This window comes from Pezoporus occidentalis, unplaced genomic scaffold (assembly GCF_034315485.1).
Source record: "Pezoporus occidentalis ecotype Australia unplaced genomic scaffold, CSIRO_AGI_Poc_V1 ctg2, whole genome shotgun sequence".
NCBI classification, from domain to species: domain Eukaryota; kingdom Metazoa; phylum Chordata; class Aves; order Psittaciformes; family Psittacidae; genus Pezoporus; species Pezoporus occidentalis.
The window spans coordinates 16,055,647-16,116,594 of NW_026913855.1; the positions used below are offsets into that span (position 1 = coordinate 16,055,647).

General features: G+C 41.3%; 1 protein-coding gene across 1 annotated transcript; it reads right to left on the bottom strand.

Moving 5' to 3' along the window:
• Nucleotides 1-46,885: 46,885 nt before the first annotated feature.
• On the bottom strand, nucleotides 46,886-60,076 carry CD83 (CD83 molecule). Its single transcript, XM_062617978.1, has 5 exons — nucleotides 59,639-60,076; nucleotides 59,380-59,510; nucleotides 50,549-50,762; nucleotides 50,333-50,436; nucleotides 46,886-48,659 (listed from the first exon to the last, which is right to left on the bottom strand). The coding sequence occupies exons 1-5, from the start codon at nucleotides 59,679-59,681 to the stop codon at nucleotides 48,501-48,503; spliced, it is 651 nt and encodes a 216-aa protein (XP_062473962.1). The 5' UTR covers nucleotides 59,682-60,076; the 3' UTR covers nucleotides 46,886-48,500.
• Nucleotides 60,077-60,948: the final 872 nt, after the last annotated feature.

Below are 60,948 nucleotides of genomic sequence, written 5' to 3' on the forward strand. Positions count from 1 at the left end.
TCAGTTCTGTGCTGGTATTTACTGTCAAGTGGCCTACTTCAGATTTTAATGATCTCTTGAGACCCTGGCCTGACCCAAAATGTTGTTACAACTTAGCCCACCTCAGTATAATGAACTATAAACCTGTCACGTGGTGCCCCTCGTTCAGTAATTAGAAACGTCCTAAGACCAGTGCTAAGTACTGTGCCTAAAACCAGGCTGAGCAAATGCCAATTTACAAGGGATTCATGGTCAAGGTGCTGAGTGAATTGATGGCTGAAGAGGCAGGCCACAAAAAAAAAGAAATGAAAAGAAACCTTGCTAAGCTCCGTTTGGGAAAGTTGCAGCAGCCTTCATTCTGCATAATCAACAGCTGCAGGAGCAAAAGCATTGCTCATCTGATTTCTACCAAGTGGAAAATATATACTCTATGCATCATGGAAATGGAGAAGATATATAGGGGTATAACAGTGCTATAGATAGAAAACATTTATAAATGGCTAGTTGGATGTTACTTTTCAGGCAAAGAACCGGGGAAATAGGAGATTGTTGCAGAAAAGTGTCAAAATATGTTTAAAACTCTGAGGAGTAATGAATATACACTCTTGTGACTATACATTTATGAATGTACAATTAATTTAGATTGCATTTCAGCAATGTTATCCCCTACTCCACACTTAATTATGCTAGATAAATACCTGGAGTGAGGAATGCATTGCTGACAGTTGCAGCTGGGGAAGTCTGTTGTCGTAAAAATAAGGGCTAAATTTTTGCAAGGTGGAGACAGCTTTAAGTATTTACATAGTTAACTCAATCTCTACTGCAATTTCTAAGTAGACTGTTAACACCCTACAGTTCCAGAGGCTTTTCTTCTTGAAGAGCTTGACACTTACAGCCTACACATCAGTGAAATGCCAGTTAGTGACTCTGCACCTTTTATACCCTGGGCAGCAAAGCTAGGTCCATATGTTTTTATCAGACTAGGTGAAGTGATTTGTTTCCTTTCTGTTCCTTTTTAATACACCTTAAGCCATGGACACATCCCTCCATGCTGGAGTGGCAGCACATGCTGCAGGGTGGCCAAGCAGGGGAAGCTGACCCTCCTGCCCGCTGCTGTCGTGCATGCTTCTACCGGGTGCTTTAGCATAATAGTAGACCCCGAAACTTGTAACAGTTTGAGTAGAATTGCTTTCCCATTTTATATCTTCATTTCAGGAGGCTCCCTGGTCCTCCAGGAAATAACCCAGGTAATGGAAAACCTCTGATAATATCAACAGTACAGCTCTTACCCAGAAAATCACGCATATATGTTCACAGGGTCCCTTGCAAGCTGTCATGTCCTCTGACAGTAGAGAGTTAACTGCATTTGTGGTATCATTAACCCCACTAATCCTCTAACAAAAAAAACTAACACACCCTGTCAGATAGCAGGAGACTGATTCAAAATATATTTAAGTCCTCACAATCTAACAGATCAGGAACACATCCTTTTGTGTATCTTTATACCTTATAAAGATGCATAAGGATCTCACACATGCAATTTTTTATTATTCCTTTTAGGTCTCCTCTGGGAGCAAGGGAGGCAGGCAGAGGCACAGCACTCCTCTGCATTTGGTGGTGAAGGCCTCCAAGAGGGCTTGGGGCAGGCTCTAAAGCAGAGAAAGGAAGAAATTGGAGGGGAAAAGGCAGTTTTTAAAGCCTTTGCCATTGGCTGTCCCCCAGCTCAGTGAGTGATGTGTGATGCAGAGCAGGTTCGTCATGCCTTTCCATCATTCTGCCGCTCAACTTCAGGAAAGGGTTAAAAAAAAAGCCTCTGCAAGCCTTCATCCATGAGACCTGGTTTGTGCATTGTTTGTCAAGCCGCGTTGTACACCATTGCTTTGAAACCCTGCTGGCAGGCCTGGCAATGCCAGTGTTGTGGAAAACTTGGAAACAGCTGCAGAGGGACTGTTCTCATTGCCCTGGGAAGTGGAGCCCATAGGAAGAAGCTGCTGTTTTCCAGAGTAACCCTGTTAGGAGCAGCTACCAAAAATGGAATATAAAAAAAGCATGTGAATGTAAATTTACATTCATGTAAATCTCTGGTGACTATTTGGGGATGCAGCAAAGAGCTGACTTAATGCATTAAAACATTTTTTTCTCTTAGTAGCAGATAATGACTTCAGTAAAAAAATAAAATTACCACGTGCAAACTATAAGCGTGCAGCGAATAGAAACCAGCTCTCAAAACTGGCATGTAAATCATTTTGTTGTGTTCTCAGGCTTGTTGCACATCTCTGTCACTCTGGTATTGGTGGGATGGGTTTGGTCCCATAGGCATAGGACGAGAAACCTTTTCTGAGCTTCCAGCTTTTTTTCTGGGGTCTCTTGGTGACAATTTTCTGTGAAGAATCTTTCACAAAACAGCTCATAAACTGGTACAAAGGTGAGCTGGTTTTTCATAACAGGATTCCCAGCTGTAAAAATGTTTAGAGCTAGGTTTTGAGCTGATTTAATTTGAACATGCCACTTGATTTGGAACCGATATCTTTTATGTGATCTAATTGCATTTATTTTGTGATAATTCTACTAATAATGTTGGAATGAATATCCATCAGATTAGTAACTGCCCAGGATAGTACGTAATCCATTTTTAATTTGGATGAGGGGATTTAAAAATCTCTAAGTACATTTTACACTATTGCCCTCTGGGTTTGGTCCATTTCCCAAGGACATCATTCAGAGTAGTATCAGAGGCCAGGTCACTGGTAGGACAGCTCTTGTCTATTGGATGAACTGATCTGGCACACAGAGATGCCAAACTTTAGATGGCTGAAAAGAGGGGAGACACAGTGATTGAAAATAAATGAATGCATTGAAAGAACCTAAATTCAATCTGCAGTCGGCATTTCTCTGAAGCAGCCAGCCTCAGGAGTTTGCTTGCAGCTCTCTTCAGATAACCTACTAAGAAGTCTACAAACTCAGTAGTTTCTTCATGGGGAAACAATGTCTGGTATTTTATTTTGGGATCATCAGAAATCCAGCATGGCCAGAAAATAGTCATAAAAGGGGGGCTCGTGTTTCCTATCCTTCCCCATATTTCCTCTTTCACCATTAGCTACTTGAAAACATCAACCTGTGTCTCCAAGTCTAACCATGTGCCATCTTTCTCTGGTTGAAATAGTTTGCAGAAAATATATGTAAGAGAAGTACTGTGTTATTCCTTTGGTTTGAATGATCCAGAGTGGGATTAGGTGCTTCACCATCAAGTAGGTCAGATGTCTCCCCAGCTCATGCATCTAACCGATAAAGTGGATAGTAAAAGGAAGCAGGGGGTTGCATGATATGTGGATTTGATGGATGTTTAGATTGGTTGTAAATGTGCAAGCATGTATTTGTTTAGAGTTACCAGGATATGAATCAAAGAAATAGAAACAGCAATGCATTAAGGCTTAGAGAACCTCTTGGGAAGAAGCAAATTAATATTTTTAAATGTAAATATTTTGATCTAACCTATTAGTCATGTTCTTGTGCTACAGTGTGAGGGATCTGATTTTGATGTGGTAACACATCTCCTGTTTTCTGCAGGAAGAGCACATTGTGCTTCATCCACCAGCACCTTGTCTGGCTGATTAAGTAGTGCTGTTTTCCAGGCAACAAATATCTGTCAAAAACTTTTGCTCTTCAGAAAACAAACAGATCTTCAAACTTTCTAGTATTAAGCAGCACACAGTCTCTGCCATGTTACCCTGTTTAAACAGTCAGCCAGCAAATGCTAGTCTTAGTTCTTTTTTTAATACTTTTATTATTGTGAGAAATTGCTGGAAACATTAAGAATACTTTTTCATGAGATCAGTGGATTTCCTCTTCCCTGTCTCTCTACTCTTTATGATTCCCATGGATTTATTTAACTCAGATTTTTAAACAAGTTGATGCTTAAAAAGTTTAATGGATGATTAACAAATGTCAGGACATTACAGGCATAAGAAGCATGTTGCAGATTGTTAAAAAAACATTGTCATTCAAATATGTTAACATCTGTGCCAATAACTGTCAATTTTTGGTATACTGTACTATTTTCTAACAATGGATTTTTTATTCCAACATCTTCCTAAGATTTTTACAAATATAAATATGACCTATACTTGCAATGTTTTATCACACTGTTAGAACTGATAATAATTGGAACAAGTAGCTGTGCTAACAGATGCATGTCAAAAGAGATGATTGCAACAACTTTGCTTGTTTGGTTCTGTCCAGCTTTTCTTTAGAGTGCTGCTGAGCCAGAGGAATCATCAAGAATTTGTGCAGGGATAGACCCTACTCATGGAATTAAAACATTAAAGCTGCAGGAAGAGTGAGTTTACTGGTTTCATGCCTGCTCCTGGTCCCTCAGGTAGAATTGATGTCCAGTATGAGTGTTGTTTCTTCTTGCTTTGTCCTTCCTTTGCTACTTACTACTTGTGATGCCTGCAATTCACTGGGGCAGCACAAGCCTTGAAGCACACTCTTCTGCTTAGCACTGTTAACTGCTAAAGATCTTCTAAATGAGAACACCAGTGTCTGCACTGGGCTCCTTATCTTTATGGGAGCAGTTCAGTCTGTGGACGATGTCTTTCTGTGAGCCATGCTGCTTTGGCAGTGCATGATGGCAAGACGTGGAAGTGCCTAGAACAATTATTATAACCGTGAGTACTACAGATTACGCTTAAAATCTGTGTCTATAAAAGAGACATTGCTAGGGTGTGTTGGCCCCAATTGTTAGAATTTCCTTTTTCCATTGGTCTAAAAACAGTGTGAGCCCATGATACAAAGCCTGTCTGCTTCCTCCATTTCTGCCTTACAGAACAGCCATTGTGAGGAATGTAAAGAGTTTTCTTCCAAGGAAGTAGTCTAAAGACTACTTGTAGATTTACATTTTTTTATATGTCCCCAGATACGCTGTAAAGAATACATTTTATAAATGCTAGAATAAATAGCGGACTTGCAAACAAAAAAAGCATTGCGTGTCACAGCTGCGTGGTTTGCCAACCTTTGTCTTGAGTGACCCATTCAAGGAGAAATGAAGCAAAGGCTCCTTTGCTTCGGTTCACTTCTAGTCATTCAGCAATTTAACTCTATTTAGGCCAAGCCTCTTTCCCGTAGTTTTACTTGTTACAGAATTTCTAGACAGAGCAACAGCAGTAAGAGGGAGAATAATACAGTAGCTATATTGGGCAATACAGTGCTACCAAAATTTTTGCCTATTTGATATCTTTAAGCTCCCTCTAATTTATACTTTTTCTTTTCCTTAGGTATTACGTGGATACCTACCAATGTATGGGGGTAAAAGACAAATTTCTGTACTTATTGAAAATCTTGCTGTATAGTATAAAAGATACCTAATTTCACTGTCTACTTCTGAGTGGCTGTTAGTTGACTGAGTAAAAGTAGGCTCACTCTGCCTCTTTCTGCCCCTTTTTTACTCTTTCTCAGTGATAGATACAGTAAAATATTTAACTTACTTTGTGCAAGCCCAGTTTTTCAGGTAAGAGATTAGTGAACTGTACAATAAAAGTACTAGTTATTGAAAATTATATTGGGGATTCCCTTGGGATAAAGAATGAGGCAGTTGGAGGTCAAGCCACATCATATGAGAAGACAAGAAAAAAAAAAAAAAAGGTTTGAACTGGGCTACTATAGATCATTATTGACCATTGCAGGAAGTCAAATGTGTCACTACGCTCCAGCCACTATACCAAATCACATGAATCTTCCCACAGCTGTGAAATGTTCTTCCCAAATTGTTTCCCTTTCTAATACTGTCCCCTGAAGACTTCGCCTGTCTTTGAGGTGACATGCCAATTTCCCATTGGAGTTGTAATTCAAATGAAATCACATCACAATGACACTAACACGATTAAATCATAAAGGCCATGATGTGTATTTCTAAAATCTATTATGAGATATATATAGACATATAATGCACATTAGACTGTTATTTAAAAGTTTTCTTTTAAAAGCTAGATTTAAGTCAAAGTAGATTGCCCATATTTACTACCATTCCTTTCTAATCTCAGGGTTTAGCAAACATGAGACTGCGTTACTCTATTATATAAATAGGAAGGCCGAGATACTAAATGTGACTTTTTCCAGGTCAGAGAGCAGGGGGCATGAGAATTTTTCAGATCTCAAGCTTCTCAACTCCTCTACCCCATCTGTTGCATTGACATGTCTCTGTAATTTCTTATTTAGCTATAGGCTATAACTGATCAGGGCAATCCTTTACTAAATCTAGAATCCTACCAGTTATATTCCCCCTAAGGCTGGTCTTCAGCTCTTACAAGCATCCTTCCTATCCATTACCTTCCCTAAAGTACCTGGGCTAATTTGAGATTTTACTGTATCAGAAGCAGATTCTATTAAATAAGACATGAAATAAAGTTTGTAGGAACTCAGTTACAGGCATTAATAGGCGTGAATTTGGTGGGGCTTATGGCAGGTAAACCACATACTGTGCCAAGTGCAGTAAAGAGCAGAATGTGACAGAAAAGGGAGGGGAAAAAGCACTCACACAGCTCTTCTCCTGGGTAATCAAGAGTCTGCATGGGACATCAGCTGGTCCCAGGTCTTCAGGAAATACCTTGAACTTTATGCATCACCACATAGTTAGTGTAGAATAATCCTATGCTAGATACCATCTTTTCCTACCACATCTTGAATAGGAGCTGGGCTGTGTTACTGCCATTTGAGAAGGGTGCCTCCAAGGGAAATGATGGCATTTGCACCGTAGTGCAGGCTCAAGGCACACTGCAAGTGCTGTGGCTTGCAATGATGCATGTGACAACGACATTGTGAGAGGGGAGAGTTAAATGACATAGACATACGAAAGTTTGGGATCTAGACTTACTGGTTTAAAACTTATCTTTTTTTCCTAATCCACCTGGTTATCTTTTCAAAAGTATTTCATTTACTAGGCAAAATTTATTACATTTTGTCTCTGTCTCTGGGTAAGAAATCAACCAGATTAAAATTATCACACAAATAAGGAAAAAAATTACCCCTCTGGTGATGACCTGGAGATACAATTCCTGGGCAATGGCCCAGAGGAATTGAGACTCTGAGTCCATGGAGTCCTAGCAGCAGGGCAAGTGGGGACATGGAGAACAGCAGCTGAGACTCCATGGGCCTGCAGCATGTTGTGTGTCAGTAACATTGACAGGTGGCACAGGAATTCAGTGCATTTTGGCTCCAGTCCTGCAAGGGTTTAAGCCTCCACTTAAGATGCATGGAGGAAGGGTAATAAAGCTTACAGTATGCAAAAGACTTTATGCAAGATAAGCATTTTTTTCACCCAGAAACAGGCTTTGCTGCACAAATTTTTGTGCCTCAGAGTATCAAGCAGTGGCAGAGTTAAATGAAATCATATTAATAAGCACGGATAATCCCATCATCTGGAGCTGGGCTGATGGAAAAGGCAGCTCCAAACACACACAGCTGAGTGAAATTTTCCTGCAATTAATTGGATTTGATTAAATTTCTCATTTGGTGGCTGGAGGAAAAGAAACCAGCCAAAGACAGTGAGTAACTTTCTTGCTAACCTGGAGCTGTGGATGTTGCAAACCAGGTTCCCCACTGCATTAGATGGGAAATTTGTTGCTCTGAACACAGAAGCTCAAGTGCAAGAACCCAGTTTCTCATGACCTTTCTCTTTGTCCTGACCTCCTCCTTTTCTGAAAGAGAAGACAAAAATTTTGACCCCCAAATGGCTGCTCTGGTGCTGTTAGATTTCCATAAAAGAAGTTTAAACCTTTTAAATTTTGTTCCCAGGAAGGGTGAAAAGCAATTTCAAGGCCTTGAAAGCTACTAGGTAATGGAGCTGTCAATCTCCAACCAGCTTTAGATCATGATCTGTGAACTGAGATGGGGGCACACAGCCACAGATACTGTCCTTGTCCCTCCTTATGTGGGGCTCTGCTCTACTCAGAAACACTGACTCTTGATTAAAATCAATTACAGCCGGGTCCTGAAAAATACTTTAAGTGAAGCAAGCAGTTGCTTTTACCATCTTGCTAAAATTGTATGTGACACAGGAAGGCTTATGTGGATACTAAACATGTCATAGATTTGCCATTTGATAAATTCTGAACTGGTTTTATACTAAGTGTCTTGTCTTAAATTATACAAATCGGGACTGGTTTCAGCTTCATTTCTCATCTGTATCATCAAACTGTATTATCTGTTGAAAACTTGATTTGTTTTATACCAATGACTTGAGTCCTTTTTAGTGACATTTTGGATAAAAATCCTGAAAACAGCAAAAGAATTTTCTATTAAAAACCCACAACATTTTGCAAACATTCCAGATGCAAAATACAGGTTTTTCAAACCCCACTGAAAGTCTCTGAGAGCTCTGCCTTCCATAGTTTTCCATCGTGGATAACATCAGTGATGTAACAAGTGATGCTTTTTGTTATGGGGCTCCTGCTGTCTTTCCAACAAGTAGCAGTTTCCTCTACGTGATTCCCATGCACAGCTCCCGGTAGTTCAGGCATCATGATCTCAGCTCCAGTACATTTACTTCCTAAAATACTGGAAAATTCCAGCACACCAAGTTAGTTTATGTTGAACTGATTTACAGTATCTCAACAAATGAGGATGAAGAGAAGCAGTATCACAGCTCAGTCTCGCATGCACATATAAATGCATAAAGTCAAGTATATACATACATGCATGAGCACACCCAGCCACATTTTATTAACGTCACCACAGTTTCTTAACATTAATATGACTTTTTCTCTGATTTATATCATGTATATAGAGATCACTTTGAAAACCATTCCAGGATAACGTAGCTTGCAGATTACAAGAAAAAAAAGTTGCATTTTGACCTTCTGGTTTCTTACCTGCCTCAGTAAACCAAAACCCAAACCACATACAAAACCAGCCATGCTGTAATTTACAGTGGTGGCTGTTAAAATGTCAGTCTAAGCCATCCCTCCATAGCATATATGAGTAAAATTTGGAGAGGAGAGTGCTACCTGCTTTTTTTCTCTGCTGCAATAACTAGTACTCCACTTTTGGAGGTTCCCCATAGCAAGGGGAGGTTTGCTTCTGTGTTAGATTAGCTGGGCACTGATAAGTGCTCCAGGGGTACCCTGGTTACTTCAGCTTCAATGCCCACAGTTAGAGCAAGCAGCCCACAGCCGAGCTGTCCTGAAGGACAGCAGTTCACTCACTGTTCCCAGTACTCATTGACAGTACTTCAAGGCAAAGTGCCTGCAGCCACCACCATGCATTTCAGGTCTCTGCTTTGTAACCTGTCTTTCAGGTCTGGCTGCTTTAACTTGTCATTTAGTAACTCAGGGTTCACCATGTTATAACTGACCAGGCAGCTAGGCAGCATGCAGCAACACCTGACTGCTTCTAGACCAAAATCTGGCAACATCTGCTGCCTGCCAGCTGCTGGCATGCCAGTGGGACTGCTCCTACTTGCTGTCTGACACCTAAATCTGCACTGAATGAAATGCCTTCTGTCCCTCTTGTCAGTAGATGGGAGCACCTCAGCAGAATGGAGTTACTCTACAACCGAAACTTACCTAGACTGGAAAGATGTATGTTGGCAAGGATGTGCCTTTTTTTCCCTATAACATTATGGGCAATACCAGCCCATACAGGCCACATAAGTTAAAAGCATAGTTTCTCATTTGTTTGTTGTTTTCCTTTGTTGTTTTCCTTAATTGCTGTACAGCAGCTTCCTCTCCATTGGAAAAGGTACCATTATCCTTTCTTCGCAGTCAGGGATTTACACTGCACTGATTTAGAGGGGAATCCAGGCTACACTGAAAACCACAGATGAGCTCCCAGGCCTGACCTTGGCAGGGCTGGGATTTCACCTGAAATGACTTGTGTAACGTATCACGCAGACAGGATGTGGCGTATTATGGGATTAAACACTGGTTTGGGGAAAAGAGCCTGTTTAAAACATTTGTCTTTTTTGAAAAAATGCACATTTTGTAGAAATAAAAAGGTTTTTGGTCTCATCCTAATTTTGGTGGTACTTTGCCAACATATTTCTTCTAGAACAACTCAGACTGAAGTGGACAATTTGTTAAATTTTGCCATGAGATTGTTGGGTTTTTGTGTTTCTTTTTTCTTCTTTTTTTTTCTGTAATCTCTTTAAATCCGTTCTACGTTGTTATTGTGAGAAACACCTGAACTTTCTCTTGCTTTCCTGTGTAAATGTGAGGACAATTGAGTTGAAAACGTCAAAACAAAAATATGTCACCTCAGCTTTTCAACATGAAATACACGACTTCACTACATCCAAAATTGCATCATTCAGACCTCCTGCACTGCAAGAAATTCTCATCATTTCTGTGTTCCCAGTTGGAGACAACCATATTCCAAATCATACATTTTTCTCTTTCTTCCCCTAAGAATCAAAATTTATGGTTTTTAGCCATCTCTTCCTTGTGTCTGCAAAGCATCGTCCTCATATTGCCAAATGAAGGATCCACTGTCCATTCTGCCTGGTTACTGGCTGGCTCTGCGCTCACCTCTCCTAAACTGCCTGGGTGGTGCTTATCCTTTGTGATGATACACAAATCAAATGCAGTGACAGCGACATGGGCTAGACCAGTCTGGGCAGCTGGCACAGCCAGGCTGTTCTCGCTCCTGGAAGACAAAGAAAGAGGCACTTGAGGCTGTGTTTCTGGATAAAGAGGTCTGACCATTATTCCTTGAGGGATAAACCCAGGCTAACAACTTACTTCGTATCAGTTAGTGCCAATCATTTGCAGTGTCTGAGAAGCTGTGAGAGCTTTGCTGCTGCTAGCCTGCGTAGGATTCAGGCGGTTAACCTCAAGGTGAAATTCTCTCTATCCCATAATATACCCCTTGAGACACCCAGGCCCCCTCTACTTTGTTTTCCCTGCTCCCTGTCATTTATTTTCATCTCTCATTTTAATCTTCTTAGCACATCGTGTGTGCCTGTCAAAAAGATGTTTTCTACACTGTCTAGCAAGTACATTAATATGGTTTGTTTGTCTCCACGTTTGGGTATCAGTGGTGTTATTTTGCTATTTGTCAAGTGTTTCTGTTTCAGTAAGTTTATCTTTCAGGGTTTCGTACAACCACATTAGCTGGGCAGACATTAAATAAAAGTGGGGAAAAGGTGCTGGGTGTGGCTAGAGGAAGAGAGAGCAGCTCTATAGAAATGACTCAGCTCTGGTTTTGTGAGGAAAAGGTGACTAGGGATAGAAGATGGTCACTGCATGTTTTTCCACACCAAGGCTGAGAAATTTAGCCCTGCTAAATTTTGAATACAAATATTCCACAGAAAGGGACCAGAAATTGTACTTTGCAGGTAAATGGGGAAAAAACTCAACCCTCAGGGCTCCATTAAAAGGATGCAGAGCAGCTGCAATGAATGAACCTTGTCAGTGTAAAAGACCTTACTCATTAGAAAAGAATGAGTTTCATTTTTGTGAGGATAATTTGTGTTAGGGCTCTCTGGAACACTGATGTTGCTAAGTGAGGCTTCTCTCTGCAGCTGGCTTTGCACAGAGTGGTCCAGCAGAAAGCAAGGTGCTCCTGAGGATGGTTGCAGTAAGGCTGAGACTCTTCTACCACCTTGTATGTTCAACTAAAAGACCCTTTTGTTCTGTTTTTTGTGCCTGAAGGGATCAGCTTTATGTAAGGTGAGGAATGTCAGCTCTGGTTCTTCTTTTATCAACCTGTTTACATCACACTAAGTTTATATGTAAACTTTGGGTTTTACAAAAGTAGCAGTGAATCATGATTTCACATCAATTTATGTATCTGAATATGTATGTATATGAGTTCATGTTTTTGTTCTAAACTGGGACTCATGACATATTAAGGGCATTCCTATTTTTTTACATTTATAAAGCTTTCTTTCTTTTGTAAGGCTCTAGGTATTTTCTTCTCAAGCATTAAGACTTGCAGCTGGAACCACTTTTTCTCCAGTTGCCTACTTACTTACATTCCTTATACTAGGGATTAGCTCTGCAAAATCTTGCAGTTGCCTCTTGACGCTCTGAGAGGCAGTTCTATACTTTGGTACTTTATTCCAACTATTTTGTCAAGGTAGATGATACTGGTAGATACCTTACTGCTGGTTTACTTGCTTAGTTGAGGACAGCTGAAAAAAGTGGGTGTTTTCGTGTGATTATTTGCTTGTACTGTGTAATTATTGTTCTGGAAGTGGCTGATGGTGGTACAAAAAATTTTCATTGAACATTAATATGAGGGAGTCTATAATTTCTATGCAATACTTGATACAGTTCCTAAGTATTGTCTAAGGTCTTTTTGGCAACTTTTCTGCTCCACCAAATCTTGCATAAACTAGCTGGAGAATTTACATGTAACATATTTTATATGAGTGGAAAATAAGCCACCACTTATACTCTGCCAATTCTGTACAACCAGCAGTATGAAGGGCTGTATCTTTTGGCCTGGCTCAGCCACATGGTGGTTCTGAATGCCAACCCTTAGCCATTCCTGCTAAGTTTGACATAGTGCATATTACACTCTAGCAACCTGCTACTTGCAAGTTGTAGCTAATGATGCCATTTTAAGGCAACTTGTAGATTGCTCTTCTGCCATCTCTCCCTTATTTACAGTAGTTTCTGATCTGGGAGGAGTTCCAATTAAGAAGGAGTTTTGGTGGGATTAGTTAGGGGATGAGTTGGAGAGGGGTGGGCAGACAACCAAGACTGGGGAGGCTGCTGTTAGCAGGGGTCTGGTAGGAGCATCAACTTTGTGCCCTGGAGCACCAGAAATGGGAAGGCAGACAAAACCTCCTGGAAAGACAGGAAAAATACAAAATTGGGACTGAAAAGGAGGGGAAGGGCTGCAGTTGGGAGTCCTGCCAAATTGCTGCAGTGCAAGTTGCGTGGCTGGAGGTTCTGTGAGGTCAGCAAGGATCTTGGCCCAGAAACGTGATGGTCTCCACCTCATGAAGCCTGAAGCTGGTAATCGCACATGAAAACTGTGATATAGCTGCCAGAAATCAAATATATATGTGGTGTTTGGTATTACTTTTTTATTGTAGATAGATTATTCTGCCTAGAAAATGTTTTTCATAACTAAGCAATGATTTTTGTTCTGTTTCAGTTTTTTGGTTTTGGGGTTTTCTTTTTTTTGGGGGGGGGAGTTGATTGGTTTTTTGTGTGTGTGTGTGTGTGTGTAGTGAATAATGTCTTGTCCTGGCTCTGCATGCCAAAGAAACCAAAGGACGAATGCACCTTCAGGTGTAGCAAGAATCAGGTTAGTAAAAAAGGCAAGGAAATGTTGAGCAGTCCTGACTCCTGGCTAACTCTTTCTGTATCCTTTGTAAGTGGGAGAGGCAGATGTGCCCCTGGCCTCAGCCTATGAAGTCAAGATGAAAAATTTTACGATATGAATCTGAAAAATCTTTTCAGACTTTCTTACTAATGTGGTAAGCTCTTGTTTGCTTGTTTGGTTGGTTTGGGCTTGTTTAGTGTCAAAAGCAGGATAACAAAAGCCACAGTCTCACAAAGCTGATGAGATAGTAAGGAGGAACATGTTAATACAGTCACAGAAGTTTTGACTTGGATACCTCCTCAATCATCTGCATATAGCAGTCTGAGCTTCATCTCTGGGTGTGAAGAGTAAGTATCAAATGTGAACAATCACAGAAGCTTTTTAAACATAAGTTTAGCTACAAACCCTAGAAAGATGTTTTGGCTCTGAAAAGAAGCTGATAACCAGCACTTCAGTTGAAATAGATTGTTCCATAGCTGTGAAGTTTGCACAAAAACTTTTTTTATGAAGTTAGGAAGAACATTAGCAGGATGGACGTTTTTATTTTTGTATTGTACATTTAAATTAGTACTGCACAAAGTACTTAAATAACTTTAGGTCATTTGCAATAAGGAAAGCACTTATGCACATTATATAACTTTATGCAGCTATTAAAAACATCTTGGGTCTCTAGAGCATTTACTGAATCAAACTCAATATTTATTAGTAAATGTTATGAAAAGCCTCTTTCCTATCCACACAGCTTGATTTCTCTAAAACTAAATGTGAACTAGAGATATTTCCATGACTCTTGTATTTAATTGCATGATAGAGAAAGAAAGCACAGTTGGAAAGAGAATCAAACAGTCCCCTGTAGCATATTATTAGCTTTTGAGCCCAGAAAAGGAGATTATGGGCAATAAATAGAACAGGACATTCTGATGAACTTATTACATCAACAAATGGAAAACCAATATGAAAGAGAAAAATGTGGGGGATTTTAAACCTTTTTCATGCAAAGATTGAGTGGGTTATCCAGTTAGATATCTGAAAAAAATGTCTTAAATCAGGCTTACATCCCATCTTCAATGCATGTTTGTGCAGCTTGAAGGAATATGTGGAGTGTAGCAGTATCCTTTAGAATATAAAGGATCACTAAGCCTGGCACTCATATCCCTTCCCCCTTGAGCAGTTCTCCATCTTGAGTAACAACCTAATGGGTGTTATTTGTAATGTGAGCCAAGGCATTTCCACATACTCCTTTATTTTGATCTTTGTGGCTTCCACTCCAGTTTTCAAGGGAAAACATTCATGTAAAATGATGCACTTTGATCGGTGCATGACAAGATTCTCCTACATCCTTTGAATCTGGCAGAATAATACTTGTTATGGTGTTATTCTGAAGAATATGAACTTCAACATCAGCAACAACCAGCTTGCAGGAAAGAAGAGACCTGAGAGCATAGGGAGCTGTCTAAGAAAAAACAAGTGTATGGATTTGATCTTATTTACAAGGCAGTGAGCTCAGACTGCCCTTACTATAAAACCATCATCTGGGGCAATTGGCCCAAGCTTTCTTAGCTGCCCCTAAATAATTTTCTAACTTTGGAAATATGTGTGCATACATGTATCATAGAATCATAGAATAGTTGGGGTTGAAAAGAACAAAAGGACCTCAAGATCATTAAGCTCCAGCCCCCTGCCACAGGCAGGGACACCTCACACTAAACCATGTCACCCAAGGCTCTGTCCAACCCAGCCTTGAACACCACCAGGGATGGAGCATTCACAACCTCCCTGGGCAACCCATTCCAGTGCCTCACCACCCTAACAGGAAAGAATTTCTTCCTTATATCAAACCTAAACTTCCCCTGTTTAAGTTTTAACCCGTTACCCCTTGTCCTGTCACTACAGTCCCTAATGAAGAGTCCCTCCCCAGCATCCCTATAGCCCCCTTCAGATACTGGAAGGCTGCTATGAGGTCTCCACGCAGCCTTCTCTTCTCCAGGATGAACAGCCCCAACTTTCTCAGCCTGTCTTCATATCTTTTGAGTCTCCTTGAAAGGGAAATTTTTGGGTATACTACAGACTCATTCTGTGCCTTTTTGGTAAAAAAACACCAAACAACAAACTTTTAAATTAAATAAAGAAGTGGGTCGTCCCATGTGTTTATGCAGCACTGAGCATGGTGGAGTCATGATTCAGAATGAGGTTAGACCAACACAGACTACAGCCAGAAAAGAGTTGATGAGCAAAGTTACCTCTACTTTACCTGTATGTTCATGTGTTTGTCACAAAGCACATGGCCTGATTCTGACATAAGGTTATAAAAAGTCTCCATAGTAAACAGAACAATACCAGAGGAAGTGAGGAAACAAACTGGCCTACTTATAATTGCTCTGCTACCAATATACTCCAGCAGCTTGCCTGGATTGTACATAATTGTTTATACTCTCTGGAAAAGTAGTTCTGAATCCTGTACATATAATTTTATCTCTTGTCAGAAGATGCTTTTATAATGCAATCTGTATTAACTGGATTCTACACATCCTATTACGTGGATACTTTTTATCATTAACTACTTTGACCTCCGTTTGACTACAGGGTAAAGAGACAGAGGCTTTACCAGGAACATAATTCTTCTAATTTTTCCAGAGAAATGAATTTTTTTTTTAATTTTGTTTGTCTCCAGTCAATGTAACACTTGTCTTGTTCCCAGGGTCCTTTTATAGGAAGAAATGATCTTTCCCCTTTTAAAATTTCCACTCAGACTTCCTCTCTGTCAACAGATAGAAAAGAAACTCTGGTTTTGCTGGAAAAACAGCAAAACCCCAGGTTCTTGCAAGCACCGTGGCAAGCTGCTGTCAGCCACTGAGCAACATAGCTGCCTGGCTTTACCTTGGGGTAGAGAGGGGAAGGAAGTTGCATGGTGCCTGTTTCTGCAGAGGATTTAACTACTATTAGCTTGCAATGTGTCAATATTTAACATGGAGTGTCATCCACATGTAAGTGTGACTGCAGATGAGGCAGACCAGGAGAACCTCTTCCTCCTGCTTCTACAGCAGGTCAGAGGCAGTCCCCTCGCTGAAGCTACAGGCTTTCTCTTTGTTGCTGTTCCCCTTCCCACTTCATTCTGCTTTGCCTAATTACTGTGTGAGCACTTCAGGACAGTTCCTGATGCCATGTGCCCAGCATAGAGGGGCTCTGATGTGTGTTAAGGCCCTTGGGCACTAAATGTGATGAATATCATTAATAGGTCAAGAAAAAAAAGGTATGCAGTAAGGATGGAGAATGAGCAAAACCCTGAAAATTCCCAAACGTTTACTGGCCTGAGCTCTAAGCAAACTGTTCTTTGAAACCTAAGGTATTGGCTTAACTCTTTGATGCTGCTCTTACCTGAGTGATGATCAGTGGTTTTGGCCAACCCCTCTGCTTCCCCCTTCTCTTCCCTTCTATCTTTATACATTGACAAATCCTCTGGATGGGACAGGGTTTTGGCTTTGGGGGGAGAGTCTCATCTTCAGCAAGGGAACTAGACTGTCCGCTTTTCCACTGTAATCCTCTGATCCACCAGCCCAGAGGATTACAGTGGAACAAACACGATATTTTGTCATGTCAGTGATTCCCATATAAGATGCAACCATTGAAAAAAAAACCAACAAACACCTCCTGTAGCTAAAACCTTTACAATGACAGCACCAAGGCAGACTTCTTTAACCTAACTGGAAGTGAGGACGGGGAAGGTGCTGCATTGCAATGACTGCATTACATGCAGTGTAAGCAGGCATTCATCTGCTGATACCCAAGAGGGAATTAATGTTCCCTTATTCCCCTATCCCTCCACCACCATCTAATCTATGCCTGCCCTTCTAATTTCCTGGCAACTGCTCTAATGTACAGGCTAATAATGTTTGCAGCAATCCTGGGAGACATCAATTCATAGGCTAGCTATGCGGTTACAGGGTCCAAAGGAGGATTAATTAGGGGAATTGTGGCATCTGGAAGGGAGGAGCTCTTGAGAAGCCCTTCATCCAGGTGCTGTGAGCAGGAGTTCAGATAAGCACACAACTATTTATATGGAGAACTGGAATGCCATCCCTAACTGAAGTTCAACCACTAGTAAATCCCCTTGAAAATTTCTCCCCTTTTTTTTTTCCTCAGACTATCTCTTTGTTGTTATTTCCAACTATAACTTAATGAAAACACATTTGAAAGTAAAATGATGGATATCTCAGGGACTCTGACCCTTGGGGACAGACATGGAGATACTGCAGAAGGAGATGAGTACACAAGCTCCTATTAATTAGAGCAGAGTGAATGATTCATAGGAAATAATTTATTCAATTAATTTAGCCTCTCTTTCTTTTGGAAATTATCTATGAAAAGTTTACAATTTTATTGCATTAACCTGTTTGGCAGAGAATGATTTTTTTGCATGTAGCTGACCACCATGCAGTTTGAAATGTAAGCTCTGGCTTTGCATTTTTTACTGGGCAGAGATTCTGGAGTTAGTGTTCTTCCTTGAATGAACAACTGTCTTTTAATACGTGCCCTGAGAAACTGATGTTCATTGTAACAAATGTAGAGGTGACCTCCCATGAATATTATTAACCGTGGCATAGAAATAGTTCTGCCATTGAACCCATTTGCTAGAACAATGATCTGGAAAGTCTGGCACTTCCCCTCCTGTGTCCGACATGAGTGTGTCTTTGTGAGCCTTCCCCTCTGGCATGCTAAGGGAATTTTCACTCTTTCTCCTTCACCAGACCTGTGCAAAGTCCTTTGTTTAAGCTTATCTCCATGTTGAGGCAACCTCTCCAGAATATCAATTGTCTGATCAAAGCAGCCATGAAGCACAGTTGTTAAAGTCAAAGTCATAAAATTCATTGCCAGTAATCTGATGCCTAGTTGCTGGAGTCCTTGTCAGCAAGGTGGATATTTATTCACCAAGAAGCATTCATGATACTTGATTACAGAATGCTTCACAAGAAGCAGAAAATCCTAAATTGTGCCTGTAATGCCCCTCCACCACCAAGCAGCGAACAAACAGCCCTGCTCCCTAGTCTTGCAGCATTTGCCTTTGTCTGACTTCCACACCTGGGGTAAATTAAATTCACACAGACGTTAAGTATGGGCAACTGTATTCACATATTTGTCTGTCCAGGTTTAGGCCAGGCTCATTGCCTCCAGTGGACTTCTGCAGCCCTGAGAAGAGGGACACATGGTGAGCCTGACCCAAGGTAGTCAGGCTTTTCTTGAGATGCATCTGAGTGCATGGTTTGCAATTCTGCTCTCAAAGTAATGTTAGTTTCGGTAACAGCTTTTCTAACTCCATCATCAAAAACATCTTTAAAGAGCAACGGTGCCGCATGAAAATTAATGCACAGCAGCGTTCTTGTAACAGGTGCACAATATTTCAGTAATAGGCTTGTGGGTTCGTTTATCAGGTATTGGATTCAAAGGATTTCCCAACAGGGTATCTGCAGAGATTAGTGAGCTAGGCAAATGTGCTATGAAAAAATGCATCCTTTCATCAGGCAGTCACTTGAATAATTCCAGCGTCAACATGCTTGCTGCTGGAATTGGTCAGCTGGTAATTGCATTAACCATTTTTCCAGTGGTCACGTGTCTGTATTTTTATATCCTACAAGGGCAAAGTTTGGCCTATGACCTGTTAGTCAAGAGGCATCTGCCCATTCTTACCCGTACATGTGCAGTTTCAGCTATTCTGGTGTTGCCCAAAGTAACTTTTCTTGCTTGGAAAGTGCTGCTATATCAAAAAAGCAAAAATTTACTGTGAAATTTTGTCAGCACAGGTTGGCAATACTTTGTTTTGAAAAATAATTGAAGAAAAATTGCCTTCAAGATTTAAGAACACTATTTCAAAGTTTTTGTAGAATAAAGTACTCCTTGTTTTCATTTTATTGTCCTTTGCAAGTATTTTTATTTTGTTTTTAAAGTTGAAAATAAAATTAAACATGCTTTTAGCAGGAAAAATTTGTAATTTGATTTGAACTCTTTTTCCCCTGGAAATTTTATTCAGGAGAAATTTTGAATAGATTTTGATGGAAGATAAATGAATACTGAAATAAGAGAAACTTCTATGATAGAAAAAGTTCAGACATTCAGCTTTAAGGTATGAAGTTGTGTGAGAGATATGTTGGAACCCATGTTTTATTAGCAGATTAATGAAGGAATAGCAGAAGGTTTTTTTTAGTCTTGTTCTAACAACTAAATGGCTCATTCCTTTTCTTGTCTGCTATATCCTATAAAATTTCAGGTCTTAAATGCTTCAGCGACTCATCATGGAAAAACTAATCAGCTTGCCTTACTAACTGGCCAGTTATCTCTTAATATATGAAGCTTTCTCCTTTTTAGGAAGATCAGCTGCTGGGTCTCTATGAAAATGAGGTACTGTTTGAGATATCTGAAGGGGAGAACCATCATTCTTTCATTGAGTTTTGGAAATGTGGGTCAGCATACATAAGGTACCAAGCTTAAATCTTGTAATTACTTAAATGTGAGGTTTTTGTACCTTGAACCATTGAAGTATAAACATAACGGAATATTTAAAGGTTAGCACATGTTTTTTCAGCCTGCTGTTGATTTTCTTATGATCTTTTTTGAGCCTTTTAAATTGTAGATGGCTGATAGACCATTTAACAAATTAATTTTGGAGCACAATTATGCTTTATGAAACCAAATCTTACCAGTTCTTTAGCGTGAAGGGAACCAGAGCCAAGGAGACAGCACAAAAGTAAGAAGGGCTTTGTGGGAAATAGGAGAAGAACTAGAAAGGGTGAAAGCATTTGCAAAATTGGGAAGTTGGCCTAACGTGCTTGTGTTCTGCTTTCCTTTTTCTTGTGGGCCATAGTTTGTTGTTTATTTTACTGTCAAAGCACTGGTACCCTTCCAGCAACCCTTTTCCCTTGTTTGCGTCCTTTGGAGGCCATTAGCTGCTCATGCAGACTAGAGAGTGGAGGTTTGCTCCCAAGTAGAGGTAATAATCCAAATTGCTTTCTTGTGTCCATTTTACCAACTCAAGAGCAGATGTCTCTGGCTGCAAGGATCAAATTGAGTTCTGAGAGCCCCAGGAATGTGAGGTACAGAGCTGTGGTGTGGGCTTGGCCTGCTCCAAGGACACATGCCAGTTGTGTGCTCCACATCTGGATTCAAGTCCGCATTCCCCAAAAAAACCTGCTCAGAGCTCATGCCCATCTCAGTGTATCAGAAAATGGTGTGGGAGAGGGATTACAGCCTTCCACACACAGTTTTGCCATGGTGATAGTACAAACAGGTAGGGCACCATCACCTCAGTTTTCCCTGCTAGACAGCCTGCAATGTCTTGCTGTGTCCCACCATGATTTTCCTGTGGTCTCCCCAGGCTGGGCTCAACTGTGGGACCAGAACCTTGCACCCTGCACACCCAGCCATGGACAACTGGCAGGAGGCAGAGGGAAGGATGCTGGCAGACATCTTGCTCGTCATCAAGAGCAGGCTCCTCCGGAAGGCTCTGGCATGGAAATGTCTGCATGCAGGAGCCCTTCAGTGGTGAGGAAAGGAAGGCTAGAGTGCATTGCTGCTTTCTATCAAGGAGGGTTGAAAAGCAACTTACCGGCTGACAGAAGCAGCAGCTGCAAGGAAATTTCTCCACCCCCTCTCCACCTTTTCGTTTTTTTCTTAATGACAGCAATATTTTAATCGACTTGGGCTGAGCATGAAAGTCAGAGTGGGAGGAAGGCTGGGGAGGGGAGGAAGAGTGGAGGAATGGCTGGCTGCTGGCATATGTCTGAGCTGAGGGATGCTCTCTGCCTAGGACAGTTAACCTACACAAAATGTTCTGGCTTCTTGCCTGTATCAGCCACATCATGCTGCTCCAGCCTTTTGTGCCAGATCTCTGAGATGGTGACTGTCACTCTGACAGAGTGAGAGAGGAGAAGAAAAGATAGAAAAGGTGGGAAAAAAAAACCAAAACCACCAAACCACTAAACCCAACACCACAGCCCAGTAACAAGCTTGCTGTCAAGCCCAGGCTGAGCAGCAGTATTTTTTGAGAATGAGCTCTGGTGGAAAGGTAGTGAGCCAGTTGTGTGCTTCTGCAGAATAAATCAAGGCCAGACTGAAGGCCTCAGAGGGTAAAGTCAGCAGAGCTCCACAGAAACGGCTCTGAATGAATGGTATTTAACGGGAAACCTGAGCTCATACAGTCTAGCCATGAGCAAACCAAGACTAGGGCTGAGATTTATGTTTTGTTCCTGTTAAATCCAGGTGGAAGAAACTTATTGATTTCTAGAAAATAAAAATTCATAGTCAGAAATGCTTTGAAAACACCTTTATTTATACCCATAGAAGTTCTTATATGAGGGGGATTACAATAGCCAGTTTACCAAAACTGCCATGGACTTGGGTTAAATCTCCTGATCTCTTTAGGCCAGGAATTCTGCCATTTCCTCCCTTAAGCTTCATCTTCTGGAGAAGGCTGTTAGCTCCCACAAATAAGAAGTTCCCTCTTCAAATTCTTCTGAAAAACCAAGTGGTTGCTCTCTGCCCCCACATGTTGCATGTAGGATTTCAGACCCATGTCATTATCCAGGCTGCAAAAACCTTTTATTATTAACAACACTACAGGTTACACTGCACAGCATTCATGGGGTTGTTCCGCACCAGTGAATTAGCTGAGCATCATCAGCACAAAGCAAAAACGTCCTTCTTGCGCCGCAAATGGTTGCAAATGTCTTCTTGGCCTCCATGGCTTGAGATTGGAGCTGGTGGGTCCCCTGGCAAAGACAGGGAGAACAGGGGAGGGTCTCTTTGTGCCCTGTGAATGCTGGGGTTGGGAGCAAGGGGGTACAGCAGCTTCACAAAGCATGGAGGGATTTGCAGCTGATCCAACAGTGAGTATTCAGAAGTGAAGAGACTGCTGCAGAGCACATCTTGATAGCTAAAAGCTGTGTGCAACTTCACTTTGAGACCTGGCTGCTGATCCTGTGGCTTGCACTCAAATTGTGCTTTCAAGCTGCTCTCCAAAACCACTTATCTACTTCAAAATATTTTTAATGGAACCTGAGATCCTCCAGTAGCTTGAGTTCTAAGGGAAAAACAGCAAATAAAGCAAGATTCAGGTCAGGATAACACATTATTCCAAGATACTTGAATATGAGGGAAGATCTCTAAGGTCCTTTGAATGAAAGGACTTGAGGTGGGGAGGCTTGCAGATCATTTAATTTCTTTTATTTAGACTTACCACAGAACAAGAGAAGCATCTAAGGACCATGAATGGTTTGTTCGGCATTTTTTTTTTACATTTCCAAACTCCACAAATCAAGGAATTTGTTGGAACAGAATAGACAAACCGTTGTTTAAAAGTACACATTAGGGGAGTACAGAGCCACAGCTGCTCTTATTGTGACTGCCACCCAAGGTATGAGTCTTTCCCTGAGCCAGCCTGTCACACAAAGGCCACACCAGATGCCTTGCAAAAACCCTCTCGACACCTCCCTCTCTCATGCCAGCAGCCTCCAAAAGGGAGAGAAAGAGAAGGTGGATAGCAGGTTACAACAAGCACCTTCCAGCTGGTAGGAAACTTTCATCTGCTCCAAATGGAAGTAGGGCTGCTTAGACAAGCTGTGTGTTTATCTAACATATCCTCAGAGAATTATAAAAGTGACACTGCTGTACCTCAGTGGAAAGGCAGCAGAAGTTGAAAAAGTAAACAGAAAAGTCTGGAAGATGGATTTATGAAAGCATCATCCCTTTCTGTTTTCTTAATGTGCATCCACTGATACCTTGTTGGAGGTGAAATGCTTGTGACAATCATTTGGCATGCAGATTCAGCTGTGGTTGTTTGGGTGCCAGGTTACCATCTAACATTGTATGGGACATAAAAGAAAAGGAGCAGGGGGAGTAATTTCTGTGCTTTTTGCAATTTGTTTGGGGTTTAGGTGTAAAGAATCATGGAAGGCTTTGTTTTCAGGGCCCCATTTTCTTCTCCCTACCGTTAGCAATATTATCTGTGTCAATTTTGTTGTTCAGCTGTCTCTGGTGGAGAATGTCTTGCAGGCATCAACAGTAAAGGTCCTGCAGGTTCTACTTGGATGTTTTAGCTCTTGTACAAAGGCTTCCTTCTCTCATATCTGTTAATAAAAAATACTTCACAAAACCCTGGAGCTTTTAATAACTGTATAGATATTAGAATAGGTGGAAAATTTTGACAGAACAGGGGAGATGCTCCTTGATGCAACTTTTGCTGTGAGAATGCTATAGCGATCTCACCCAGCAGTCTTCTTTGTCCACCTACACCAAAAAGCCTTTGGCAATGGAGCAGACTGAGATTCCTTGGGTTGTAATGTGGAGATACGCTTGGCCAGTAGCCTTCTTATAGCCCACCCCTGTAACCAAAAGCAGAGGTGGACCGGAAAAGGCAGTAGCCCTAGTTGGGAATGACATTCATTGCAACCGCTTTGGTCCATGAGCTAGGCATTGAGACCAAACCAGTGACCTGGCTCCAGCTGGCCTGTGGAGAGAAGCTGCTCATCCTGACATGGAAATGGATTCCACTTGCATTAAATATCCACCTTAGGGTGGTGTGACTCACTCCCTGTAGGTTGCAGTCACCATGGACATTGTGCCCGCTTAACCAGCTGGGCCTAATTATTTGTTTAACTTTAAGGTGGATAAAGTTTAGACAGTAGGTTGAAACCCATCTCTGGTTTCTGAACAGCCAAAGCAACAATCAGTTATTAAATAATGAGTGTTTTGTCACACTGGCTTTCTAGGAAGTCCTGTGGTCAAAGCAGACTCCAGCAACTAGCTTTTCTCAGCCTCTGATGAAAAACATAGTGTATCATGTCATTCAGCAGTTAGTGCTGGACCTCCAGAAATAGATACCAATGCAAAATGTGCTTGTCTTAAATCTTGGTAGTTGGGTTCAGCACCTACTAAGTTAAAGTCAGATATTGGAACAATCTGCAACTTGAACAGAATGCATTTAGTTGTGGCATAAATGTGAATAACCTGTAAGAAGTGATATACCTCTTTCAGCTGATCAGAACTGCCCTTAGAGGTATATGTAACCATATATATAGTATATTTTGTATATGTAGCTATGGTATATTTTAGACAGCATCACTTGAGGACATATCTTGTTGAGACACTAGATGTGTCTGAAGGAGGATGCAGGGTCCTTGTAAAGTAAAGCAGAGCCTAACACTGCCCTCTTTACATGTAAGACAACATCTCTCATGCTTGCCTGGCATCCTCAGCATAGTTCCTGATAAATGCTGCTGTTACACAGCTAGTAGCATCAGTTTTATACAGACATCCTCTCTGGAGTGGGGAGGAAGAAATTATGTATGCATTTTTCAGCCTAAAATCAGGGAAAAATATGAGCTCTGTTTTACTTGTGCAAATTATTTGAGAAGCAGATTACATTAAGTAGTCTCACTGACATTAGGGGGGCAAGACTATTTTTTTCTATAGCCCCAAAGAAGTAAAGCATCCGTGTTCAAGAAAGACCCCAAAGCATGAATGTGTGTCTGCTGAGCATGTGTACTAGAGCTCAGGTTTATGTCAAGCATGACTTACTGTCTGAGGGTGGCTTTGAACCACAATTAGAGGCTTTAAAGAAGGCAGGGGCTACTGTTATCAAGTAGGGGTTTCATCTGCTTATTAAAGTGTGTCAGCTGTGGTGCTTCATTTGTGATATCATGGTCATCATAAAGGCCTGTTTCTCGGTGGTTATTACAAAATGAGCTGGAGTCCAAGTCTACTTCTGAGGCCTAAACCACACCAGTGACCAGATCAGCAAGAAAACTTCTCTCAGGTCTCACTGGCTGTTCCTCACATCAGCGAGGAGGGATATTTTCAGCATCCCTGATTCAGTCTTCAGCAAGAATGAACAAAATAAGCACCAAAATCTTTGGCTTATTCCTTCCAGGTCCACACTGCAAATGCTTTCTGATGGCCCTGCCCCAAACTCACTAGTTACAGGCCATTTGTATGGAAATGATATTACAATTACTATCCTAGAGCTGCATCCAACCTTGGCTTCTGCCAGCAGAAGATATGGGGTACCAGATGGCAGGAATCCTACCCAAGCACCAAACAGTTTAGGCTGCTCTTTTTGCTAGGAATTTAAATGATCCATATGCTGAAAGTATAATGCTCGGCTGCACACTGGCTGCCTCGTAGAGGTCTTTGCTGTCTGTGCTAAAGGGGATGAGCAATTAGCTCATAGCAGCTAGGAGCCTGTGTTCCCCCTTACCTCCCAATGTTAAACTGTGCTAAAGTCATACATATGTTAAAATGTCCAATTGCACATCCAGAGGAGGATGGTAGTGCCTGCATTTACGGACTTACTGTCAAATTGAGGGTGTTGTGACAGAGACTTGAGAGAAAAGCAAAGACTGAGAGTGGTCTGGGTGTCCGGTTTCTCCTTGTTTTTAACCATCTGCTTTGGGATCGGCTGGTGAAACTACGAGCTAAGGAATTTAAGGGTCATAGTTTGTATGGATTTCAGAGGACACCAGTGCTGCTCTCCGGGGGATTTCCAGCCTGGTGAGACACCAGACCCTGGAAGTCAGAGGCTGCAAATTGCTCGGAGAGCTGCTTCACAGAAAGCTGCATGGTGCCTGGAGTGGAAGGTCCTTACCTCACCACGAGGCAGCTAGAACAGCACCACTTTTTCATTATTTGGGTGATTTCATTTGGTTGCTGTTAAGGGCTTACTTCTCCCCTGGGAAGATCCCCTATTCTGGGTGCCCTTCATAAGTCATCTTCCAAAACCCTGCTGTCAGCCTGGCTGGCTGAAGCTGTACCTGCTGTAGGGCAGTAATGCCCTTTGTTGTGCGAAAAGGTGACCAAAGCACAGTGCTTCAAGTGAAAAAGTGCCCTCCCTTGTGCAGAAACATTATCCCTTCTCCTGATTTATAGCCTCTTCTCTGATTCATCCAGTTTCCCCTTGCCCTTTGTGCTGGAGTTGAACTCTGGCTGGATGGGTAGGAGGGCTTCACTAAAGTAACCCCTGGAGAATATTCCATTCCTGGTCAGCTCACTCTGAATTCTCTGCTTAAAATGTACTCTCACTGTCCTGGCTCACTGCTTCTAGATTTATTAGGCAGTGTTTGTCTAATTTAAATTGGTTTTCTGTTTACTGGACCAGTTGCCTGAAAGATCGGCTTAACCCTGAATCTGGTTACATTGTTGTTCATTATTCACTTTTTCTCTCTTCAGTTCTGGGGATATCAACCAACGTTTGTATCTCATATCTGACATTCTTATCTAAATCACTTACGTACATTCAACGCATTTAAAAGATAGGAGGTCAGATTTTTAGAAATCTTGCAAGGTCACTGCAAAAGAAGCTAGGTAATTTGTTTTTTGCTTGTCCTTTTCATGTGGAAAACTGTATTTTGATATTCATAAGGAGACTTTTATTGGCAAATGTAAGAGTGCCTTAAAACAGATATTTTAATCATGCATGTAATTTTTTAGGATTGTGACTATTAGTATTTTGCATGCTTGTTATCCTTGATGGTTTTCTGCCCAGGGGGTCTCCAGATGAACAAAGCAGTACATAATTCAGTAAATTATTCTCTCTGTATTTGTGAGTTATTGACCCTTTTAAAAGCACTTTCTGCTAAAATTTATATATACATATAAAGTAATACAGTGTTGTTTCTAATGGGAATAGACAACAAGCTTTTCCAAGTACAAATTGCTCTTTCTAGCTGTTCCTTTCAGCCCTTGTTACCAGACCTAAGGGTTACCAGGTAACTTCTAAGGTACTCCAAGCCTGTAGTAAGAACCTGCAGTTCCTTGGAGTCACCGCTTTAAGTACTGCTGTTATGGTGAGCATTAAATAAAACTTCTGAAAGGTTTCAGGCATGTAAAGACAAGGGCTCAATAACAACCATTTTGGACTGTCCTCCAAAGAGTTTGAATCCCAGGGGCTGCCTCCACAGCAGTGGGGCACTGAGGTGGCATCTCCTCGCCTACTTGTATTGTGGGGCAGGCGAAGGCAGCTAAACTCAGTGTAGGAGCCCACTGGGCTATTTGGTGTCATAGTAGGGGCACACTGCAAGAGGACAAACCCCCTCTGACCAGTGGTCGTTTGCTGCCAGAAAACCCCTTAGGTACTGGCAGGTGGCCATAGATGAAAGTTTTCTATAGGCTACTTTTAAGCTCCACCTCAGCACCTCTGCCCTGAATGTGGCTGATTCTTCTGGAATCAGCTGGGTGATTCCTCATCTGTGGCCCCTTGTGTTTCAGAGGTGGGAAGACATGGTTCATGGGTTCAGTTCAGGCTTACAGACATTCCAGTTCCCCCTAAGGCAGTTCATAGGAACCATAAAGCCTTGAATTGCAGGAAGCTCAACCGTTCCTATAATGCATGAACTTATCTTCAGTGTTTCATTGGGCTCCAGAGCAAGTTTGTTCATTTCAACAAAAACTATTTCTCTTCCCAAATACAGCAAATTGTTACCTGTGAAAATGAATCCATTTTCACAGCTAACAGGTCTTGCATCTCAGCAAGTAGACTCCATTTTCACCAAGCAAGTAGATGAAGGGGCTGAAGTTTTTTCAAAACTTATTCTCAAAAAGAATAAGTATCACATGATGAAGACAGGGAGATGAAAAGCTTTCTCACATGTAGCATCACTGAGCTGGTATCTATCTTCATGGCTTGTGTTACCATAACTCTTCTCACACTAATTATGTCTCTGAAGTGAGGAAGTGCTGACATTCTCACTGGATACATACAGCTGTTTGATGATGGACAGATGGGAAATCTGTAAGAAAGCTAGAAAATAATCTATGTTTCATGAGTCCTGGACTAGGCAAAGCAGGTTGGGTGGTTAAAAAGTGTTATGGTTTAGAGGATAAATCACCAGTGTATTTTATCAGAGATTCATTGCATTTACTTTTTCTCAGTTTACAGTGGGGAAATAAAAATGCCAACAGTTGACAAAGAAATTAAACTGATCCAATAGCTATTAACATCTTATACTCTTTAGGTGCCAGTAATCACAAAATAACCCTTGAGTAATACATGTGCTAGTATCAACAGTAAGTTGCAGTATTTGTGCTTTAATGCCAAAGCTACCCATGCACAGTAAAATAGAAGGAGCAAGTAATGTTTGCAGGCAGCAAGAAAATTAGAGCTACTATGCTAAATACAGAAAACAAACCTTTAGAAAATCAGTCTGGTTATTAGTAAAAAAAAATATTAGAAATTAAATAAGCATTAAAGTGAGAAAACTAGAAAAGATAAATTCTTGCATGCTAAATGTAAAGGTAAATGAAGCAGGAAAAGAAAGATTTTCAGGAGGTCTTTGCCACAAACATAAAATGTAACAGTGATGATAATGAGGTGGTAGATATAATAATAACAATAACAAATGTAACCACCTTTTACACACTAGAAGAGTCAATGGATCCAGTAGATGATCAAGAAGCAAAAGTATTCAAGAGACACAAGGTCATTATAGAAGGGGGTATTAATTGTTGGTCTTACTATCATTATCTGTGAGACAGGGTCTCACACCAGAACTGTATTTGATGCTGAGGAGCCTAAGGAGCTATCTAAACCAGAAGCATTGATAGAAAAGACTGCTGGACAAATCACAACAACAAGACAGAGGTCATTGAAGAGTTATAAGGGAATTCAGGTATGAAATTATTCAGCAACTAATTGTAGTATGTAACCTATCAGGTTTTTTTTTCCAGAATAAGGTACAGTGGCAAATGTGTCAGCAGTTTTTATTAGTGACTGTAGGCATCACTGGGAACTACAGATTGGTAAATCTCTATTTAAAATGAGTCAAACTTGTAGAAACAATCATAAACAGAATTCTTAGACACAAAAAATGCATACATGTTACTGCGATAGAACTTAATGGATTTTTTTGAAGTCATTACTTTAAAACTTATAAAAGCGACTTGGAAGAGCTAACAACTACCTGAAAAATTGAGATCCATCTAATAAGTAATGAACTTATATTTCATAATTATTTTGACAAGATCTCTCGCAACAAGTTTTTAAGGAAGGGAAGCTCTTGTGGAGTCTACAGGGCAAGAGACATGACAGGGCAGGGAGTTATCAGGCAGAAAGGTTCTGGCTCTTGCTCTATGGATTTGTGTGTTTTCCAGCAAAGCTGGTGTATCATGAAGTTACAGATTCTGCAGAAAAGATAAAATTATTCAGGATAATAAAGCATGAGACAACTTTTGAGGGCAAATATCAAAGAAGTCTACAAATCATTCAGTTTTCTGTCAGTACAAGACCCATGAGGTACTCGACAAAAACTATGAAGCAGCAGGATTGAAATAAATAACAGCTGCTTTTTTTTCTTTTTCCATAATATATATAAACTCTTAAATTCATTGCCAAAGAATGTTGCAGTTGTCAACTAAAACCAGGTTCAAAAACTGATTAGGCAGCTGAGGGCTATCAGAAATTGTGACACACAGGCCTGAATGAATTTCAGGTCAGACTCAGCACAGCAGCTTCAATACCCTGTGGAAAAAGTCATGTTGCTGGTGGTGCAAAACTGTACTTCCTCTATTTAAGTATTCTTATATTTAAAATGGGTCCTTAGATGGTGAAGTGAGCTGTCAAGAGTTTTGTTCTTGGCACAGTTGGTCAGAAAAATTGCAAAAGAAATGTATTTCCATCAGAAATCAAAACACTTTGCAAAAGAGGATTGCTTTCAGCAGACTCCTGGAAGGAAATCAGTGGAAAAAGTACTGACAACGTACTGTTGAAACATCCCATTCCATTTTTATTTTGAAACAACTTTCTGCCTTGAAACGTAGTGCTGAAACATCTAATTCTATTTTTTATTTTGAAACAACTTTCTGCCTTTATTTCTTTTTTTTTTTACTTTGTACTAGCTTTTTTTAGCCACAACATAATATTAACTTTAAAAAGTCAAAGTCAAAACAGAATGTTTCAGTTGCCATTACAACAAAACCTGTCAATCAACTTGAAATACATAGCGGGGATTTTTTAATTCCCCTTTGCTGAGAATTTCAGACTTTGGGTGTTTCATTTCAGTTTAGAATAAAATCAACTTTCAGAACCTGAAAGACCTTTAAAAAACAGGACTCCTTTAAAATTTGGGCAAAGTCACTCTATTTTCTTTCTCTTTCCATTTGCTTATCTGAAAAGCGGTAATATTGCAGACCCATATTTGCAAAGAATGATCACCAAAGAATCACACATTTCTGTCTGATGCTAACACTGAGTGATATCAAGCACTGCCCCAATTCCACTGCTATCAGCTATGCCTTCTTTCCCCTAGTCATTTGTTCACAGATTTCAATGGTACAATGTACAGCATGTCTTCTATGAGAACTGCCCATGACATGCTTCAGACCTTTCTTTTTCCATTCTCTTTTTCTTCTTGTCCCTGTCTAATGTTTTTAGTTTGCCTTTTTATTTGTACAAACTGGGAATTGTTCCCTTCTGGGATAGGAGATAGGGAGAGGAGTTACTTTCCTGAGGGCTATTAGATTTTCCCTTGTCCAAGATCTTTTTATGGTTACTGACTTACTGAGTGTGTAAACTCCTGACAGCCCGAGCAGAGATGAATCAACTTTGGCAAGACACTATGAGGAATCTTACAGTGCCACATCTTATGCTATAAATAAAAAAATAAAAGGAAGACCTCATTCCCTAAACTATGCACATTATGTTCTCAAACTGGGGACATGTTTTGTGCTGTACATTAGCCATCTGCACCAGAGGGAATGTCTTCCTTGTTTTGTTCCCAGGATGGAGGCATCAGGATATTTTGAGATAGCGTGAGGCAGGAAGAGTTTTCTGGGTCCTGGAATGCCAATAAGCACTTCAGACATCCTTCTTGGCTTCTCGAGTCCCTGCATCCAGCACCCCGGAGCGTGATTTCTTTTTTATAAAAAGAAAGCTTGTGCTATTTTTCATACCAATCACATGCTGTTCTAAATGGCTTAAAAGTTTCAAGGACTCCAGATGCTGAAAAACAGCTGTATGCTGATGTGAGCAGCATGTGTAAGGATGATTTAAATTTAGTTTTTATCCTATTTAACTCCCAGTGGCTTTTATGTTTTCCATAAATGGCTGAGAAAAGTTCTTGGCTGGAAAGAGGCATAAAAACATGTAATAAAGTCTTTGTAGCCTCAACATGAGCAATTCATCATATTTTTATTTGTTTGTTTTCTGGGACCTTGTTTGCTTTCTGTGACTTTGACATGTCCTGGATCTCTGATAAGTTTCTTGTTCCTTATTCCATGCTGATCCACAATAATAAACTGTCCTTTATCCTTTGGTTTCAAGGTACTGACCCACATCCAGAAGAGAACATCCGTTGCATGGAATGGCCATAAGAACAAGGACCGCATATTTCCTGCTGAAATGTAAGTCTTTCTAAAAATCTCCTGTAGGATAGTTATTCTCAGCAACCCAGATGCCACAAGAGGCAGCAGGACTCCTTAGCAAGTTTAGCAGATTACGAGTACGTTTGGGCTTTGACTGTGCCCTGTTGCTAACTTGGGAAAGCGCTCTGTGGCACCCAACCCAGCCCAGCAGAACTGCTGACAGAGGATTCCAGGTCCTCCTGAATAGATCATGCATAGTACATGTATTCACAGCACATCTCCAGGGTCAGATTTAGTGATAATTTGACTCAAACTAATATCTACATAAGGGGATTTTGCAAATTTATAATTTCCAAAGGGTACATCTGCTAATATTCTATTATAATTTCTGAACTCCATTTCTTTCATTAAGGAGCTAATTTTGTTCCCAAGAGGATCATTAGCTTTTACCCATTTTGATTCATTTAATTCACATTACCAATAGCTACCTAAGGCTTTATGAACTGGATGGGAACTTTTAGCTTTTGCTGTAACACAGTCTTTCACCATGAGAAATCTTGTCACCTCTAATTGCATTTGGAGGAATTTCAATTCACTTCCTTTGACATTTTTTTCCAGATCTATATTGAGAAAAGTACATGTTACGCTCTTCACAATGCTCTCATTCTGCCTTCATAAAGCATTAAGCATGGAGGGCTCTTTGTCCAGGATTATCCTAAAATCATTCTCAGGAGACTTGATGCCAAGAGGTACGGGATTTCCCCAGCTCCCACTGAGCTACAGAACGGCAGGTTTTCTTCTCCTCATATCTGTTGCAGTGAAGTTTAGCCTTGGGCTCTTCTCCTCCAGAAGTGTCCCTGGGGTTCTTGCATCCAAATTTACAGCTATCTTGGGACATTAATGCACAGGAGAGAGGAAGTGGCCAAGGGAATTACCTTTCACTTGCCATGGACATGGGGATAAGGTAACAAAAGCAAAGAAGGGACCAAAGGGCGCTTGGCGTATGGCACCTGGGACAACACCCACACTTTTATAAAAGTAGGAGCAGATACTGTTAGTGGATCAGCCAAACTGGGCTTCTTGGACATCTCTGGTGGCTTCCACTCTCTGCAGCCCCTGTCAGGCAAAACCCAGCATGTTTCCTCTTTCTCCACTGTCTCATTTTAGCTCCAGGCAGTAGCCGTGACCATAAATACATCTATTACCAGCAATTTCTTCTTATATTCTGATGCAGACTTGATAGCAAAGTGCAAATGCATGTTCCTGCGTTCCTCATTTCTTTCCATTTTTGCCCGAATTTGCAAAGGCTACAAGGTTATTAAATTTTAGTTTCTATTGACTGTCAATGGGAATTCATCCTAGCTGGTTGAAAAAAATCACCTTCCTCAGGCCTAAAATGCAACTCTATGTGTTCCTAATTGCCTTGTTATTTTTGGATGCTTAGCTTCAGCTGTGGGGATTGTAGTTGATCCTTCAATTCCCTGATATTATCACTAAAACTGGTGGGTCATGATCACAGGTAAAAACATGTGATATAGGAAACTGGCTTTCAAAGCTCTTTACAGAGCCAACTATAAACGGCAGAAATACGGTAAATGTTTGCACGGGCAAAGTACGAGCAGAATCTGCACTCCCCAAATGGCACATCATTGGAGACCACACAGTTGCTATTTAGAGACCTTGAGCAGTCACCAAATCCAGCAGGAACCATGGGCACTATAAATAGTACGTGCTGGGACTGACATGGCAGCTCCAGAGCTGAGCAATTGTGCTGTAAAACCTCTGGGACACAGGCAGAGATGTAAAAAATAGGTCTGGTTGCTGACTTTGGCCCAGACTATTGAAGTTAAGGTAGTTACAGCCACTACTATGTGAATTCCCTTGCTGCATGTGTATTTTGCAGTGCACAAGTGAGAAGCAGCCTGCAAAACCTTACCTTGTTGCATGCTGATTATGAGCTGGAGACAACACTGAAGAACAGCACAGAGAAGACCTCATTCTGAAATGGCTAGATGCCCTGTACATACAGCACATAGGCAGTAACCTCCGTATCTCACCAGCCTATAAATCTTTGTTGACCATCTCTATGTGTCTCCATAAGAACAATTGATCTAATACCCCTTTTAAAAATTTCCCTTCATTTTCCAGTATAACCCCCCAGTGAATCATTAATGTAAGAAGATAAAGATCTCTAGCTAAGGAATTATTCTTATTATAAAGTTCCCAAGTTCTAGTTGCAAACCTCTCCAGGGTATATGTTAAACCCAAAAGGTCCCACACAATCATTTAAATTTACAAAATTCAATTCATTTCTGACTCCCTCCAGGCACTTGTTTTATAGTGATCTAATAAAGGGGAGTTGTGGCTGTTAAATGATAAAGTCTCCAAAGGGGACATGGGAACTCCGAACACTAGTCCCCAACATTTGCTGGGAAGCTTTATTCCTCCCTCTTGCCCGCATCCCTTTTGAAAAGGAAACCTTTCAAAGTCTTGCAGAATGAATAGATGATTCTGTTTATAAAGAAAAGTCCATAAAATTTCTTAACATAAATGTACTGCTTGAGGATATAGGTTACAAAAGGATTAAGCACTTAATTGTTCCAGAAACTGCATGTATGCCTTCACCCAATCACTGAAACTGAAGATGAAGCCGATGCACATCTGCTCTACTTCCTTGCTTGTGTGGGAACATTCTCTGCAGTGCTTTTTCTGCTACTTCTTCCAATCTAGTTCTAAATTACCTTGAAATTATCATTGGTGTGATTCTGTCATGCAATAATGCACATAGATTCCCTGGCAGACAGTGTCTGATGGTTTTGGGGTTTTTTACACATTCTTGAAAATGAAGAGGTAGGGATAATAAAATACTAGCTCTCCTGATTGCACCAAAAGCACAGATGCAGGTATATCAGTATCATGCACTAAATCACACTCAAGAGACATCAGAAGCTTTTTTTATGATTTGAAAATACATTTACATGAGGTGGTGTGTTAGAAAAATTAGTTGCTTACCTGATAAAACTTCCTACCTAATGCAGACATAGGGCTAGGTCAAGCTTGACACTACCACAGTTAGCTAAAACTGACCTGAGAAGCCTTAGGGCTAATCATCATCAGCTAATGCAGGTTTTGCACCATCCACTTTTGTCCATGATAAGAGATTATTTACACTGATGTTTAACTGTGTGTAACTACTGTACTTTGTAACACTGTATTTTCCTTGCAAAAATGAGGCAAAACAGCAAATTGGAGCTTCCTTCCAAAATGCAGAAAATAACTGCTCTGAGGTGGATCCACAGAGACCAGTGAGGAACCAGCTTTATTTCTAAGGAAGCCAATTCAATTTGTCCTCCAGTGCCCACACCTTAATGCATTAAGTGTTTTTTGGGGTTGCCACTGGGACTGAACGTTTTTTTTTTTGAACAAGGGCAGGCTTTGTGAGAATGTTTAAAGAAATCAATATGTGAGGTTACATGTTTGTTAATGTTTTATTGATTACACTATTGGTTGTAAATTATGTAACTTAATAAAGCTGGGGACTCTTTCTAATAAAGACAAAGAGGTTATTCCATTAGCTGGCAACTTAAGGCAAAGAAACTTAATAATATAGCACACTATAAGACTGCAGCCCAGAGACTGACAAATCCAATTCATCATGGAAGTGGCTGTGATGTTGCAGACACTGGGCTATGTCCTCATGCAATTAGGTAGTGCAGGTTAAGTTTGAAAGTGAGTGAAGCCTGCTTTCTGAAGCTGTGATTTGGCCATAAAAAGCAGATGAGAAGAGTGAAGTGGCCCAAAAGGACACCCAGAGCTGTTCTGGAGTCTGGGGTACCCCTGGACACCCCACGCACAGTCAAGACATGCACCATCACAGGCTTCTGTCTTGTGTTCATGTTGTTAGCTGAGACTTCTTTTCAGTGCTAGTTTTCCCCAAAACTGCTTCCCAAATCTCCTTGGAGATGAGCCTGTTTCGTTTTATTTAAAAGAAAGCCCTCACCACCCAGCGGAAAAAAAAAAAAAAAAAAAAAAAAAAAGAAGCCTGAAAATGGTTTTAAAAGGAAGCAAAATGATGAATTTCCAAGTGACTGAAGATTGCCTTTTCACAATACAACTGTATTTCTACAGCTGTGGAGGACAGATACTGCAGCTCCCCTTGGCACATGTGGGATTGACAAACGGTTGCAGAAGTAGGTCTAATATATGACTTGGCTTCAGTTGCCAGGCACAGGAGTTTTTTAAGAGCAGAAAGAAGCATCCCATGTCAGAGAATGACAGAGCACCTCCTCCAGCTGTTTCAACGACATGCTGCTTTTTCTCTAGCTGAGAGCAGAGGCTCCAAATCCTGTCCCCCCAGTGGTGCCCAGCCCTAGTCCCCTCCCATCCACACACAGCCCTGTCAGCATGCTCTTGGGATCCAGGCTCAGCAATTAAACATAGGTATCAGCAAGTCTGCCCAGGCCACTCTTTGGGTGCTTGAAGCGCTGTCAGTCAATAGAGGGCATGGTGGGCACTGGGAGTTCTGATTGATACAAGCTGGAGGAGTGGGTCTGCTGGCAGCAGATAGCTCCTCGCTAGGACAGGCAGACCTTAGTTTGGCTCCTGGACTGTCAGCACAACCATTAACTGATAACATGGAAACCATCCATCAGGTGACGTGGCTTCCCCTTGTCAGGAAGTGCCAGGTGTTGTCAGGAGAAAACACCTGGAATCTGTCTCTTGGGTCAATGAATTTAGGAAGCTAAAACGGATGTACTTAGGATTGCTGGTACATTTTGCAAATGTAGGGTCTTTCAGCTCCTGTCATTAGGAGCTTTTCACTTTCTCATCTTCCTAATTAAGCTTTTTATTTTCTCAAGAAATTCAAAGGTTGAGGCCAGATTCTACTCACTGTTACATCTGCGTGAAGTCAAGGCAATTACTAGGCGTTGCATGCACGGAGCAGGCTCTAGCATTATGGATTTGAAGCTGTGAATTAATCCCACAGGAAGGCGTATTTACATCACTGAGAATTTACAGGGCATAACATAACAAAACAGTCTCTGTATTTGGGCTTTCTTAGTTATGGATGTGTCCTGCCTTACAGTATCTGTTGGTTCAAAACCACTAAGCTTGCAACCAGCATCCTAAACTGAAGTCCATCTCCACAACTAATATCCTTTCACTAAAATCACTGCCATCTCAATCCTGGAAGAGTAACAAAAACCTCACAGCCTAAGTATTAACTCAGAAAAATCCTGAAGCTTTTGGAAATGCCAAAATAAATTGAATGTAAAAAAAAATCCTTAGGGACATCCACTTTTATACGGTTCCATAGCAAGGACAAGACCAGGCCATGCTAGTGTAAGAGTGACCATGCAGTGTGTTTTGAGCAAGGCATGTCTTGCAGAGTGAGCCTGTGTGCTGATGGTAGTAGGTTTTATTCTTAAAGCCAAGCAGTCAGTGAAATGATGGACTGCTGATGGTCTGCGGGGCACAATGTGAGCTCCAAAGCATACGACCCACATAACAGCAAATTATTCTGACTTGACCGTCACCCACAGGTAATGAAACTAATGAGTTAATGAGGAGCTGCCAACCCAGTGTTGGTCTCAAGTGGGAGATGTTGGCCTGAATCTATTCCCATTGCAGCAAATGATGAGTTGCTCGGCTGCTAGCACAGGAGCAGCCTCAAATCCTTCATTTGTCTGGTTTGGAGTTAAATTCTGTGGGGGTATGAATAGCGGATTAAACATGAGTTTAAAGTCGTGTTTGAATTACTGCTGTAAGAAAATAAATCTCTCAGCTGATGGTTGTCATTGCCACATTGCCATTACTCTGAATTGCACCGCCAGTGCTGCCAGTCTAACGCTAACCTCACTCCCCATACCACTCTTCCTGGCTGTCACTGGGCCAGCAGAAACTCCAAGCAAGCTAGAGAGGAGAAGGGAAGCCAGAAAAAGCTGCTACATCACCAGGACGAGCGTATAGCTCACTCACGTGAACTGTACTCAATCTCATTACATTTTTCCACCTTTTGTCTTGCAATGCATCATGAGAAGGTCATGAAGGGACAGGAGCGGCAGCCGTGAGGGGAGATCATGAGGGGAGAGCAGGGGCGGCCATGAGGGGACATCCTGAGAAGATATGATGGGCAGCCACAAAGGGTGAGGATTGATTATGAGAGGAGAGGAGGGGCGGCCATGAGGGAAGATCGTGAGGGGAGAGCAGGGGTGGTCATGAGAGGAGATCGTGAAGGGACAGGAGGGGCAGTCATGAGGGGTGATGGGAGATCATAAGGGCAGAGCAGGGGCAGCCATTAAGGAAGATCATGAGGGGAGATCCTGAGAAGACAAGAGGGGAAGCCATGAGGGGTGAGCACTGATCATGAGGGGAGGGGGGGGGCAGTCATGAGCGGCGTTCGTGAGGGGAGAGCAGGGGCAGCAGTGCAGGAAGATTATGAGGGGAGAGCAGGGACATTCATGAGGGGAGATCCTGAGAAGATATGACTGGCAGCAACAAGGGGTGAGGATTGATTGTGAGGAGAGAGGAGGGGCAGCCATGAGGGAAGATTGTGAGGGGAGAGCAGGGGCAGTCGTGAGAGGAGATCATGAAAAGACAGGAAGGCAGCCATGACAGGTGAGTGGAGATCATGAGGGCAGAGCAGGGGTGGCCATGAGGGGAGATCATGAGGTGACAGATGGGGTGGTTGTGAAGTGAGCTTATGAGGCAAGAGGAAGGGCAGGCATAGGGCATGAGGGGCAGCCATGGGCAGTGAGGCATGGCCATGGGCCATGAAGGGTGGCCATGAGGGACAAGCCTTGCAGTGGGATGTGATGTGGCCATGGGATGTAGTGGTAGCAGCTATGTAGTGTGGGCCACTATGAGGGGGCAGATGAGGGGTGACTGTGACTGGAGATCATGAAGGGCAGTCATTAAAATGAGATCTTGAGGGGAGATAATTTTGCCCTTAGTGACTTGGCTTAGTGGTGGGCTTGACAGTCCTGGATTGACTGTTGGGCTCAATGATCTTAAAGGTCTTTTCCAAGCTAGTTGATTCTATGGTTCTATGATTCTGTGTTCTCATCTAATTATAAATTGGCAGTGCAAATGCTTGGTATCATTTTAATATTTATTCCCATGAATAACTCCTTTAAAATGAAAGAATTATGTTTGCATGATCAAAGCCACTGTAAAGTCTGTGTCCTCTGAGGTGGCAAGTGTTTTATATTTGCTCCATAAGCTGCTTTGAACACTGTGACCACTGCAAAAATAATGCATAACAATGAGTTTTCAATAACAATACTTAACAATGTGTCTCTGCTGAGAAGGGAAAGGTCTGATTCAATCATAATTTTCTTATTTATTTTCTTCTTTACAAGATTGTTAAATAAGCATGAATGAGGTACAGTACCCTGGGTGTTATTTGAGGCATAAGCATCAGACTCACTCACAAAATCCTCCCCATTATTGCATGTAATTGAAAAACAAAAGAAAACAGTCTCTTTGGGAGCTTAACATATATGATTTCTTTTAAAGAGCTAATGCTGTGGGAGATAGGTGTATTAATCCCGTGCATGCTCTTTTTCTCTTGCATTATCTTTAATCCTTTAAAGAAGTCAAGACCAAACGTTCCCTGTTATATGTGTTTGTTTTTTTTCTTTTTTAATTAATGGTTACAGTCCAGTGCCAAGTTGCTTTCTTTACATGACTTGGATACTTAACTTTATTGCTCGTTGATTTATGTTATAGTGGCATCCAGCACTGTCAGTCATTGTGCTAGATACTCTGCAGACTTCTGACATACATGAAACAACAGCTGGGCAAAAGCAATAAGCAGGAGGTCCGGGGTAGAATGGGACATGGGAGGTAAGGTAACACCAAGAGGACAAACCCCTACCCCAGTTCCCCAGCACACCTTCTTCTTGCCCATTGCATACAGCTTCTTAAAAATATAAATTGCTATAAAGTGACAGAGAAGTAAAACTAACACTGGAGAAGGTGGCAGAGGATAAAGCAGGCTCTAATGGGAATTGTATTTTATTAAATAACCTGTGGTAGGAAAACATTTGGAAATTACTCTTGAGGTTTCTCCTCCACTCCAGTTCTTTTGTTCCTGGGAGAAACTGTCTTGTTGCCTTTCCTTCTTTTATTGAAAAATGTTTGCTGAGGTAGCAGCTGGGCATGGAGCGATGGCTGGGCACATGGAGGCCCCAGCACAAGGGATGCTGTGAAAACATATTGACAATGTCTTTCTCTTTCTGGTGCCCACATGGGGTGCCATTGGTGCCACTTCTTACAGGCTTTGGGATAGAGCAGCTCTCATCCCCTGCCCCGATGACACCAGGGGAGTTCCTTCTTGCCAGCCCCACAGGATCTGGGAATGGTACAGAGTGGCAGAAGGTGGGAGGAGAGAAAAGATTTTATTGAAGATCCTAGGTCAGGTTCTGGGAAACGCTTTAAACTTACCCTAATTTTGTCTACTTAGCATTTCATTGAAATGCAGTTATGTTTTAAACAAATCTCTGAAGCCTTTCTCTCCAGCAAAGCCCATTACATTTTGTGCTGCACAACTTTGATCTTGTGAAACAGTCTCTTTATATTAAGTAATAAGGCATCATTTGGTTTGCATTTCATCCATTCTTTATCACATTTACATTCAGGTAATTGCTTCCACATGCTCTTTAGTAAAAGAAAAACCCAACTCATTTCAGGCATGTTTACGTTTATGGATGGATCAAGTATGTCAAGTGTGGATGCTTTCTTCTAATTTTTTTTCTCCAAAGTGACCAATCCTCAAAAGCCACTTTAGAGGGGGGAGGATAAGAGTCTGTAATTGATGTTTCAAAATTTTCCAAAATTGTTCCCAACTGAGATGTTTCTCAAAGCCCTAATTTACCATGCCCATAGCTTTAACACTTGCCATGCCACCGTGTTTATGTCAGGGTAGGCCTCCCATGCATTCAGTTGTGTGCTGCTATTTAATGTGGAAAAAGCCTTAACTCTTTCCATGCTACAAGCTGTAAATAAGATAAGCTTGTGAATATTTCTTTGAAATGGAAAAAAGCTGTATTTTGTCTGTCCTAGAAATTTGGGATGAGTGACTCCACTTACCTCCTGTACTGCTAGCAGAGAGAGAAATAGTTTGCCAACTGCATCATAAATTATGAAGCTTAAGAGATAGCAATGTGAACATATTAATGCTAAGATACAGTGATTTTTATTTATTTTTTTTTCTTTTTTGCATGAAAGCTGTTGTTGAGGAGTAGAAACAAAGTACGGTCTGTACTGGAAGATGTATTACAGATCTGCGTTCTGTGTTCTATATAAAGATTAATCTTCATACACCGACAGTTGTTGTCAGCAGAGTTGACATTTTTTTCTTTTGCTAATGTTAATGGCAATGTACTAGCACAATTTACCAGAGACGTTTACAGCTGGTAAGATGGAGTGAAATGGAAAGAAGCTGTGAGAAGACAAACCCAGGAGGTTTCACAACTGCTTAGGTGACAGGAAGCATGAACTGAGGGGAGAATCTCTTATTCTAGGATCATTGCAAACTGCCAAGTTTGGTTGTTTAGAAGTTATAGTAAATATTGTAGGAGTGTTATTTGTCTTTTTTTACTGATCTTGGGCAGGGGCAGGAGAGTGGGGGAGTGGGATTTTGTTTTTCCAAGGGAAGGAGCACTTTAGCTAGTCCCTCTTCTAAACAGAGAGCAGTGAGTCAGTCGCAATTGTCTGGATCTTAATCCATTTGACTGTTATTTGTATAGTAAGTAGGACAGAGGGCCTGGCAACCTGATTTGTGTGTAGATAGGACTCCGTACTCTTAACAGAAGAGCTAATACAGTATGGAAATCTCTCATTTCTGCTTGGGCCCCAGGTGGCCTCCAAAAAGTCCCACACAGATCTCCTATTATCCTGAGCACTTTCATAATATAGGGGCACTTCTTAGCCCTTAACACAGGGTTCCTTCTCCTATCCCTAGCAAGTAAGACAGCAATGAGGGGTTCCTGAGTAACTTAGATCCTGAGAAATGCGGTCTAGATGGGGCTTAGCCAAAGGACAAGCTCCATCCAGGACCAGTGTCTCACAGCCTAGCAGAAAGGTCCCAGTATCTGATATCTGGGATCATAGTTTTTAGCCAGTTAAGGGCACAGTTGCAAGCCCAAGGATGGGAGCTGTGTGGTATGGAGAAGGGGGAGCTGCCTCCCCCAGCCAGGAAAGCAGTTTGGCTTCATCGTCAGTGACCCTCCCACTGAACTGCCCCATGAGGCAGCAGTTCCTGAGCCCTGATGTCTGCAAGGACAAATGTTGCATAAAGCATCCCAGTGTGAGAAACGTACATACCATGTACACAGGAGACTGGTTCATTCACAACGGTGTGCCAAGGGTTATCATCTTTTTTATTTATTTTATACACATATAAACCCCAGTGTGGCTGAGTGCTGCATAGACCAGAAAATGATGAGACTGTGTGCTTGGCTCTATGAGCCAGTGTGTGCATGTACAGTCACTTGCCTGTTGCTGTCACATAGTTCTGAGATTCAGGGATGGGATGCTGACAAGAACTGTCTTTATTAAATGTCACATATTATGAACACTTCCAAAATCCAAGTTCAGGATGTGTTGCAGATGATGAATTTCTGCAAAGGGCACTATCAGAAGTATTTCATAGTGCGAAATGCCAAAAGACAGATGAAGGTCTCTGACAGTGCCCCATTATATCCTTGTGCATTTGTCCTTGAGTAAAGAGGTAAAGTTTAAAATATTAAGTTTGTTGTAAAAACTACAACATTTTTTACCTGCATTTTTATTAGTCTTTTACCAATGAACAAGGACTAGTTGCCTGTTTTTGAGGCCCAAATTCTCTATAGTTTGGTATTTTTTCTACCATTTTCATACATGTTTTTATACGTTTCATACTGCAGTCTACAAATTTTGTATGAGATATCTGCGGTCATTACTGGCAGAGGACAGATACCTTGGAGTGGTCCATTCATATTGTGATCAACATCTTGAATAGCAGCAACAAAAAAATTGTCTCTGACCATGAGGAGTGTAGAGTCATAGGATAATTAAGGTGCACAGGGACCTCTGGAGGTCACTAATCCAACCTCCTGCTCAAAGCAGGGTGAGCTATGGGATCAGAGTAAGTTGCTTAGGGTTTTGTCTGGTTAGGACTTGGAAGCCTTCAAGGATGGAAACTCCACAGCCTCTGTGAACATCCTGTTTCACGGGTTAGCTGTCCTCAGAGGGAAACAATATTCCTGTCTCAGTTACTCTTGTTTCAAATTATGCTCAGTGCCTTTCATCTTCCCACCATGTACCGCTGTAATGATCTTGGCTCTGTCTTCTTGATAACTTCCTCATAGTTACTGAGGAAACTGCTTTAGGTGTCCCCAAGCCTATCACTTCTCCAGGCCAAACAAGCCCCAGTCCCTCAACCTCTCCTCACAGGACTAGCATTCCAGCCCTGACTGCCTTTGGGTTAGTTTTGGGGGCCCATAACTGCACAACACATCTAGGTGTGTTCTAGGGAGTGCTGAGCTGAGTAGGGAGATCTACTTGATGTGCTGGCTACACTCCAGTTCACAGAGCCGGAGATGCTGCTGGCCTTCCGGACCTCTACTGCTCAGTATGCAACTGCAAGTTTGTTTCAGCAGAAGTATGCACAGCACGCTCTCCATTAGAGGAGCTGATGGAGCCCCATTGGGTCTGCTGCCCACCTAAACTCCAGCAGCTGCATCACAGGAATGAAATGTGCTAGCTGGCACTAATGAAGGGAAGAGGTTAATTTCTCCTGGCTTGTACACTTCCAGCTCAGAAGATGGAAGGAATGTGATTAAATCAGTATTGATACCAAGTCTGAGAACAGATGTGAGAATGAATTGGCAGAGCTGGAATTCAGATGGGATGAAAATAGCAAAAGGGAGTGGGTGGAAATTGTCACACGTTTGTGTTACAGGTACTTGGTCTAGACCCCACCATTTGCAGAGACTCCTGTATTTTTCGTCTTACCAGTTCTTGTTGATCCAGTTTCTCTTGTCCCTTAACACTGATGTCCAGCAATTCAAGCCTCCTGTTCTCCCCTGTGAAAGAAAAAGTGGGTGAAAAGTTCCTTCCTAGTAGGCAGTAAGTTTTAAATATTGGCAGGTTCCCAGTCTCTCATGCAAGACAACACCTGAACTAATTCACTGCCATTCATAGGTAGGGAAACTGAGGCACACAGAACAAATGTCTTTTAAAACAAACAAAAAAAACCCCAAACCAACTATTACAGGCTCTTCTTATTCCAGTCACAGAAGCAACTGAAAGATTCTGCAAAGAGCAAAGTCTATGTTTGCACTGGGCTTGCACAAGCCATGTTTCCCCTAGGACCTGTTTCTTAGTTGTTGCTCCTTATCTTCAGTCTGTCCATGGGGTTGGTTTGTGTGGGTTCTTTATGTTTTTTTACACTGGCTGTGACATCTGTCTCATAACAGTGCGAGCTCTTAAAATCAGCCCACGCTGTCCGTTTGCAGAGTAACAGATGCACTTGTAACTCAGCCACAGGAATGTAGCAAGCTTTTCCATCAAAGAGTGGGCGGACTTACAGGGCTTGGGTGTAAGATTAAGCCTTCAAAGGACCTAGCACTCCTTGCAGTGGCCTGTGTCACTCTTGCCACCACCCATTCCCTGGGTGGATTTTTTAGGATTTACATCACTGCTCCAGAGTCAACAGCACTCTTCTCACAGCTTTACACAAAAGCTAGTATCGGCTGTAGCCAGCAAAAAGCAGAGCATTGCAAGTACAGGGCTTGGCAGCAAAATGGAGCAAGAACCATCCATCAGTTTGTTCCACAAATGACTAAGAATTAGGGTTTTACTGATCTTTACTTTAAAAGGAGCTGTGGGAAAAATCCAGGCGAAAATACTTAAAATTTATTCAACTGTGTAGCTGGAACATACTGTAGAAGCGTTGTCTCCACGTACAGAGATGAGGAAAATCAATTGCTGCTTCCAAGGGGCAGATGTATTGGTTGAGAAGGTCACTAAGTACTTGCAGTTGCTCAGTGGACTTGGAACCGGATCCCCTATGCACTGTGTCGCTTAGAGGGAGAAGAGAAGGGAACGTGTGCACCGGGATTAACACTCTACGCCCTCCAAAATGATTTTATCCAGGGCAGAAGAAAGCAGGAAGGGAGGCATTTGGCATGCCCAAAAGCTGTATTCTGTTTGTATCATTCACAGGCACATACTGAGGATTAATTTGGTCCACATTGTTGAATTCAAGAGTGCTTTTATCTCCTGCTCAGGAGAAATAGGTTGAAAACTGTTCAGCCTTTGCAGAAAATATTACTGTTGCAATGCTGTCAAGGTCACTGTCAGCCTGGGTTATCTGCTGTGTAAGGGCTAGCTGCACAAATCAGGCTTAGCTAAGGGTTATAATTCATACACTCAGCATTTTGTGGATTATGTCCTTTAGCTTTCCCTCACTGACATTTTGGATATTCATTTAGCTCCAGTGTATGATTGTTGCAATTTCTTTTGGGGGTAACTTCTCCATGTGATGCAGTGTTTCTCTGTATATTCCTTAATCCCAGGCATACAAACTCGTTCTGTATGAATAATTTTATATGTAATGCTTGTTATTATCTTTAAACACAGATGGTTCACCTTTGGACTAAACAGTAGGAAAATGCAGATTATGGGGGGTTGGGGGTGGGAGGGAATCTGTTAAAAAGTTACAAACCCCACAAGAAATATTAACAAGGAGGCTCCTGTGCTTAAGGCACCCACACACAAGTTAGAAAACCTCAGGTCTCTTCCTGATTCTGATCCAGACTTCTTCATGAACTTTCTAATTTCCAGCTTTTATTTATAAAACAAAGATTATGGTATTTCCACCTCATAGATTTATTGGCATTAACTGAATTCCTGATTCTAAAATGTATTGTAAGAAAGTATTACAAAGAGCAGTTCTAGTATACATTTGTGTTATCATGTTATTTTACAAAACTGAGGCATCAATAACCAGTGTTGGAAAAAACTTTTTCTGTCCAACAAGCAATTATTCTGTATAATCAAAACAGCCTTTATATTGTGCAATTCACAAACACATTCCCTTCCATAATGAAGTGTTAAAGTCTAAAGAATGTGCACATGTGCTCACCCCCTCTATGCCCACTAACTGGGGCAGTAATTTTGAAATAGGCTACTTAGATCCACAGGTCCATATTGCAAGAAAAGGACCATCTCTTTTTGGCATACCATGCTGAAAAACACGTGTGCCTCATTCTGCAAGGTTTTCAGCCAAGATGATTTTTTTTTTCCCTGTTAATGCTGAAGTCACTGTATATCATTTCCTTCACTTGTCTGGTTCTCATTTGTAATATTTCTAGCTAGTGTTAGTTTTTGTCCTACAATGCCAAATATCTTTATATCCTTTCTTTACATCCTTTATATCTTTCACAGGCTGCACAGGCAGCTCCATTACTTTAGGACATTGTCTCTTTCACTCCAGTTCTGTGATTCAGTCAAGCATCTTGGCATAAGATTTTCTCACTGCTTACTTCTAAACAATTTAACACATTTAAGTGGCCTTGAACATGATCGCTTCTACTGCACAGCTGGGCCTACACCAAATCCCCAAAAGCAACAAGCCTGAAACTTCTGAGACTGAAATTTGACTTACAGTGTTGTTGCCTCAGGCCCAATCTTCTATATTGCAAACAGTTTGGCTCAGGGAAAAAATAATGGACAAAAAGTCCCTTTTCCCATTCTGTCCTATCTGATCTGATCCTATTTATATTTCTGAAGAAATAATTTTAGAAGTGATTCAGCCTTTGCTACTGGTTAATTATTAACTCCTTTCAAGTGACTTCCCTTCCTTCCTCTTGTCTGCTCTCCTAAAAAAAAAAAAAAAAAAAGGAGAAATTTAAAAATAAAAAAAAAAACATATGACTGTGAGGTATTAAGCCTTTCTGCCTTTCTGACCAAATGGAGAGACCTGATTACCCTACCTAGGTCAGCTATTACACATGTACATTCATTTTGTATTATTGCTACCTAAACATACACATTATCCACCCTCGTGCACAATGTTTGACCATGGGTAGACTTGCCAGTCAGTAGGAAACAGGTGGTTTAGAATGTACTTTGGACAGAAAGTGAAATTTTGAGGAAAATTTAAATTATCTTATGTCCTTAGAAATGCATAACCTTTTCCATTGCTTAGTCAATTATACACACAGACATGTCCTCTCCTGCAGAAGAGGTGGGATCAGGCATCTACATTATTTGATGTAATTATGTTGGTTGTAAAATAAAATGCAATTGATACAGAATATTTCTGTGTTTATTTGCCATATGTGGTGCACAAAAACAAATGGTAGGTTACTTCTGAATTTTTAAGTATGTTATACATATTTATATGTAAAAGTGGATTATATAAAAGCAAACGTGGTATTCATTTACCATGCTTTAATTGCATATCCATTGTAAGCAATCTTCTGGTCAGGAGCCCCCTTAAGGCCTGCTCACAGAGGTAATACTGAATGATCCACAGAGCTTTTTTTTCCATCAGCACCTCAAAACTAGTCAAAGAATTACACAAAGAGCCTCCCTGTCAACAATCTGGAATTCCAAACTGTATTAAAAATCCTAATGCTGCCGTTTAGCTCTTGAAGGCTTTATTATTTTTTTATTTTTTATTATGTTCTTAAGTGCTTGCAAATTTTCATGTTTTGGCTCAAATTCTGATGTGGCATAATCAGCAGCAGTCACTCCAGGCTCCTTGCTTCACCTTCTGCACCAACAGCCTGATAAGGGAGGCTCCTTGATTTCAGACTCCAGAGTTCTCTTGCTTTCTTTGGTCAAAGAGAACAAGCCTTGTATTGCGTTCTCGAGTTCAGCTTTTCTCATGTCATCATTTCTCATACATACACATTGTCAGCGCCAAAAGTAAGTGCTTGTATGTCCCATCTTCAAATCCTGTATTTTGCAACTGACTTAATACATCCCAAAGATATGGATGGTTGATTTCTTCCAAGCCATGGCTACGGTCATCACTTGTGTAACTTGACTGACATAGGTGTCACATACATTTGGCTTCATGTTTATGAACCACAAAACAAGACATCTTTACATTTCCGTAACATCATAGGCTTCTTCACTCTTTGTTGTTTCAAGGTCTTTCAACAATTTCAACAGTCTTGTTGAAGCTTCCTATGGTTTGACCTATCTAGAGATGCCTCTGGGAACTGTGTCTCTGTTTCTCTTGCAGAGATAAATAGAAAGTTTCTCTCAGTCCAGAAAGATTTCCAGAGTATTTTCCCCCTTCTTACATTTCAGCCTGTCAGTCGGATTCCAAAGCAAATGTTGATTTGATCCACCCAGGACAAGACCATGAAGTTACCCCTTCAGCTTACTTGAACATCACATGACAAGTTATATCCTATTTGCAGTAAAGGTACTACATCCAGAATCAGGCTCAGATAAGAAAAAGCCCTGCACACTTATCTTTTCATACTGCAGCACCTCTTCTGTTTACTTCTGAAAGATGTGAGCTATTAGTTCAGTGGAGAGCTTAATCCCCCAGCTTTGTACTACCATGACCTCCCTACAACTTAGTCTTCATGTCACAGGTCTGTTCTTGCTCACAGCAAAAGAGCTGCACAGCAGAGTGAAATAAAGTTGGTACCAACTTCATAACAGCATTATAACAGCATTGTGTAGCTCTAATGGTATTTCTTAGCCACTTAACTCCCCAAAGTTACTGTAGTGCATAACATTGTTGAAGGCTTGTCCAGCGCAAGCAGATCACTGACAGGTTTCTGATACCTTCAGGCTGTTCTGAAGAGGCTGTATATTATCATTTACTTCCTCTTCACACTACTCAGCCACCCATCTTGTGCTGTGTTTACTGATGAGCCCACGGTCCTGTCAGCATCAACTTAGACAGAACCTGAAGCAAGCTCATTTTTGCAAGTGCTGTTGCTGTTTAAAGCCTGGAAAGTTGTCATTTCATGTACATTGATGAGGGTGAGCATGTGCTGCATATCTGGTCTGGGTTTTTGACTACTGGGAGATAGACTCTCCTTTCTTAGACACATCTGAAAGAGAAAACACAAAGGAAAGCTTAAAACTGAGAATTATGGTGAAAGGCTTTTTTTATAAAAAAAAGGTTGAAAGTTTTGCTTTTTCTCCTTGCTAACCATAGCTCACTACACCTTTTAATTTTTTTTTTTTTGTACCAGAAGCACACAGTGCAAAGAAAAACTGCTGCTTCTTGCTCAGTTAAGGAGCTTTATAAGACAAAAGGATTAGTCGAAAAATGAAATTTATATTTAATTCAAGTTTTTGTATGAACAGGCCTTGCATCAAGCTCTTGAAAGTGTGTTTTCACCTGCCTTCAATATAGGCCCGTGCCTGAAATACTTTCATCAGGCTGTCAAAGTAAAGCCCCCATCCTGACAAGCAGTCTTAAAGTCGCTGTTGAGTTTAGTGGAGGTAAAGCAAAATCTCCACTAAAGGAGAGAATAAGGCAACATGTAAGAATTTAACAGGCATTTTAAATAATGAAGCTCACTTGTGAGATAAGGGCAATGTTAAATTTTTACGAAAGCTAGGCTGATATCTGAGACTGGACCTCACCCAAGTGTAAGATACACGTAATTCCACCAGAATGGTTGACTTAAGTTCACAGCTCTGCTTTTTTTTAACTACACCACTAAAACTGGGACTTTTTTTATGTATGGGAAGGAGACATTTCTGTAGAGATCTGAAATTCTTTCAGGACACAGCAGAACAGGGGCATCTGTCTCTTCTGAGTGATATCCTTGCTTTCATACTTTCATCCTAACAAATTCTTACAAGATTTATCTTGTCAAACTTTAGTCTGAATAGCACAGATTACTGGGAGGATTGTCAATCTAAAAAAGAGACAGGCATAAATTTAATTGCTCCCTGAAGATACGTGAAAAGCTACATTTAGCTGGAGCTAATTAGATATTCTCCAATCAACAGTTATGATTCATCTGCTGAGGAGCAATACAAGATGGCAAATATGAAATAGGCAGCAAAAGTTAAATCTGACCTCCCAGAATGCTGGTTTTGTTTTGATTTTAGTTTGAAATGCAGCTGGTGTTGCATTGTATTGACATCCAAGGTTCCTCAAGCCAGGAGGTGCAGACTTCTGCACAAGGGAGCAACTTCACCCCTGCTGCAGACAAAGCATAGTTTTGCTTCTGTGAAGTTAGCTTCCAGAATACCTTCTCTCCCCACCTTTCCCAAAGCTACCAGCCAACATTAAGGGCATGGATAAAACCCCAAGGTGTCTTTTCCAAGAATTTTAAAATGTCTTTTTAACAAGGAAGATGTAGCTTCACAAAAATTCCCATCCAAAAATGGGTTATCACCAATCTCAGGCAAATGCTGTTCCCAAGTACCAAACCAGAAGAGCTGCTGATGTGCCCTTAAACTGAAGAGTGGCCTGCATTCAGAGGAACTGGAAGCAGAAATGTGCAGTGGGGTGCAAGAAAATAACTGTCTGGTTTGAGATAGATCAGGGTGCAGTTATCTCTTAGGGACTCCATGCTGTGTTACTTGTACACCTGAGTTTCCTCTGGCTTTGAAAACACTGTGTGAGCATTTAAAGGGGTTGATCACAAATTAAGTGATGAACACCAACTTCTGACTGGATGTGTTAAGGCAGTGCTAGCAGAGAAAATGAATGGCGGTTTTATTTGTTGTTTTTAGTTGGATTGTTTACAAGGTAATTACTTACACAGGTGAAAAAGATGAGCAGCAAGTAAAAAATCCCAAGGCAAGTCAGCATGAAAAGCTCAGCTTTGTGTTTTTTTAATTTTTCATCTTCTATTCCAGCGCAACCTAAAACGTAAAGCAAAGTGTTACATTGTTCTGGAATTTGTAAAATATTTTTAACTGTTACCTTCATGAAATGCCATGCACAGCATGGGACAATCAAAAGTCTCTACTGTACCTGTTACTTTTAATGTGACTGTGCTGCTGAGACTGTTTTCTCTTCTCTGTTCCCCCAAAGTGCACTTATATGTCCCGCTGTTTTGGCTGGTCACATTTTTGATCCTCAGTGAAAAGGTGTCATTGGAGAGCCCCAGGGACCTCCCAAGTTCTTTTGGATATTGAGATTCCACATCAAGGACTTTCCATGCTATTTCTTCGCCTTCTCCAGCCATCTGAAAAACACAAATATATTTCTCGTCTTGGGCAACAGTGTCATCCTGAGTTTAGGGGAAAGGGAATTTTAAAGCCACCTTATGGCTTAAAATGCAGAGGCTGAGGAGAGGTGGGGGAGAGGAGGAACCTCAAAAGCATCAGTAGGTTCATGCTTACAATCAAAATATATTTGCTTGTTTGCTTAAATAGACACTACATTTATAGGCAGATAATATAGAGCTATTCTGTTACAGCTTCTTTATCTGTCTCACCTGGACACAACCCTAGTACAGACATAACATGATGAAAGGAAGGGGAAGAGTTTCCTCTCAAAGTGTCTATGCAGAGGCCCCAAAAGAGTTCAGAGAGAGACAGTCCATGGGGATGGAGCTGAGGAACCAAAAGGCAGCCCTACCTAGCTGCTTAGCGCTGGCTCTGGGGACGAGAGGTCCCCAGGAAAGCATGGCAGCAGGCAGGTAAACTCCACCACTACCTGCACTTGCCCTGCCAGCACACTTTCTGCCATGTGGCGGTGGGAGCTAAACCTGCCTACCCACCAGGCATGCGGCAGTGCAGCAGCTCACCACCCAGCGACCCCGCAGCCCTGAGCTCCTTGTGGGAATGCAGCCCTGGAAACTGCACTTCCCTGTGCCAGTTTCTGTGCAGCTGACCCCTGAAACCACAGTGCCCCTCTGGAGAAATGGAGTTTTTCTCCCTTCCCCTCCCCTCCACGCTTTATTGGAACCAAAGAACAAAAAATTGCTTCGACTCCTTCAGATTTGGTTGCGTGAAGGTCACAAGCAGGTTCTGGTGCACTTTGGGAGCATTTGTATGTTGAATTTCTTAATTGTAACCAGAAGAGCTACATTCCTTGGCATTGCTGAGAGGCTGCTGGAGGAATGAAGTGTATTCCCAGAACAGTTGGTACTGCGGGGCGATAGGATGCACTGAAAATGACAATTGGCTGGGAACCACAAAGAAGAGAGAAATCACTAACTTGATTTGAAAGATGGGAGAAGGGTTTGAATTAGGCCATGTCCATTCTTATTCATTGACGTTGTTCCCTGGGATTCGAGGCAGTGTATCCTCTACGAAGGTTTCCCAAGTAATGAATTCAGTCTTTCTGTGGACTAGCAGAGCCAGAGCAAGCTCATACAGTCCAAAGCTCAGCTTTTCAGCCAAACCTATAACTAACGTAAGCCAAGGCTTTTTTATTATTATTGTTTTAGTTTAATAGACACATTTTTGGATTTCATGTTAGTACTTACTTTCTATTGGTACAGCTACTGCACCAGGGTATAAGTTACACTGTAAGCTATTAACATTAACACAATTTTCTCATACTGAGGCTAGGAGTATCTGGTTTCCCTGTCATGTATTTACATGAGGAAAGCGTACTTGGAGTCCAGAGAAAAATACAGGCCTGATGGTCCATTATACTTCACTACTTATGCAGACCTAACATAGTGTAAAACAAGCTGCAAGTTGGGGAGCTTTTCAGGAACTGGGAAATCAGACTAAAGCACAAGATTTTAATAATTGTAAAGACCTTTTCTCAGAAAGGTTTGGGTTTTTTTAATGTATTAACTGAAACACAGAACAGTAATTTTCTGGGGCTTTCCACATTTCACCCAACAAGAGGGAAGGAAGTACCTTCTTCCTCTTAATTCCCCAGTAAATTTGCCCCAGCTTCTCCTTATTACACTCAGCATCAAGCAGCTATAAAACAAAGAGCCTCTAATGTGGTTTTACAGGGGACTGTAGGGACTTCACTGTGCTCAAGGATTTAGATATATTCAGGCCCTGCAATCAGCCAGAGATGTGGCCAGAGGAATTCCAATACCCAGGCTGGGCTCAGCTCTAATTACAAGTGGGTCAATAGCAGTTAAGTGGATAGAGTTGACCTCCCTCAGATCTAATTTTTGCCATTCTCCCTTCCCTTACCACCCCCTTTCTCAGTGAAATTTAAAACTCCTACAGGGCATTAAAGAGAACCAGCCTGGCTGCCCGTTGGATTTCCCTAAACTACAGGTAGGATGTCCAAGCTATACATAGAAAATTAGCTTTCATTTATTTTGTTGTTTGGGTTGGGTTTTTTTAATTCAGTGGTAGCATAATAATTGCTGTCTTGGTTGGTAAATGGTGTTCTGACTCTTGTGGCTGAGACCTGGGAATGAGAAAACACTCTGATCTTTCTGTATGCAGTTGTAATCAACACTGCTAGTATAAGGGAGAAGTCAATTAAGCCCATGCATCCTATGGCTGACCATGCACTTATTCCCAGTGAGAATTTTGGTAAATGATTTAACTCCCTAATTTTATGGGGGACACTGAGGGATAGGGTTATTTCCTCCAAAGGTGGAGGTGCTCAGTTGCTGTCACAAGTACAATGATGGTGGCGTTGGAGACAAGCAAGTCAGAACTTTGCCTTACACAGACCCTCTCTATGTAAGGCAAAGCAGCGTGGGTAAAGCTGCACTAACATGCCTTTCCCCAAAATAGCAGAAAATGTTACTTTGTAACCTGATTACTTGTGGGGAAACCAGTGCAATCTGGAGAGGGGTGTCAAACCTCTTTATTTGGGAAGGAGGAGGAACGGTTCATAAGCATGGGTTTAATTCGGGGTTTGCATGCCTCTCCTCCATTAAATCTGCCCCTTACTGAAGAGCAAAGCAGGCAAGGCAGTCCATGGAGCTGCTGCTGTGGCCTTTTTTTTTTAGGCTACAGAGACATCTGGTGGCATTTTTCCAGCCTCTCCACGCAGCGCATCCATCCCTACTCAGGTCACAGCAACCCTTTCTCTGATGCCTGATCCAAGCCTTTTTCCACTGCAATCTTATCTCCTATCATCTTACTAAAAAAACATCAACTCCTCCCTTTTTAAATTCTCTAAGTAGTGAGGAATCATCTGAGCAAATTTGCAGAGCATGTCCCCATATCCCAGCTGTGTAAAAGGAAGTCCATGGGATGTTCAGTAAGGTCATCATTCTGCCTCTTGCTCTATTCAGGCTAACCTCTTTTCCCCCAAAACCTAATTAAAATTACAAAAATGCCACTTTGTTTGCCACCTCCTGTGAATTACTTGGCAGTCTCTCACTAGACAGATCATTTTGCAGCTCAAACTCCTATGATAATCCAGCACTAATTCATGCCAAGTGTCCTCCAGGTGATACCACAGCCCAAGGTAAATGCTAGGGGTTTTACCTAATTAAATCCACACAAGCTTAGAGGGATCGAAGTGAGCACTGTCAGCAGCAGCACTTGTGTAGGGACCATCTTTAAGCAGCGAAAAAATATTTTCTGCCTGCATTTCCTTTGTGTTTATTTCCCTTTTATCTTGCTGGTGAGCAAACAGCAGCATGCTGCTCCCCCTGCTCCCCACCTCCAAAAGGAGGTGGTCTTTTCCTGCTCCCATATTTGCTGTAATGGTTTTACCAAAATTCAAAAGGCAAGTGATTACTGTGCAGGACCAGTAGAAATGCTACTGAATCCATTTGCATTAAAAGAGTCTTATTGCCATGCTGGGTGCTGGAGGTTACTGAAGCAAGAATTTTGTGGGGAAACAGGGACCTGCAGGCTGGCAGCATCCTTCTGCCTATCTGCATAAAGCTACCCATTAAGAAAATTAAACAACAAAAGAAATGTGAGTGTATGTTTATTGTCACATATACATTGGCCAGCAGCAATGTCTGTGACAGGGTTTTTTAGAAATCAGCTATGGGGCTAAGTCTGTTGTTTTCCATCACCTCCATAGCAATGAGAGTAAATGCTACCCCCAGGGGCTGATACTGTTCAACACTTCCTTAACAACCTGGACACTGGCATAGAGCAAGTGCTCAGCAAGTTTACAGATAATACAAAGCTGGGAGGAGTGTCTGTAGCACCAGAGGGTTGTGCTGCCATCCAAAGGGATCTCATCATCATCATCATGGCTTGACTTTGTGAATGAAGATTTGGGAAGGGCTTTACCCACGCAGGCTGGGGAAATGGGCTGAGGGGAACTTCATGAAGGGAGGAATAAATCCACACACCAGGACAGGCTGGACCAACCTATTAGAAAGGCCCTGGTGTCCTGGTAGACATCAAGTTGACCATGAGCCAGTGATGAGCCCCTGTGGCAAAGCTTCCTGGGCTGCACTTGACAGAGCATCTCCTCTGCTCACCTCTGGTGAAACACACCTGGAGTGCTGGGTCCAGCACTGGGCTCCCCAGTACAAGAGAGACAGGGACATACTGGAGAGAATCCAATGAAGGGCCACAGAGATGATTAAAGATTTGAAGCATCTGACATATGAGGAAAGGCTGAGAGAGCTGCGACTGTTCAGCCTGGAAGAGACCAGACTTAGGGCATCTTATTAATATGTGCCCAATTGCCAGGGGGATAAAGAAGCTGAAGCCAGACTCTTCTCAGTGGCTCCAGAGGCAAAATAAGACACAATGAGCACAAACTGAAATTCAGGAAATTCCATTTAAACATAAAAACCTTTTCTACTGCAGGGGTGATTGAATACTGGAATGGGTTGCCCAGAAAAGGTGGGGAGTCTCTATCTTTGAAGATGTTCAAAACCCAACTGCACACAGCCTTGAGCAACCAGCTCTAGTTGCCTTCAGTGTGTTTAACTGAAAGTTATTCTAGTTCCCAAATGCTTGGAAACACTTGATCTAAAGAGATTGCAATTTTCCAACATGTATTCTCTAGTCAACACACCAATTCCTGTCAAGTTTTTTCTAGCCTGGAGCTTTTTGGTAAGAATAGTGGTGGTGATACAGTAGGTATTAAAATTACCTAAGTTTGTTTGAAAACATCACTCAGCTGATACATTCTGTTCTCTGACTGGATGAATTACGAGACATAGGTAGAATAATTAGGCCTCCAAAATTTAAGCACTCTTAAGCAAGTATTTCTTCTTCAGAGAACTAAAAACAAGGTGGAAGAAGGAGGAGGAACACTTTTCTCATTCCTAGCTGGCTGGGTTTTAGCTGCAATTTTGAAAACTGCTACAGCATTACATGATAGTGCCACTAGGCAAAGGCAATTCATCGATTCTGTAGTACTCACACCCAACTAATCAATTAAAACTAAATTTTATCATGTGCATGTGAGAGCCAGCAGTGGTTAACTTCTGTTCTCTTCTCCCATTAAATACCTTTTCTCATCAAACTTTTCCCAGATTAAGGTGGCATGTTGGTTCCCAAAGTACCAATATAGTCCACTTTTCCCATAAAACAAATTTTAATTTCAAAAAGAAATGGTTCAAGTCCAAAACTAATGTCAGTTTAAGAGTGGAATGAATTAATATTGATTAATTTTCTTTTGAGGGTGGGATAATTGTAGAAGTCCTTTGTTTAAAATTATACCAGGATTAATGACAAAGCTGAAATTTCTGACTGCTACAGATTGAAAAACTACATAGAGACAGAAGGAATGTGTTTCCTGAAGCAAAATATCTAGAATTCTGGCAATGCCTGACAGCCAACATATAATGAATCACAACTGAGCTGAAACCACTTAATAGGTGTATTTTTCAGCACAAAAGCAATTTTACATTTGATTAGTGCTGAAGGTGCATCCATATGGTCTCTACACAGTGTCATGTAGAGATATCAATGTTAAATTTGAAAAAATTCAACATATATTGTGGGTTCATGTGCATGAACTTTGGCTTTTGGGGGGGGGGGGGGGGGGGGAGGGGGAGGAGGGAAATGGGCAGGGAAAAGAAAAGAGAAACCAAAACCCAAAACCAAAACAACACCAAGCAAACTGCATGACATGTGAGCCAGCTGGAAAAGCCCTCTGACTCAGTCACACAGCCTCTATTGTTTTGTTGGGGTTTTTTTTAGCTAAGGGCATCCAGTGCTAGAGCATGTCAGGCAAAAGAATAGTTTGGGTCAGGAAATCATTTCCACTGCTCCCTTACTGTCTAAATCATCAATGTTTGGAGCTACTTGGAGCTGAATAGATGTCTGAGGAACTTGACTGCATTTCTTCAGGTATGCTGGAAATTAGACTGAAGCAGCTTGGCAACTATTTATCTATGCTAATAGAAAATAGCTATGAAAATTTAGCAAAAGTAATTTCCTTTGAAGGAAGGTGTGATTAATATTAAATGCCCAGAAGGTTTATTCTTATTTTGTAATATGACTTCCCCCTCAAATTCTGCCAGAATTTTATATTTTTCAGGGAAGTGTTATAAAGTTAACGGACTTCTCTTCACTGAAGTGCAGCCTTCTTTCCTCTTCCTCAAGATTTGTTTTAGGTTAAGACTTTTCTGACAATCACATGAACAAAATAGGGAAATATCCACTGGGACTTCATCTGTGTGTGTTTAAACTTGGTTTTCAAACTGAATATAAAGTGATAATTATGAGGGTTTATGAAGTGGTTCACATTTTCAATGTGCTACACAAAGAGAAACTGTTTAGTTTTCAACTGCCCTATAAGGCAGAAAGGTAAGTAAGATTTCAATACTCAGATTCTTTTTTCTTAGGTGGGCAGTACTGATTCAAACCAGCATTTCCATATGCAATTCCTAGTGCCTGGGTGCATTCAAAAATTACCTAGTTTTCAGGTCTCAGCTGGCAAACTTCCACACTGCTCATATATGGTTTTATAGCATGTAAGGAAGCCCAGCACTCCTAAAAAATGAATCACACTTAAAAGGCATCAACATTATGAACTTCTTAACATTTTTATGGTCATATAGTTAATAGGATGAGAGCTGCACCAGGCTGGAAGAGGACATGGTGCTCTATCTTCTACCTAGTATGCTAGACCTGCCTACTTCAAAAGTATTTCTAAGTAAAAATCATTTTGTCTGAGTTGACTGACTGTGGTCGTGATTCTGAACAGAACTACTTACACTCATAACTCATGTATTTGCATACATTCATGTATGCAAATAAATTAATTAGCTCCAAGGATAATGGGTGCACAAGGGGTTAAATAAATGCACACCTTTTTGCAGTACAAGACATTAGTAAAAGTGAAGGAACTGATGAATGCAATCTAGTGGGATTTTGACACCAGAATATTAGCTCCTTTAAACAATTACTTCTCCATACAGAACTGAAAAAGCACGTACTTTTAAATAGTATCTTTCTTTTTTAAAGTGGATTATAACAAACTAGTAAAAGTACCCCTTAACTGGTCAGAGCATGCAGAGGTGCCAGTGGAAAGAAGGGGTTTGTTTGTTCACCAAGCTTTCACCCTGCACAAGCAGCTGCACATGCAGCTCCATAACATTGTCACCATCATTTTTTTAAAGCATCAGAAGCAAAGGTTAATTGTTTGCATTTACTGCATAGCTCAAAGTGACCTCATACAAAAGATTTAACCTAACAGCTGCTTGAACTTTACAGTCTGAAATTTCATACCATTTGTTGGAATTACCTTTTAATTAGCCCTTTGGGGTTATATGTGGTGTTTATTGATTAATCTTTCAGAAGCTGCTTTTTAAATAACAGATTAATTCTCTGTGTTGGGTAGCCCAGTCACGCTGCACCGTTCCCCTACACTCTTTCTGAAGGGTTGGATGGGGACAGCAGCACACAGCCAAAGTAAGGAGAGGAGGTGAGGCTTCAAGCTGGGGCCTATTTAGATAACCTCACAAGTAGAAGTAGTATTACTTCTTGAGCACGAAAGAGTGAACTTAAATTACTTTTTGCTGCCAAGAGTCAGGCTCTTCAGCTTTGGTGCTGTGCTTTTCCTAATATGGCTGTGGCTTGGGCTTAGCATCACCAGGAGTGGTATTAACTGGCTGTCTCCACTTCCCACCTCTCTCCTGGGATGAGTAACCAGAGAACTACAGTACCATGGCTGGTGCCATCATCCCCTGAGTTTGGTGGCAAGAGCTGCATATAGCTAGATTTTTTTTCTTCTTGTAGTTTTGGCAGTGACATCAGAGGAAAAAAAAAAAAGGCATGAGTTCCTGTTATGCTGGGCAGTGAAAAACAGTCATTTCCTAAGTGAAACGGATGAAGTAGGAAAACTAGGAGACCATGGAGGAAGAGGAGACCCTCCTGTAACAGAATCAGCAGGGCTCTCCTTCTTTGGAAATGGGGAGTCAAGGTGTAATGTTTACTTCAGGATTGCTAAAAGCTAACTCAAAATTTCTAGCTCTTCACTTGCTTTCTGCATACCCTGCCTTTATACCATCCCCACCAGCCAAATCTTCCTAGGAAATAGCAAGTACTTGTTTAGTTCTTCTATTTCAAATTAAAAATCAGCTCCTGTTTTCAGCAGAGATTAACCATGGAACAACTTCATTGATGTTGCAAGGTTTTAAGTACCATTTTTTGTTCTGAAGAAAAATCTTGGCAAGGCTCCTCTTTGGAGTGGTATTTGACAGGCTGTGTGTGGGACTTCACCTGAATTCTGATCCCTGGAAGCCAGCAATAGTTAGCACAACAGGCCAAGAGCAATTCAAAGATCACACTCAAATAGTCTATCTACAATGACACAGAAAATGCATGTTCTCCAAGATCAGCTCAAATGCTTTGACTACTGCCTTATCTCTGCTGTACTGGCAGGAGGATGCCTCTTCATAAAATAACACATTTTATATGAGACAAACCAGCTTCAGGTAGGAAAGCAAAGCAGACTACTCTTATGCTTATATACTTATGCTTTTTTCTTACTTTATACCAAGACACTCTCTGGTAGGTGATTGAGGTGTCCCGAAGAACTTCACAGGGCAGCAGCGCTTCTTCAGCACATCTCACAGTAATGTCTGGGACAGGCACAGAAGCCCCACAGATCAAGCACCAAACTGCAAAGCACAGGTAAACACTGTCTTTAAAAGAGATTGCTTAGGTAATCCTTCCTGTCTTCCCAAAACATATCCCCACAAAACAAATGTGAAAGACCAGAAACAAAAATGCAGGGCTTCCCACTTACCATTGCTCAGAATGATGAGTAGAATGTAGACTACCAAAGACATGGCTTTTACTGCTTCAAAACAGAAAGCAGCAACAACGTGCCTCTGCACCCGGTGGACTGTGAAAGCACAGTGAAAGTGCTACGGCTTCTAGAGTGGTATTTCTGGAGTCAGAGTGGGAAATCCCCTTCATGGCCTATCCCAAAGTTCCTCGTCACAGGGAAAATCCCTACGTGTAGGAGCCAGTGCTCCTCCCATTAAATCTGTTACATCATTCCCATTTCTGTAACTGCTTGCACTGGTAGCACCTCACCTCCTTTTTTTTTTTTTTTTTTTTTTAATTTCTTTTTTTTCTCCTTTTGTGTTGATCTGAACTGAAATAAGGTTCATTACGGGGCACTGCGGATTAGCATGAAGGGCTGAATAGAAATCAGCACTGAAATAATCTCTCTCGGGTGGTAAAGCAGCAGGGGAAAGGATTTGTCAGCCCCCCAAAATCCCCTCTCAACCTTCTCTCTGCAGATCTAACAAGACTAGTATCTGTGCAAAGGTTGGCCAAATGAAGTGACATTTCTGAAACCACACTTAAGCCAGTAGGTTGTAACACCACAAAGACACTGTGACTTGGGTCTGAGGGCTATGGAGGAATCTACAGCAAGGCTGAGCAATGCACACTATACTTCTGTAGTGTTACACATGTAACTCCCCTTGTAGGCACTCACGATGTGGAAGTAGTATCTCTCCTTAGTGTCATTTTCAAGATAATCAGGAGCAGCTGGTGATATAATTCTACCAAATTATATGCTGGAAAATTTCCACATGAAAAAAAAATAAAAATCAAGGCAGCTCCCAGAAGAGGAATCATTTGGATATCCCCTCAACATATCTGAAAAAAAAAACCCAAGCAAAAAAGGTCCTTTTCTTGTGATCTGTAAAAGCTGTTTTCCCCTGAAGAATTTTTGAGGAAGTCTGAGGTTGATCACAGAACCATTTACAAATCATGAAACTCTGAAAGTTGCTGACATGTTATTTTTGGAAAACAGTTGTGACTCCTGTCCTTAGGCTACTGATATCACAACAGGGAGAAGCCAGTTAGGAGGGGGGTTTTGGAGTTTTGATGAGTAAAGACTATATGGCCACCCCCTTTTGAAAACCAAGTTCCTGAAATCCATATCAAACTGGGCACCCTGAAACCAAATAACCTCTAGAAGGCATTGTGAGGAGAAGTCAGTTTGACAAGTCCTCGGCATTCAAAAGCCCAGCTCAGATGGGTAAGCACTGTGAGTAGGTAACACTTTCAGAAGGCCCAGTCTGCTCTGTGAGGGAAGTT

What these genes read in the sequence shown, in the direction of transcription:
- CD83 (XM_062617978.1), bottom strand. Translation starts at nt 59,681, where the DNA reads ATGTCTTTGGTAGTCTACATTCTACTCATCATTCTGAGCAATG. An exon ending in AGTCACATTAAAAGTAACAG is followed by an intron (nt 50,437 to 50,548) that starts GTACAGTAGAGA and finishes TTTACGTTTTAG; the next exon opens with GTTGCGCTGGAATAGAAGAT. An exon ending in TGCTCATCTTTTTCACCTGT is followed by an intron (nt 48,660 to 50,332) that starts GTAAGTAATTAC and finishes TTTCTCTTTCAG; the next exon opens with ATGTGTCTAAGAAAGGAGAG.